Raw genomic sequence first — 53,475 nt, forward strand, 5'->3', positions numbered from 1 at the left:
CTACCTTTTTTCACCTTTCTTTTGTAGAAACCCATAAGACATTATAATGTGGACGCACTGGAATAATAGACTTTGTGAACATTAATGTGTGTGTTTGTGGGTGTCATTGTGTACTGGCATATTTACCTATACATGTATTTCTTTCTTTCTCTCTCTGTCTCTCTCTCTCTGATGAGGGTGAAGTTTGTCCTCGTTCTGTTGATGCTCTGTCACGATAACTCAGCATGCAGCTTGTGAAATATTCATGATGCACACACACAGTCACACGCGCACACACACACACACACACGCACACACACACACACACACACACACACACACACACACACACACACACACACACACACACACACACACACACACACACACACACACACACACACACACACACACACACACACACACACACACACACACACAGTCTCACACACACACACACACACACACACACACACACACACACACACACACACACACACACACACACACACACACACACACACACACACACACACACACACACACACACCTAACACTATTTTCTTTTAACTTTCAGTTTGCCCACATAATTACAAGATTAGAAATACAATCGTCTCAGCGGGTTCGAGAAACAAGCGCACACAACCTGACAGCTTCGATTTGAGTCTACAATAAAACAAACCGATGGCTGCTTTGCTGTGTCCTTAAGCTGTGTTTCAATCAGCCAAAAGTATTTGGATTTTTATTTTATTATTATTATTTCGTAAAGCTAGATCGCAGTACCAGGAATGAGTAATGCTCTGTCACCGAAGGGACCTTACACTTTTTTGTTTCTCACAGAGGAGCGGACAAGGCCAGTGGATACGAGCAGGGATACAGCAGCAGAGGCAATAATAAGACCCTGAATGGTTATTACTGTGCCAGCAGTGGTCTGATATGATCCGTGACCTTATAATATCAGATCGTCTATAGAGGATAGGCATGATGCCAGCAAGGATACAAGAGCATGATACGTTTATTGCTATGCCAGCGGTGGTACTAAGGTATGTGACATAACATCTCAGTCTTCTGGGACTTAACAGAGGCATGTAGAGCCCAGCAAGGATAAGGAGCTGAATAAGTCGTAACTCGAATGGATGATTTCACAGCAGTGGTTCAGTGTGATTCAGTCTATCTTGGCACAAATGTCTCTTGGCGAGAAGGAGCATAATATGACATAGCTTTTAGACCATGTGACGCCAAAGCTCTCAAGGTGTAATTTGGTATTAAGTGAAATTCCGTTTGGTATGGCGGCAACTCCGCCAGGCTATTCTGGGTACGGCAGACAATCTCTGGTAGGTTATTACACACTGGAGTGACCCTAGACCCTGTTTTACCATTTTCTTTCAAATGGGCAGTAACCAGTCATTCTGCAAATTGAGCTGTAATACTGGGAATGATGACATCAGTTCAGTCAGAGATAACTCACGAATAGATTGAACCAATAGAACGACTTAACCTGTAAAGTAGGTAGGCCTATTTACCAGGAATTTACTAGTACTGGCTTGAGGTGGTGTTGGCATGTTGTGGCGCGCAGCTGTGATTGGTCTATTTTTTAGGGGACAGACTAGATGGCTTGGCGTTGAGCCACACCATATAAAGACGGCACTATGTTCCTAATCCATTCAATCCATCTTTAAAGAAGAAACTAATCTAGTATAATAGAACGAATAGATTGAACCAATATTATAGAATGAGAATACAAGTGTGGATGTAATATTTTATCTTGGCTTTCAGGCTCTGCTACATTTTTCTCCCTGCTCAGCACAATTAGACAACCATCATTATAACCATTAAGAGCAGGGAGATATACAATAACAACCCCGCCATGGGGAACAGAACCAATAGCAGAGCCTACTGGTGGTGTGGCGGTGGGAGCAAACAGCCTGCATAACAACAAACCAGGTACACAGTACAGCGGAAGGAACGCAGATTTAGGTGAGCTTAAATAACCCGCCCAATAGGTCAGCTGATTGCCACGTCAGTGTATGACGCATGGGTCTTGCATAACAGTGTATACACTCACATAGTAATGAGCATGCGTGTAACCTCTCGAGTGTATACTGCCTGAACTAACCTCGCAGGCTACATATCATTGCTTCTTCTCACCAGACACAAATGTACAGGTATGCAGCAGAGTTATGCCATTGTAGGCCTGTGTTAGATTATGAGTGGCTATTACAGTGTCAACGCTCCAGCAATGATGGGATCAATAGTTGAATAGCATACCCCCACAGCGGTAGCGTATCAGGTCACAACACTGTAAATGATTATTACATTAGTCAGTGGGGTGTTATGATGTGGTCGGTGACCACTGTGACTGTGCTGAAGCAGGGAGAAACAATATCAATATAAATGGGTCTTAGTCTTACTGTCAGCAGCGGTATAATGTGATCTGTAAAGATTCTGTGCGTTGTCAACTCTCTGTCAAGTCATAACAGTTTCTTTATTTCACCATCTCTCCATAACAGTTCTTTGACAGTACTGGTATGAAATCTACTTACAAGTGCCATATGCTTAATTCATTGTGAAAATGTGTGCAAGTCTTTGAATATATATATGTTTTTAAAGCAAACATTTTTAACTCCAATATTTGCTTCTGGGGGTCCCTGGAACAAGATATTTTGAGATGGGGTCCGCGGCCAAATACATATAATTTTGGGGGTCCTTGACATGAAAAAGTTGGAGCAACATACTGTTAGGATTTAATGGATTAATTTCACTAGCAAGGATAACACCATCAATCAAGATTGCTCTTAGCAGACCCATTGAACGAAATAACAAAAACAAAACGAAGCTGCTGAAGTCTTTGATTGCCATCTGCGTAGTGGGGAAGCTATGTAGGGAGTCTGCCGTTGCTCCGGGCACAACAACCCCCCCCCCCACCCCCCCAGGGCCCTACGGATAGAGAAGGGTAGAGTGTCGATGCAATTGGGAGAGTAGCAGGGTGAGAAGGAAGAGCGCTGAATGCGAGAGCGAAAGGGAGGGAAGAGGGTTATAGGAGAACATTTTAAGTGACTTGATTGGGTTGTGGTCCTGCTCCTGAAATTCTGCTAATTAGCCAATTGTACTCCGTCATGTGATGTAGATCGGCTATTTTCAGCGCATGACTCCGTCACACAACAAAGTATAATTCAGGCGTTCAGGTGAAGGGTAGCAGTAGTTTGCCAACTATAGTTTCCTATGTAGTACCATAATCCTCTGGCATTGTTTTTGAATTAGAACAACGGGATTGTTGTCTATTGCTCTGGCGGCATGCAAAGTAGCTTCTTTTTTACAGTGGAGAGACATAGCCTGAGGTAGAGCTGCACAGTAAAATCCTGGGTAAGGTTAAAAGCTGAGTTTGGTTTATGCTAGCATGAATCATAGAGCTTATTATTGGTTTAATATAGAAGCACAAAGAGAAAGAGGAGTTCGAACATTGCAGGGATTGGTACTGGTGTAATTTGTCAGACGGAGAAGACTGTTTTGTATTTTATTCTTGTCTATACAATGGAACAGTGGAACTCATTTGTAAAGCTAAGCAAAGACACATATTGTGACTGCATGCAGTCTGGACGATTTTAACTGCCAATTAGACAGTAAGAACAGAGCTGCTACAGCTCAGCACACTCACAGATTCTGTGATGTTCTGTGTTTCAGTTGAAGGGACATTTTACTTTTTCCTTCATGTGCAGGTAAGATTAATTGACCAAGGAGCCAATTAAAAGCCATTCGAATGTCAGAACAAAGTCAGTGTTCATGCAGTGTTCATTTAACCACTTTCACCCTGCCGTCCCCATTGGGGCATGTCATTCTAGGTGAAATTATATATTTTAACTTTTTTTTAACATTTTCGGAAATACCAAAAATAACAGATCTACAAGCTCACAATGCGTTGCATCGCGATGCATTGTGAGCTTGTAGATGCTATTCGTCCTACAACAAAGTGGGTTTAAGTGGTTAATGAGAAATTCAACCTTACATTTAAAATAAAAAAATCGACCTTACAGGTACTGAGGTACATTTGTACACTGTCCGCGTTAAATGAACACTCAAGATTTTACTGTGTGCCACTTTCCCAGTAATTTACTGTAGCACCACCTGCAAACATCATAGTCCAACCAAAGTCACCAACCCACAGCCCCATGCCTCTTTACAAAAGCTCAAAAAGGCTGACATGCAGCTGGCCAACTCTGAGTCCAATTCCATTCCATTTGCATCGTTCCTGTCTGGTTACTGTAGGCAACATTTCCCAACAGAATCACATTGTTCACTTCAAACCCTTACACTCAAGATGATATAAATTACATTAGATTTTTCCAGGATATTTTGTTTCAGGTTATTGTTTTTTGGACGCATTCACATGCTACCGTATTTCAGCCCGCCCCTACCAACCCGTTTTCCCATGCCTTTTCGGTGTTGTCCTCATCACATCCCCGAAAAACACGAGGAACCCCAATGTGTTGGCGCATTGCAAAGAGGCACCAGTTGCATAAGGTGCAAGGTCAGGGCAGTTGGCTGCCAGGAGCCTCTAAGAAACCAACAGTGATTGGCTCCCTCACACACATTCCCATGGAGACGAGACCTCTTCCCATTCGCCCTTGCACCGCTCCCAGTTGTTATGGCAACAGACAGGACGTGACATAGTTGCATAACATGTTGTCGCCCCCCCCCCTCCTCCCCTCCTACTCGGTTGGATTTCATTGGTTAGAGCTGTTTTCTAATCACTTCATCTTTTCCCCGAGTGTTGCGGCTGTATGGGGAAAAGCTACCACATCAAAATCATCATTCTAGAGTGGGCATCTATATATAGTACAGAATACTGGATTATGTTGTACAGAAGTGTAATGCATGAGACTTTAAAGTTGATATGTTAGCTATTATGCTATAGCTAGAGCTGTCATTAGGATGTTTGTTCCAGGGCCAGATGTGTGGAGCAGAATACATTATTATAATTTGTATTATTATTATAGTTATAATTATTATAAGTGTAATAATAATAATTATTATTATTATTATTATTATTATTAAGTCCCGAGCACTATCTGTACGAGGCCCTATTGAAATGGAAGGAATTATTATTCTTCAGAAGAATGAATCAAATGTTTGAGGGCATCTTTCACCGATTTTTCACCTATGTATAAAATTTGGTATGCACGTGTATCATGTCCCGACAAAAAGGTCTCTTGGAGCCATGACCTAAACCCAACAGGAAGTCAGCAATTTTGAATTTATTGTGGCGTTTTAGTGCATTTTATACCATTTACAGGTCGTACTCTAACAAACTTCTCCTTGGAGGATGGTCAAATCCACCTGAAACTCGCTCAGCGTACACAAAACCTTAACGATGAAAAGCAATCAAAAGCATGAGTTCTCTGAAAACGGTGTGACAGTGGCAAAGCGTCAAACTAGAAAATAGCCGATCTACAGGGTCATGTTTTTCCTTTTTTTCTGTGTAACTTTTGAGCTGATTGCCATTCAGACTTGTGGGTGATGTCATTTGACTCAGATCAGAGTCATTGTCTTTCATTGGTGTAACTAGGCTCCACCCCCATTTCTGATTGCTTGATATTTGTACATTTCTATATAACTTTTGACCCGCTTGTCGTAGCCACTTGTGAGTGGCCTCATTGGATTTGGTTTAGAGTCCTTGTTCTTCATTGGTGTAACTTTAGCTCCACTCCCTTTTCTGATTGGTCGATTTTATATATCTTTTACCATAATTTTTTACCTGCTTGTCGTAGCCACTTCCAGCCTCCAGCCTCATTGGACTTGGTTTAGAGTCTGTGTCCTTCTTTGCAGTTGGATTGCTCTGCCCCCTCTTCTTATTGGTCAATATTTGATCGTTTCTATCTTTTGCCATTACTTTTGAACAGTTTGTCGTACAGAGTCCATTGTTTTCAAAATGAACCCTGGCATGTTTTTGTCTCCGCCAGGCCGAAAGGCATGGCGAGAGAGTATGTTTTACTCCTCCGTCCGTCCGTCCGTGTGTGTGTCCGTGTGTGTGTCTGTGTGTCCTGTCCGTGTGTTAGCAGCTAATCTCTGGCACCGTTGGCCCGGTCGCTGCGAAACTGTGCACACACACTCCCTGGATGCCAATTCAGAACCTCTGCCTCATTTTTCACATGGGCCAATTATAACGCCACCTGGAGGCCGATTTGTGCAAAACCATTTTTTTTTTACATTACTCCTACAGATTCTATCCAAACGTCATGCAACTCGGTACACAGTATCTCTATAGTCATGTGATCAACACGGATCTGTCCGATTTCCCATATTCCATCCTCATTGGCTAAGGTTCGCTTCCAAAATTTGCAGGATTGGTCCGTTTTGAACAAAATGCCTCAAATCATGAACGCAGCTTGCGATTTCCGTGAAATTTCACAAACACATTCCCACTAGGCCAAGGAAGAAATGCCACCCTTTTTCACATTGGCCTGTTATAGCGCCACTGTTATAGCGTGGAACAAAATGCCTCAAATCATGAATGCAGTGTCCGCTTGCCGTGAACGACCTAAGAATAAATGGCACCCTTTTCACATTGGCCTATTATAGCACCACCAGGAGGCCACAATAATGTACCTGACCTGGCGGAGACCTGTGCTCCGAGGAGCACTTTTTCTAGTTTCTACCACACCATAGACCCCGCCCACTCTCTGAGTGCAATTCTTACTGTGGAAAGTAAACACACCAGACTTTTTTCGCACACAGTCACACACGCACACACGATGCACATACGCACACGCGCACTTTTAGACCCAGTCCTATTTTAAAAGTCTGCGTATGTGCGACTCGCGTATCCGCGCGCCTGGTGTAGCCGCTATCATTGATAATCACTTGGATCTAAACAAACGCGCTGTACGCACACGCTCACTTTGAAAAGCCAGGCTGGTGTCGATCGGCCGTTACGGATCTGTATGTGTGTGTGTGTGTGTGTGTGTGTGTGTGTGTGTGTGTGTGTGTGTGTGTGTGTGTGTGTGTGTGTGTGTTTGTGTGTGTGTGTGTGTGTGTGTGTGTGTGTGTGTGTGTGTGTGTGTTTGCGACGGGACCCGGGGCGGGCGAGTAACATGCCTACGCCATTCTCCGTGCTGTGTGTGTGGGTAGAAATGCCATTAAATGGGGGTCCATAGCCATAATGCATGTCAAACTGGGGGTCCTTGAAATTAAAATGGTTGAGATTCACTGCTAGAGCCGTAAAAAAAAAGTCTCTTATGGGGGGGGTCCCTGGCATATCTTTTCAAATGGGGGTCCGCGGGCTAACAAGTGTCAATTTGGGGGTCCTTGACATAAAAACTCACTTTCGATCCCTGATAAACTGTCTGTTCTCAGCGCATAAGCCAAACTGCACACTTTGGGTGCTCATATTCCCCTACGGGTATGGTCTAGTATGGACAAAATCAAATATGATATTTTGGACTAAATAGATATTGTGGGGATGACCACTGGTACTTTCACAAAATTTGCACAATGATATTTTGGATAACTAATCCTCAATGTCTATATACAGTGAGTGGGTAAAGGCAAATAATCAGAAGATTACATCACTTTGCTGTAATGCAGCATTTAAAACGAAGCAACCAAGCAATTTCCAAAATTACGATGCTGCCCATTTCTATCTATTTCCAAACTGACCACCTGGATGATCTGCGCTCCACTGCAGCCTCTACAACAGAGTTAATTCTAAAATGAAAAATGCCATATTATGCAAAAAAAAAGCTGCTATTTTTACTGCACTACACTGGTGCAATAAATTAAGCATGTAGAGCTAGAAAGCCTGGAATGCAGGATGAGCCATGGTATCAGTTGGAAATTCTGTGCAGTCATTTACTTTCCTATTGATAAAGAAATATAGTAAATCGAGGAAAACACAAAACACAACAAATAGTTGCACGGTCATTTAAAATCAATTATTTTGCCATAGTTCCCTTTTTTTGCAGATGACACATATTGACCCTCTTGTATATTATATGACTTTTGTCTTACATCTTTCTGACCAAAACAACTTTTAGAGACAGGCTTTAGAGAACACAAGTTAAAATATGACAAAAGACATGTTGTTTCTTCGTCTCTCAAGATGAGGAGGTCAGGCAAGAGATCCCTCATTAGCCCATTAAGACCTGAGGCAGATTCTAAAAATGTCTTCTAAATCCTAACAGTTTTCTGAAAAACTTATGTCGCTATACATTCAAAGATTTTCACGATTTCACAATATATATTAACTACTTTTGCAGGGAACCCAGGACTTTGATACGTGCAGTGTATGTATATATATATATATATATATATATATATATATATATATATATATATATATATATATATATATACATATATATATATATATATATAGAATATATAATGTTAAAACATAGCAGGTGCAGTGCAGTGCTCCAAAGTTCTTCATAAGAGCTCTGCGATAAGATGCCCAACATATTAAAGCTGAGGTGACATACCATCAGAAATGACTTGGTTCTTTAGTTTACATAGCTGCTGCTTAAGACAGCCAATGGCCAAGACCTGTCTATTAATACTAATCACTTTCCATTTAGCAGTGAGTCATAGCTCTGTCACCTTCATTTAGAGAAATCTCAAAGGATCGTTAATGCTCTTACAAGCCTCCTAATTATTAATATTAATTATTCATATTGGAATTATAGTTCATTTGAATCTGTCTTAATGCTCCTTCTAATCTCACATTAGGAGTGACAGGCTGTGGAGAGGTCCACAGAGGAACATGACTCACACACAGGATGGGTATTGTTCATGGTCTCAGGAACGGGAAGGGACATCTAAGGCAGTTTTACACTTCGCCACACGAGTGCCACTCAAGTTATTAATCATTTTTTTCAACTTATGATTTCAAAAATATGAAAACTGAGAATGTGACAAGTTTAAGCTCTCTGAAACATAGAAGCGCGATGATGTGATAAGACACCATGGGGAAATGAATTCCTAACACTGTGGATGAATAGAGTAGCTTATATCATTCAACTTATCACCGCTCATTTTGTCCTAAAGATGGCAAAGTAGGTTTCTTTCTGCTTAAAGCAGAAACGGACACTGTAATGGAAGTGTTAGTGTGCTATAAAGTTCAACATTCTGTACTTCTTAAATAAAAAATATCATCTTCATTTAAAGATGTTTCTTCAAGTAATTTATGGCTGGCAATATTCTAGCTGCTGGTTTTGTTTAGCTGAATAGTGGCTTTAATCATATGAGCATACTTTTGATTTAATTTTAATCCATGGGGATCATCACAAAATTATATTAAATGTCTCAGTGCACTCCAACTTTAATTTGATATGCTTACTTTTTCATTATTCTTCCTCCAATTTTGCAGCATTAAATGGTGGAATGTGTTTAACTTGAAAATGAAGTAAATACATCTTTAATGACTGTATTGTCAAGTATGTTGGTTACATTCTTTGGGAGTTGTTATATTGCTATAGATATCAGACAGTGTTGTCTTTTGTGACATTTCTAGATGTCACCGTGAGCCATGTGATAGGCCATTCCATTGGGGTTGGAACAAGCATTATTGTCACTGTCGGGTGGAAACCTTGTACTGTACTGTAGGTCCAAAACCATTACTTTTCAGGAAATGGAAAAAGAACCTTATGTTCCAATGGCTCCAGTGATGGTTACTGTACTACTATTATTACTGCTCTTGTTAATACTTTTAATTGGTTAAATGTTTATATACAGACTTAACCACTTTAACTTCCACTTTGAAAATCTTTCACAAATCTTTGCTACTTGCGTGCAGCACTGTAAGTCCGATGAAGTTTATTTATGTTTTAAAACATAAACACAAGGTTTGCAAAGTTTCTGCCCAACAGCAACGATATGCAGTATTTGTGAGGTGAGAAGGTGAAAAGATCATCAAATGTCCAGAGACCAATCTGTTTCATCTGTTCAACACATGAGTAGGCCTCCTGGATCGATTATAAAGAAAGAAAAGCTTACTTTCCCAAAGAATAACAGCTGAGCGAATTGATTTTCAAGACTCTGAGAAAAACAAATCGAAAATGGTGAGACATGAAATTGTGTTTTTTCCTTTCCTTGGACCTCCCTCTTACTTGGGCCGAAGCTCACAACCGTCATGCCAGAGAGTTTCATATTTGATACTTGTGCACGGTCAGGTCTCCCAGGGCCATTGTACTGCCAAAGAAATCACTATAAAGCACTATTTATTCCATTTGGTGTGTGTGTGTGTGTGTGTGTGTGTGTGTGTGTGTGTGTGTGTGTGTGTGTGTGTGTGTGTGTGTGTGTGTGTGTGTGTGTGTGTGTGTGTGTGTGTGTGTGTGTGTGTGTGTGTGTGTGTGTGTGTCTGTGTGTGTGTGTGTGTGTGTGTGTGTGTGTCTGTGTGTGTATGTGTTAGATGGGTCAGCACCCAAGTCAAAACGGTGTAACAAGAATTTAACTCCCCTGTGCAGTCAGCTGGATCTGGTGTGTGTGTGTGTGTGTGTGTGTGTGTGTGTGTGTGTGTGTGTGTGTGTGTGTGTGTGTGTGTGTGTGTGTGTGTGTGTGTGTGTGTGTGTGTGTGTGTGTGTGTGCGTGCGTGCGTGCGTGCGTGCGTGCGTGCGTGCGTGCGTGCGTGCGTGCGTGCGTGCGTGCGTGCGTGCGTGCGTGCGTGTGTCTGTGTGTGTGTGTGTGTGTGTGTGTGTGTGTCTGTGTGTGTATGTGTTAGATGGGTCAGCACCCAAGTCAAAACGGTGTAACAAGAATTTAACTCCCCTGTGCAGTCAGCTGGATCTGGTGTGTGTGTGTGTGTGTGTGTGTGTGTGTGTGTGTGTGTGTGTGTGTGTGTGTGTGTGTGTGTGTGTGTGTGTGTGTGTGTGTGTGTGTGTGCGTGCGTGCGTGTGAGCAGTACAGTATGTCATCTGTGCTTTGACATAGCAGGTGCAGTGACCTGAAGGAGTGAACAAGACTAAAGTAATGGGCCCGGACTGACTGAGATAAAAACCCAGTCCTTGATCTGCGAAGCAGCAAGAGGGCTATACTGCACTATGACAACGGCAAACTCTAAATCAATTAATGATTATATTATTGTTTTCATTTCTGCAAAATGGTACAATACTACGTTATATATTTGTTGTTAATTCATAATTTGGTATCTTTTGAAGCTCCCTATGGTTAACATAAAATTAAGTTTATATTGGAACAATATGCATTATTTATGAATTTAAAATAACGTCTGCCTGTATTTAGAATTACAGTGCAATAAGACAGCATTGAAACACAATTCTTCTTATATTGTCCCGTTCTGCATATGTACATTTTACAGTATTCCCCCTACACTGTAGTTAATCTACAGTAGAAAGGACAAAATCCATGTCTGGGAATTTACCAGACAGAACTAATAGATTCAGGCATGAGTAATCTATCAGGACAAGTCCAAAGAGACAGAGCAGGGGAGTAACGCACTGCTAATGGAAACACTGAAGGAGAAAATATGTATTTGTCCAGATTGGAAATGCGTGTATGTGTGTGTGTGTGTGTGTGTGTGTGTGTGTGTGTGTGTGCGTGCGTGCAAATGTTTGTGTGCATGCCTACTCCAATGCAAATATGTGTCTAAGTATATATTTGTAGACACACAAGCATGTGTGTATGCATTCATTCATTCATGCATGTGTGTATGCATGCATGTATGTACAGTATGTATGTATGTATGTATGTATGTATGTATGTATGTATGTATGTATGTATGTATGTATGTATGTATGTATGTATGTATGTATGTATGTATGTATGTATGTATGTATGTATGTATGTATGTATGTATGTATGTATGTATGTATGTATGTATGTATTGATTATGTGTATTTGCTTGTAGGTTTGAGTTCATTTGAGAGGTGGAGGAAGACATACAGGAGAAGCATAGAGTAGCCTTGCAGAGTTGCAGACTGCATAAAACATGTGGTATATTACATGTCTCATAAAATAATGATGGTGCAGATAACATACTGCTCTATGCCACTTAATGGATGCATCCATCCAAAGCTATGGGTAAACACGTCTTCGCGTATGTCCCTGGAAGGTACTGTATTGGACCAATGGGAAATTGTATTTATCTGTCTTTCTCTGTCTTTATCTCTCTCTGTGTGTGTGTGTGTGTGTGTGTGTGTGTGTGTGTGTGTGTGTGTGTGTGTGTGTGTGTGTGTTTGTATTACTATACTTGCGAGGACCAAATATAGTAGAATTTGAAGAAATATACATTGTGAGGACCGTTTTCCTGGTCCTCACAAGACAAATGGTTGTTTTATAGTTAAAAAGTATTAAAAGTTAATTTTTTAGAGATAAGTTTACAATTAGAAAAACATTCAGGTCAGGATTAGACATTTACAGGTTAAATTAGGGATTGGAATTATAGTTAAACATGATTTATACTTAGTTGCGCGCCAGTGTCATGCACCGAAAAATAGCTGATCTATAAGCTCACAACGCGTCGCAGCGCGACGCGTTGTGGGCTTGTAGATCTGCTGGTTTTCGGCTTTAGGCTTACAGTTTTTAAATGGCATTCATAACATGGCTGTCCTAAAGTGTTGATGTCCTCACAAGTATAGTAATACAAACTTGTGTGTGTGTGTGTGTGTGTGTGTGTGTGTGTGTGTGTGTGTGTGTGTGTGTGTGTGTGTGTGTGTGTGTGTGTGTGTGTGTGTGTGTGTGTGTGTGTGTGTGTGTGTGTGTGTGTGTGTGTGTGTGTGTGTGTGTGTGTGTCAGATCTCCTGCAATGGCAGCAGATGAAAGGTTACCTCTAGTCAGCTATTACAAGAGACTTTATTTTTTGTGAGAGCAATGCAGAGAGTCATTCCTTATAATTATGTGAACATGGCCAATGAACAGATTCTGAGCAAATTACTTTTGTCTTTCCCTTTAGCTGAATGCACACACATCAAGAGGTTCGACCAATGCAACATGCCTCAGGCAAATTCCCATGATCAAAGTGTTTAGATATGCCTCTATACAAAACGATTATGGTGGAGTTTTCAGTTTAATGTGAGAGCACACTGGTTTTGCTGCTATCCCATACACAGAGGTCTTCAAAAGGGGGTCCGCGCAGGTACTGCAGGGGGTCCGCGAAATTGTTGCTTGATTAGACAATTAAAAAATGAAAATATATATTTATTTTTTATTCAAAAACGCCCATTTGTCTTTAAATATTTTTAAAACATTGTCCACATTTATGTTTAAATAATAATAATAATCACGTCTCTTTAATCACTCTGTTGTATTCACACCGGGAGTGACTTTTTCGCTTAAAGAAATATTTATCCCCACCACACCCACACTGGCTCGCTTTGGCAAAAATCGCTTGAGTTGAAATCACTTTTTATTTCAGAGGCAGAGTGAACAGAATGATAGGTCTTCAATAAGCTTACATGACACAGCTGCACTTACTCTGGCATGTAATCCAGAGTAAGTGCATCTCTTTTATCAGTCACTCAATTTCAATTGCTCTACTTGTACAGTACTTTCCTTTCCAATGTTACCTCAACCTTCTTTCTCTCATGTTCCAACTCAAGCTGTAATCTTTCCTTTGCTGTTCAAAATTCCATGCAGATTCTGCCAATATATACAAGTATAGGCTACTAAATATAAATGAAAACTACGACATAGCATTTCTATAAAGTAAGAAAGTCAACTTCTTGTTGAATCTAGTGTATTATTTGAATTAGGAAGAAGATCCGGCAGATACACTTTTGCAACTGAATTACCGTGTTTGTTAATGCGTGTGAAATAAAAATGTGGATAGTGCCTTTATCGGTCATTGTAAACAGACAAAAAATGATTAGTGTAAATGGCTGTCTTGGGAGTTGTTCTCCATAGGGTCAAGTCATCCTGTAACCCCTGTGCTCTAAAGCCAGTAGTGGCTGAACGAGAGTTACTTTGCTTCTCTATAAAAGTGCTTTGAGGGCACCCTCAATCATGGCGGAGAGTCAGGGGAACTGGGCTCTTAAGGACGCAGCGATGGTGTTTTGTTTTTATCCCCTGAGGCATAAAGGAGGTTGGAGAGAGCTGAATGGGTCATTATTGGCCAGGCCAAATGACTGCTGGTCAAGGTACTTATTCTCTCACTCGCTCCTGGGCCATGTGATGGGTTGATTTGGGTTTCAACACTAGCCTGCATGGCTAATATGCCTCCATAGTATCCACTATGTCTGGACTCAAGTCTCCATTCATTGTGCATTATTCATTCAACCACAGAACATGTTTTGATTAATGCTCATATTTTAATGTGCAACGGCCCTTGTGTGCCAATCATTTAGCTGGGCCCTCACTAACGATAGCACTAACAGGTGTCATGTGCGGTTATGTGAGGCAGCACATAGACCGTGACTCCTTAGATTCAAAATTGGGTTCATGCCTTATGGCCTGAGGCCATAGCCCCTTAATCACCTTAACACCTTAATTATGTAAAGTAATATGCAGAGAAGATCAAAGAAGGCTTCCCAGACTCAGGAATCTGTCGGGCGTCCAGAGTCGTGTGACCCAGATTACCCCTACACCACCTTTTCCACTCATCCTTGTACAATCATCACCCTTGATCTAACTGACCTACACACCTGACACCTCACATACTTTATTATTTCTTGTAATCTATTTATTTGGTTTCTAGAAATACCAATGGTATGCTTTTATTGTTACAAATCCTGTCCCTTAGCCAGGTTATACTGTAATGGCAATTTCATTTTGGGCTGCCCGAACAGTTTCACTGCACATCCACTGTAGCAATGGATTCTGTGCTACAACGTAAATTGGCTCTCTAAGGACATTAAAGGCTTCTATGTGTTGAGTGCTTTGCATTTTTGTGCTGAGACTGTCTGCCTTTCATCTTGAAGGTTGAGGTAACGAGTCTTTCCTTTTGAATGTTTCTCTAGCCTACTTTACCACACAGAAGTTTGCTCTGCTTTCATTCTGTTCTAATTTTGCCTCTACACAAATATACAGTAAACATGTCAACATAGAGAGTTATGTGTCCCTATGCCTTTTCTGTGGGCAATCCTGCACGCAAGAAATGGTGCATAAGCTTTATGCCTTCATTTTCTCCAGTGTACCACTGGAGAAAGACAGCGTTCAAACTATAGTGAGAGGAATATTTTACTCTGTCTCTTATCTCTCATCCGTGTTCTGAATGAAGATTCAAGATATAATGGGGAAAATAATGCATTGGTTAATGTTTACCTTACATTAGTGCTCCAGGGGGGATTTCAAAGATTATCCGAAATTATTAGGGGGCCAAGCGCACGTAGTGCATAGGTCCACTTTTGTTTTCTTCATCTTCTTCCGCCGCCCCAGGCCTAACCGGGCAGTCGCTTTTTACGAAAGTCGACAGTATGGTAGAGGGTCATGAAAAACGAAGGAGAAATTAAATTCACAATCATTGGCCAAAGGGTGGTGCTATAACACTCAATTGATAAATTGACAGATATTAACAGATATAACTCATACCCCATTTAACGTACAGCCATTAAACTTGAAAATGAAGCCTCCAGGGGCTTTAATATTGCATATAGCACTTCCTCTCTTGTTTTTTGCACCGCGTATTGCTGCTTGCAGCTATATTTTTTATTATCTTTAGCCTTCTTATACTAGTGCAAGACATTCCCATTTGCAACTTGTATTTTTAGCTTCTCCAAAACTCAGGGTAAATATATTTTATAGCATCATATTTCACTTTTTGAGTTTTTTTTTTTCCTTTTCTTTTTAATTACCATGATTAAATCCATTTCCGTTTTTCCTGTGTAGCCTAATGTTTATCCCGTGTAAATGCATTGTCAGCATACATACCCGGTACTTAGAGAATGAACAATCAATAATCACTTGTGTGCTTCCTGCCCTGATGAGAGTGTTTGTGGTAATGTTTATCCTGGCAGGTGATGTGCTCAGAATGAAATGGTGAAACAACAACTGAAATGGTCAATGGCACTTTGGTTTCATGCTATAGCTCTTCTAACCACATTAGGCCTGGTGTTCTTATTTTGGGCAAATGAATGTGTTTTTGTTTAGTTTTAGTTATATTTTACAAATATTTACTAATGATTTATTACTTATTTTTCAAAAATGGCAAAAAAAAATATTTTAGCTATTTGTTGTACAACAAAGTACTGTATATAGGGCTTACAGTCAGCTGTCTTACCTTTGTGAATGTTTGCTGTTAAATCGCCTCAGGCAGCATGACTTGAGCGGCAGCACAGCTTAGAGAAGAGTCGAGGTGCAAAAATGTGATAGGTCCCCCTATATCTCTATACCTTTACAAAAATGTCTACCTTCTGGTTTCGCCTGCAGTACATCCCTGCAGTAGTGCCACAATTGTCCAAGCACTGCACATTTTATGCAAATTCACTCTAATGAAAATTTTGTTGTCGCCAATTGCCATCTGTTGTCCATTTACCGCCGCTGGACAAACACTGTCAAGCTGGTGGCAAAGCCTTTTATATCCACAGTGGAGAAGAGAGGTCATTTTGCACGTTTTTCTGACATCATCTAATATGCAGTAATGTCAGCTACTTTATGTGATGAGAGTGGTTGTGTTGTGATGTATGTCATTATTACAGACCTCGCTAAATGCACTGTCAGCAATTATAGCTGAGTACTAGAACGAACAATCAATAACTCGTTTTGTTTTCTCTTTCTCCATTACTCCCTTCTCCCCTCCACCGCCTGCTTTATTTCCATCCCTCTCTTTCTCAGGTGGACACCTCTCAATGGACAAGTCCCCCTGATCCAAACCAACCCATCTCACCTACTCGTCCCTCCCCCTTCTCAACCCACCCCCTCCCCCCGCCCCTAAACCCACCCCCCCTCCATCACTTCAGTCACCATGACGTCAACCACTCAACTGTTGCCGTTCAAGTTTGGCCCGCCCCCAGGCCTGCTGGGCGGGGCCGAGGGGGGGCTGAGGTGTGACCAGGAGATTGAGCGGCGCTATGAGATCGTGCCCTCCGTGGTCTGCTCCATGTGCTGCCTCTTTGGGATCATCTACTGCTTCTTCGGTGAGTCCCACGGTGCGGTGCATCTGCTGTTTGCAACATCGCGAGAACTTCATCTCCAACTTCCACAAGAAAACCTGCCCTACTCTGCTAAGTTGCTTTCCACTTTCAGCTTAGAACCCCTATGTCGCATCCACCCCTATAAAACAAATAGCTGAAAATAGATCTACAGGCTCACAATGCATCACATTGAAGACTGCCTTGATCTGCGATTGGTGTAGCTTTTTTCTATAGCTTTTTTCTTTCAAGGATATATATTGCGTTACTATATTCATTGTAAGGCATAATTTAACCGGTTCTGTTGACGATTGTAGTCGACTAACTGTGTCAAAGATAAGTTATGCACAGAAAAGCATCTTCCAGAGGCATTAGGTATCTGGGTAAATTACAAACTTTTGCTGTGAGTGTGAAGTGAAAATTAACATATGGATGCAATTTACAGAGACAACAGGGGATGTGTATTGTCGCGCTTCTTAACTCAACACGACTCGAGTAACAAATTAGTCTCTTAGTCCCCAAACATACTGTGTATAACTCTGTATAAGTATGCTTTTTACTTGGGAACCCACTAGTTATTGGCACACAGACAGTTATGCATCCATAGATTAAGAAAGTTTACAAAAACTCATCTTCTCATCTCATCTCGCTTATCGCTTGTCGAGAGTCAAAAGGAAGGGATTTATTTGGCACTGAATTTGGAGCTGACGTTGCCGTTTTGTCATGAAATGTTTGCTTATTGTTCCGCCACCAAATCCTTTTTAGATATACTACTGCTACTGTTTTATGAGCCAGTAAATTTCCCCATAACGCCAGAAAGCCGTCCTGAGAGCTGTCACTTGATCGTTCCATCTTTCGCACTTCTTTTTTTCGTCGTAGGGCTATGCATTAGTGCGATTAGGTGTTTGGAAGAAAACAAATCTCCCATATTCAGCAGCATTCCACTTTTGGGCTCACATCGCTCACCCCTCTGTAACAACTCCCCAACACTGAATCTGTCTCATCATTTCTATAGTGTCTACAGAAACTCTGAGTTAAGCGGACTGCCCGCTGTCTTGCAAGAAGAAAAAGACACGCATCCAATCTGCTGCTGTTATTTTAGTGAGCAAGACACAGAAAGTTCTAACACAAAGTTACAGTCTTTCAACTAAATGACTGCAGCCGGCAGGGTTTTGGGGAATGAGTCACATAGAGACAAAGACTTGTCTGGGATGAGGAACTAGGGCTGCCTGTATTCTCCTGTTGTGTCTGGACCTGGTTGCACTAGATACATATAAACTATATATAACAATACAGTATTAATCTACCACTTAATTTACCACTGAAAGACCCTGACAGGTCCATTTTTTATTGTGTGTATGTATGAAGTAAGGATACACACAAGTGACTTACTAAAAGCTTAGAAAGTGCTAACTACCGTGAGTAGCCGTTATCTTAATGACTTTGGACATAAAGTCATTATTACTGTAAGGGTAATCAATACTACATAATTAAAGTAAGCACTATGGTGCCACACTTTGAAGTGTCACAAGTTACAGCTGACACAGTTTATATCCACTTCGCTATAGCAAAAGTATATGAAACCACTAGAATAATGAAATTGCATGTGTGATAGCATGCTGTTCTGCTAATGAGTACAATTCGGTTAACACCTACCTCAGGGCTGCCCTGGTGGTGGTGGTGGTGGTGGTGGTGGTGTGGAGGGTGGGGGGGGGGGGGGGGGGGGATTATTCACCAGCAGTTGTTATTTAGGCATTCTGTTGTTGCAAATTAGTATTTACGCAACCGCTTGTAGTTTAGTAATGCTTGTAGTTTAGTAATGAGTAATTCCAGACATACACGGGTGGTGTCAAATGTTACAACTCGGCCATGTTTGAACTTGTGCACAGCTGGTCCCAATGGGTTATTATGAGCTGCTGTGTGAAGAGCAAACTGCTTCGAGCTGGCTTCACTGCCAATTTACTGCCATGTATTTAATGAGAAAAAACAACAACAAAAACAGCCAGTTTAATGAATGCCTGCAAAACGCAGCAACAGAGCAAAAACCCATCATGTCGCCGCACATCAAAAAACAAGAGAGGAATCATTTGAGTTTAAACATCCTCTACTTTCTCTCCACATATTGTTTTTGTTTCTCTCTCTCTCTCTCTCTCTCTCTCTCTCTCTCTTAATTTGTTCTCTCGTGTTCTCTCATTCTCCCTGTCAGTTTGTACTGAAGGCATCTATTTTTCAGAAACAGTGAAATGCTGGTATTTCTGTTTTCCAGTGCAGCGCTACATGTCCGCTCAAGTGGATATCAAAGCTATGTGACCAAATAAATTGCTGTTTCATGGGGCAGGGAGTGGAACATTCTACCATTGTGATCTGTGGACATCTCAAAGTCATTTTTTATTTTGTGATTTGACAAAGAGTTATGGATTTCCACTCTGGTGCTTGAGTCTACCTGTAACAGAGTGTGGTTTGGCTTGCTCTCAGCCTCTCAAATGTCCTGCTCAAACACCCGCTGTTATTTACATAAAGGGTAATACGACATTAGAGCTATTCGATTTGTGTAAGACGGGTCGCTGATGGGTTGGGAGGTGAGGGAGGTATATAGCAGCAGGGGAAAGAGACAGGGCCAAAGAGGTAAAGAAATGGTACATCTGGAGGAACAGTGAGGAAAGTAATAAGCAATGAAAGAGGGGATGAGGATAAGGATGGAGGAGGGATGGAAAAGGGGTAGGATGAGATGAGTGGATCAGGAATTAGCAAGGGATTGGGAGAAAGGCAAGGGATTATCGACAATGGCATGGGGTGAGGGTGTATATACGTAGTGGCTGGACTGGGAGAATGGGGGGATAAGTGACGGATGGAAGAGGGCTGGTGCTACTGGGAGAATAAGATTAGGGGACAAATACAGTGAGGTGCCTGAGGATGGTGGAGGGAAGAACAAGTAAGGCCTGCGAGGGAAAAGGAGAGGCAGAAAATAACTGATGGCTCAGAAAGAGTTTTAACCACTTACTGTAAACCCCATATGGGTAACCGGAGTCCCTCAGGGCTCAATACTAGTATATTTTCAGTTTTCTGTTGTTGTGGGGAAAGCTTTCGCTGAAAATAGCAGGCAACGCGTCGCGTTGTGACCTTGTCGACCTTGTCAATACTGAAGCTGAGGTTTAAATCTCTTTAAATTTTTCATATATAGTGAAAATTCATTCTCCATTGATAGATCAAATGACAAGGCATCAAAAAAAAGATGATACAATTTTGAAATGCTTTGAATTGTTCCATTGAAAACTTCCATTCATTCTAGCCGCCTCCTGCAGCAAATCCAAAATAAACACAACACCTGGAAACTTCCAGACTAAAGCTTTTCTGTTGAATGGCGGTGCAAGAAGAACAGGCTAGAGGAGGACTGCTGAAGAGAGGTGCAGAACAGACCTAGCCTGGAAACCAGATGAATCAGCCATCGCAACAAAAAAAAAATGCCCTCGGCAGATTTGGTCTGGCACCGCTCAGTTGTGATTGGATTTCACTCCCTCCGAAGTAGTGACGGACCAATCAGGGCGATTATGGGGCGGGTTTATCACCAGAGGCATTTTGCCCCTTGGAAATGCAGGTTCCACACAGAGATTCCAGACTAATATCTACGCAGTGATATTAGTCTGGCCATGCCAGGCTAGAACTGACCAGGGGCAGACCGAGGTGGAGGATTGGAAGGGAGGAGGGAAACAAAGGAGGCCTGAAAGGATTTACAGAATCGGCAGGAGAGCGGTCGTGGAAGGATGGACGACATGGGTTGAGGAAGAGGACTGTGTATTGGAGGGCCCAGCTGTGCAACGCCTGATTACACAAAGATAACAGTTTGATGTTGAGTCCTCCAGAGAGAGAGAGAGAGAGAGAGAGAGAGAGAGAGAGAGAGAGAGAGAGAGCAGAGATAAACTGAGAAACGGCCCTTCAGAGTGAGAGAAAGAGAAAGAGAGCCAAGGAGGGAAAGGGTTGAGGAATAGAAAGAGGATGGTATATGTTTTGTTCCATAAGGCTTGTCACAAAGTGGGAGACGTTTTGTTTTGAGGATGATTATATTGTATAAGCTGTATGTAAAAGCTGTAAAGAATATATACTGTGTACGGTATGTAAAAGTCCATAGGCTTATCCTCTTTCATCCTACAGTACTGTATGTTAGCCCCCTTTTCAGGCCATTGCCAGGGGACAGTAGAGGTTCCCTCACTCTCATTGTAAGTGGGTTTTCATGGCTGTGCCAGTAACAATAGGCAGTGTGCTATCGATGGGTTTAGACCAGCTTAACCGTGTTCCTTTGTTAAGCCACATTGATCCCTGCCCATATTACCCATAATCAATACCAACTGTGTCAATGGGGGAAGGGGGGAAGTGAAAGCTGAGCTCCAATAGTGTACTGTGCTCTGTGTGTGTGTGTGTGTGTGTGTGTGTGTGTGTGTGTGTGTGTGTGTGTGTGTGTGTGTGTGTGTGTGTGTGTGTGTGTGTGTGTGTGTGTGTGTGTGTGTGTGTGCGTGTGTGCGTGTGTGCGTGTAGCATAATATTTCAAATGAAATGACATGGAATGGCTCATAAAGTTGTTTCGCTGCACAGTGATCATATCAGCTCAGTGTGTTTGCACATGCGTGCATGCGTGCATGCCTGGCCATACCTGTCCGTCTGTATTATAAGCCTCTCTTTTTCAGATTGCCAGGGTTTCAAGGAAAGCTTGTTTCTATAACAGGCATATACTGTACATGTTGAATGATTTAATTTAATTTAGTTTTAGTTTTAATTCAATTCATTCTAATCAATTGGTTTTCATTTGACTTCCTTTCCATTCCATTGAACATGTGTAAGAGGGCTACTCTACTCTCTAAGACTCACTAGGTGAGTGATGCTGCTGAGTTGTTCCCAAAACGTCCTCATTCTGCCAAACAAGCCTTGGAAGCTGGTTGGATGTAGGCTAACAGCTCAGTGGAAGCTGGTTGAAACCGTGGGCCAATGCTCCTCAAACGTTTTCGTGTGAAGGACCCCCAAATGAATATGTATTTGGCTCATTGCTGTATGTTAACTCTGTACCTGTGTGTGTTTTGTCTCCTCCTGCTGTGCTCCAGGATACCGATGCTTCAAGGCGGTGATGTTCCTGACGGGCCTGATGTTCGGCTCGGTGGTCATCTTCATGCTTTGCTACAAGGAGAGGGTGATGGACACCCAGCTGAGCGTGGAGGCGTCCGTGGGCATCGGCCTGGGCATAGGCACCCTGTGTGGGCTGGTCACCATGCTGGTCCGCAGTGTCGGCCTGTTCATGGTCGGCCTCCTGCTGGGATTGCTACTTGGGGTGGCTTCGCTGATTGTGAGTATATGACACCGCTAGACTCAGGGGGGGGGGGGCTCCCCAAATGTTTTACAGCTCGAGATCCAAAACACACACATTTGGGCCCGAATTTGCAAAAATACATTATGAATCCTATTTAAAAAACTAGTGCAAAACAAGTTCTCAACGCATCGCAAAGCAACGCTTAGAGAACTTGTAGATTGGCTAGTTCTTTTTTTCATTTCTGGGGGGAAAAAATAAAAAGAATTGTAGGACACGTACAGATGGGATGTTTAATCATGACCCATAAAAAAGTGGGTTGCAGGCACAGCCCTATATACTTAGTACAACAAATAGCCAATCTACAAGCTCTCAATGTGCCGCAATGTCAGCTTGTAGATCTTCTACTTTAACCATATCTGAAAACATTTTGCCTGCCTATAGTGACTTTGCCCAAAATAGGGACACCAGGGTTATTGTGGTCAATTGAACTCAGAGTGCAATTAATAGAGAGGATTTTACAGTGATACCTTTTTGTTGTTTTGCGTTTAAATGGAATGTTGTTTATGTCGATGCTAAATGCTAAATAATGACACATTGATTTGAATGACATTCATCCGATAACGCAACCAGATAATAGCTCTTCTTTTTTTATTGTATTCTACTTTCTCCATTCTCCATTTCCCTGCCTCCCTCTCCCTTTCTACCTCACATACTTTATCGACAAAAGATGTAATACATAAGTGCCGCTTGTTGAATCCCAAATCAACATCACTGTTTCTCTCTCTTACTCTCTCTCTCTCTCTCCTCTCATCTTTCTTCAAGGTGATGGAGGAGTTCTACCATCCCAAAACGGTTTGGGTTCCGCTGGGCATTCTGCTGGGTTCCGGCACGCTATTCGCCGTCCTCACCCTCCAATGGCAACGCTGCTTTGTCACCCTGTCCACGGCCACCTTTGGTTCAGCCATCATCACTGTCACCGTGGATTACTTCATTGAGCTGTTCGCCTTGGTCCACTATGTTTACGAGAGGCTTAAAGTAAGTGTGTGTGCGTGTGTGCGTGTGTGCGTGTGTGTGTGCATGTCCGTGCTTGTGTGTGAAAATACGGAACCCTTCATTTGTATGTGTGGGTGTTTTTGACCCAAACACAATTACCGTTAGCAGCACGTATCTCTTTATTGAGTTGTTACGCTCAGTGCACTATGACTCAAGTTAGATTGTGTGTGTGTGTGTGTGTGTGTGTGTGTGTGTGTGTGTGTGTGCGCGCGCGCGTGCGTGCGTGCGTGTGTGCGCGCGCGTACATGCGTGCGTTGAGGGGTAGTGGCATTGGGAGGAAGTGAGTGTTAATTAGATAGCATTGACTACTTTATTGAACTGTTCACATTTGGTGAATTATTGTGTACAAAAGGCAAGGAACTATGCAGTGTGAGAGACTAAAGCCTGAGTTACACGTTGTTGTGCACCGCAAATAGCAGATCTTCTATCTCACAATGTGTAGCAGTGCGACACGTTGTGTGCTTATAGATTATAGATTTTTGGTGTGCAACACTGCGTGCAACTAAGTACATCAAGCCCTTAAGTAACTGAGTTACCACTAACTTCTCAGTGGTGCTTAGCTGGGTTTGTTGACAGTCTATAGCTGAATCAATATTTTTGGTCAAATGATTGATTTTGTTTACGAGTAGCATGTAGAAAACCTGATGATATACAGTGAGGCAGGCATTACTGGAAAATATACCCCTTCAAGGCCTTTATCTAGAAGGTATGGTTGGTGAACAGGAAGGAACGCATTTTAATGCATGTGGTTTTCTGCTGAACGTACGTTGTACCAATATTTTTGACTAATGGATTGATTGATTGATTGATTGATTGATTGATTGAATACTTTAATCAATCAATCAATCAATCAATCAATCAATCAATCAATCCATTTCAGATTAATAGAACATTCAATTCAATGCATAGTTGAGATAGCATGCCTGGATTTAGTGTTTGGTAATAACCTTTACCTTCCTCCTTAATGTAATAAAAACAAAAATATAAAATAAAAACTTCATTGTAACCCATGTCCCCTAGGTGGCGCAGAAGAGGCCGTTGTGCTGGTTCACCTGGGTCATCCTGGGGGTGTGGCCTGTGCTCGCCCTCCTTGGGGTGCTCATCCAATGGAAAGTCACCGCAGAGGGTTACTCTCACACAGAAGGTTAGTGATGCTGCTGTGCAAGGTTATTATCAGTAGTTTTGAATCTTTCATTCATTTTCATTTTGATAACATTTTGACTTCATGTTTATCAATTTCAGTTTTGTTCAGTTTTTATTTTGTGAAAAGGCGAAAGCTGTGAGCTTGTAGATTGGCTATTTTCACTTTAATTGTTTTTTTAAGAATATTGGATTCTTACAAAGACTAAAACTGGGGGCGGCAGTGGCTCAGGGGTAGAGTGCCCGGTAGAGCGGCCAGATGGAAACCGCGATCCCGGGTCCCCCAGAGTTAGTGTTGAAGTGTCCTTGAGCAAGACGCTGAATCCCTAATTGCTCCCGATGAGCCGTGCATGGTTTCCCCCGCCATTGGTGTAAGAATGTGTGTGTGAATGTAATTCCCAATCTATGTAAAGCGCTTTGGATATAAATTTACCCTTTACTAAGGGCAACACATATTACAGTTTCAGTTTTTTATTTCTTCAATTCTAGTTCTAGTTATGTTATAATAATAACCCTACTGCTGTGTGCTGATCTCAAGACGTCCTCCTTCTGCCAAACGAGCCTTGGAAGCTGGTTGGATGTAGGCTAACAGCTCCGTGGCAGGAACTAGAAGGCTGACACTGATGCTCTGATCGGAGAATCCTCTTTTCATCAGGCACAGACTCAGGGGCTTGTTTCTTGACATCGTTCCATTCTCCATTTCTCTGCCTCCCTCTCCCTTTGTACCTCAGCTGAGGTTGTGTAGACTGGATGTCCACTCTTGATGTTTCAATTGCTTTACCGTCCAATTTCTTGTCAAGCTCAAAAGCTTTGATCAGAGTATAAGTGGAGAGAAATCAACAATCGATTAATCTAAGTTGGGCCTTGCTCTGCCTTGTTAGGCTTAGCAGGGACGGATATTCACAAAATAACACGCGTGCACACACGTGCATGCACAAATTACAGACTGGGTAGGCCTGTAGAGATTGAAGAAAGACGGACACAAATAAGTGTTCATTTCATTCTTAAAGGGTAAAAGTGGATCTGTGTACTACAGTCTGGTCTGGTCTGTTCTTCTGTGTCAAGTTGCGTCAAATTCGTTTTTATTTAGTCTTTGTTCGTTTTTATTAGTTATAGTATTAGTTTTCATTTTTATTGTAATACGGGGTAGTCAGAGGCGAGATATAAAGAACATTGCTATTTTTAAAGAAAAATATTGATATTGACCAAAAAACTAACTAAAACTAAAAAGTGAGTGAGTCAGTGAGGGAAGGAGGGACCACATTTTGACATCACCATGAAATTTGATCTCAAATCAAGCGTTGAGTCATTGGTGTTCCATCAAATTCACAACTCTCTGCGAAAAACACAGAATGACACAATAAGCCACAGTTTCAAGTGATTACGCCACATGTCACCCACAAATGAAAGTTTCCACATCTCTGCATCAAGTACAACAAAGACTTTAGAACAAGAACAAGAAAATGCTCCGTGAAGCCTGTAAAACTGGAGCATCTGCTGTGTGTCTGTGTGTGTGTGTGTGTGTGTGTGTGTGTGTGTGTGCGCGCGCGCGTTATAGCTGACACCAGCCTCGTCAGCGGTCTCAGGCTGTTGTATTTACAGAATCAGGCATAGTCTGTTCTGTGAGGAAGTACAACACGTATGACACACACACACACACACACACGCACGCACGAACGAACGCACGCACGCACGCACGCACGCACGCACGCACGCACGCACGCACGCACGCACGCACGCACGCACACACACACACACGCACACACACACACACACACACACACACAAATACATAAACTTCCTTCGCTCACTCTCTCTCTTACTCCCCCTTCTCTCTGTTTCTCACGCACACACGCGTGCACGTACACATACAAACACAAACAGAGACTCTCACACAGTAGATGAAAAGCGCTGTGGGAAGTGAGACCGGGAACATTCTTGTCATCTGCTGTTGGGGAAAGTGGAAATAACAAACAAAATATGAGTTACATCCACCCAGTGTCAAACGTCAATCTCTCTCTCTCTCTCTCTCTCTCTCTCTCTCTCTCTCTCTCTCTCTCTCTCTCTCTCTCTCTCTCTCTCTCTCTCTCTCTCTCTCTCTCTCTCTCTCTCTCTCTCTCTCTCTCTCTCTCTCTCTCTCTCTCTCTCTCTCTCTCTCTCTCTCTCTCTCTCTCTCTCTCTCTCTCACCCATTTGATGTCTAGCAGAGTGTGCCACGGGTTGTTCTACTGTGCCTACGGACGAGTCACACACAACAGTCTGTTATAACAGGATAAAACGGCCAGCTGCCACAGCATGCAGTCAAAGCATATGGGGAAAGACAGAGATAACGACGCTTTGTGGCTATTTCTATGAAAGATGAAAGTGTGTGTGTGAGTGTGGTTGTATTACTATGTTTTTGAGGGCCAAATGGTATAGTAGAATTTGATAATTTCCCTGGTCCGCACAAGAGAAATTGTTGTTTTATTGTTAAAAAGGATTTGGGGAGTTAGGCTTACAATTAGGAAATGATTCATTTTGGGGTTAGGGGTTAAGATAAGGCATTTAGATGTTAGGTTAAGGTTGTGCCTGATTTAGAGTTATGCGTCAGTGTACATTAGCCTTTGTACAAGCTCAAAACCGTCTTTTTTTTCAGCTTTAGGGTTAGCGTTAAAAATAACAAATAACAAATAATATCACTGTCCTAAAATGATGTCGTCCTTACAAGTATAGTGATACAAACGCACGCGCGTGTGTGTGTGTGTGTGTGTGTGTGTGTGTGTGTGTGTGTGTGTGTGTGTGTGTGTGTGTGTGTGTGTGTGTGTGTGTGTGTGTGTGTGTGTGTGTGTGTGCGTGTGTGTGTGCGTGTGTGTCTGAAAGAGAGAGAGTGAGAGAGCATATGTACATGTTATGTTATGTCCGTTGCCATAGACACAGTGTGTACGGTGCCTCTCTCTGCGTTAAAAAAGGCTTTTGATTGAGGAGCAGAGAGGAGGTGCAGTGGGCAAAGACCTCCTCATTAAGAAAGGGTGTGTTCTTCTGGGAGAGCAGGTGTCAAACCCATGAACTTAACCCCCGCTATCCCCAGTGAAACGTCCATTTATCCGGCCTAAGGCTGAAGTAACAAGGGCATCTTTCACCAGAAATCCAAGTCGGTGTTGATGCCCATACAGTAGTACTGTAAAATAGTGGTTCTCAAAATTAAGAACAGTTTAATTTCACCGGCTAGCTAAATGTTAACCCACTGAGAAGAACCCAATAAGAATTACTATTCAGATCACTCTCTTCACAGTATACTCTAGTCTAGACGGTTGTAGAACAATAATCTTGGGTGTCACTGGCACAAAATCTTTAAACATGAGGGTCCGTGGCCCATATTGCGTATCAATTTGGGGCTCCTTGACATGAAAATGTCTGAGCACTGTTGTAAGCTATACAATCCTCAGTATTGATCCAACTCTGAGGGTGTACAAATCCATTTGTCCATTTGTACACGCTCGAAAACACCAAGGATGTTTCTGTGTACAGTGTACTAATTCCGAGAGCTGTACACGCTCACCAAATGCCCGCTTCATGTCGCTTCATGTGAGCTCGTATGTCACGGATCAACACCTTCACATGAACCTACTGTGTTCCCGGTCTCGCCGATAACATGTGAAAGAAAACAAGCTCATGCACGCACGCACACACGGCGACCTAGTGTATGGACCTAGAGGGATGGAGGACAAGGAGAGATAGAAAGGCCAGGTGTTCCGGGGGAGGGGTGGCACAGAGGGGATCGGATGTGGAAAAAGTGGGGCGAAATGGGGTTTATGGGGCATCACGCTCAGACACACACACACACACAGACACACAGACACACACGCACACACGCACACACACACACACACACACACACACACACACGCACACGCACACGCACACGCACACGCACACGCACACGCACACGCACACGCACACACACACACACACGCACACAAATACTCACATACACACACACACACATGCACGCACGCACACACATGCACGCACGAACACACACACACACACACACACACACACACACACACACACACACACACACACACACACACACACACACACACACACACACACACACTTGAAATATGTATTTATGTCCACATAAACAGAAGTGCAAGATGTACCAAGGACATAAACACTGCCAGTGCAGTCAGATAAAGGGAAAACAGCCAGTTACAAAGTGCATGTAAGACAGAGCATTCTTACATACAAAACAAAAGATGGCATACTTGTCGAACACAGCGGACAACAATCATGGGTAAAGGAAACAACGCCTCCTCCAAATTGAGCGGCTTCCTTTAGTAATAGCTGATATTGAGCAGTACCTTGCTAATTGTTTAGCCCTCTTTTTGGAGAGGCCGGCCATTTGAAGGCCCTCACAACCAACTTGTGCACGTGTCCTAGACTACCAAAGATAAAAAACAAAAGTTTACATCTGTAGCCTAGCTGAGAGATGGTCTGCTCTATAGCTGATGATATTTTAGCACTTTGGTTAGGATGGCTTCCTCTAAGCTGTAATCACAAGTACAGCCGACCTCGAGAATGAACACCTCCCTATGGTTGGATCAGGGGTGTTAGCTGAAATGTTAGAGAACACAGAATCATTGTTACACAGGTTAAACATGCTCGGCTTCACACTAGAATGCTTATACAGCATGATGGAGGACCTGAAAATAGAAGTGATATCTTTTGATATCAAATCCACTATTCTGTCATGCCTACTTATTGCGAACGCGCCTCCGCCCAAGTGGAGCCTACTATGAAACTCGGCTCGGCTTGTGGCTCTGTCTGTCTGTGTGTGTGCAGTATGTGTGCAGCTGCGCCCCCATGTGACTCACGCTCTCATTGGCTCGCGCTGGCTGAAATATAGCAGCTGCACTACCTGTGTGCAGCTGCCAGAGTGCGCCAGAGTGCACTACTACAGTGTGGCTGAAATAGTACAGTCAAGCTGCGTTCGCTTCCAACGTTCGCGCGTCTTACTTGTGTAGAGTCCCCTGTATACATGGCACCCACCCACCCACACACACACACACACACACACACACACATACACACACACACACACACACACACACACACACACACACACACACACACACACACACACACACACACACACACACACACACACACACACACACACACACACACACACACACACACACACACACACACACACACACACACACACACACCATGTGTCTGGACTGGGGCAGAGGAGGGGGAGAAAGAAGGGAATATCATTAAAGCGGTTTCCCTGGCAGATGGCACCTCGTTAGCTAACACCCCCCGTGCCTGTGCCCTGGCACAAAGAATCAAACCCCTACACACACACATACGCGCACACACACACACACACACACACACACACACACACACACACACACACACACACACACACACACACACACACACACACACACACACACACACACACACACACACACACACAGCAGTAGAACATAGCCTTTCTTAATGAGGCTTGGGAAAAGGCCTTTGTATTCAGTCCTTAGTTGGACATTTGAATCACGCAATCAATAATACAATAGATCTCTTTCTGTCTATGGTGCTTGGCCTGCGCACGCACGCACGCACGCACGCAAGCACGCACGCAGACTCTCACACGGAGAGACTCTCACACGGAGAGACTCTCACACAGTAGATGAAACAAGGAGTGGGAAGTGAAACTTACAGAATTATTGTCTGCTATTGGGGAGAGAGTGGAAATAACAAACACAATAAATTATGCCTCAACAGTCCTCCATATGAGCAGAGAGGAACTCTCTCTCTCTCTCTCTCTCTCTCTCTTTCTCTCTCACCCTGCTCCCCCTGTAAATGACTTCTTGGGGACTTTCCTGAAAAGCTTTTGAAAGCCTTATTGAAGAATTTTAATAAGCCATTTATTCTTTCACTATCTCTCACTCACTTCTTCCCTAATGTTATTATTTTACAATCTCTCTCTCTCTCTCTCTCTCTCTCTCTCTCTCTCTATCACACACACACACACACACACACACACACACACGTTTGCTTATGATTGCCTGTTCTTCTTTGCTCATACTTTTTTTATTAAATTCAGCCATGCTTTCTCAAATTCTCATTCCTTGTTTGTCTTTCGGTTTACCCCCCATTGAAATTCCTCCAATTAATCTCTTCTCTTCTCTTCTCTTCTCTTCTCTTCTCTTCTCTTCTCTTCTCTTCTCTTCTCTTCTCTTCTCTTCTCTTCTCCCGCCTTGTTCACTCTCTCTCCTCTCTCCAAACAACCTTTTGCCTCATCTTCTCTGCTTATTCAGGCTTATCTCTCCATCGCTACTGCTTGTATATCTCTTGATCTCATTTACCCAACTTAATTGTCTGCTTATTTCAATTTATAAGATAATAATGATTTCCTCCTCTCACACTCTCTCTCTCTCTCTCTCTCTCTCCGTCTCTCCTTCTCTCTCCAGTGGTTTTGAGTCGACAGCAGCGTCGGGTGCAGCTCATGCGTATCCGCCAGCGGGAGGAGCGTCTGAAGAAGGAGAAGGAGAACAAGAAGAAGAAGAAGCGTCCCAGCCAGAAGACCGTCCAGAAGTCCAAGAGCCACTCCCACTCCCAGCACCACCAGCAGTACCACCACCCCGCTCCCTCCCACCCGCACCACCAAACCCACAGCGCCCAGCCACCGCCCAAAGCCCCGCCTCCGCAGACCGAGCCTGGCTACCACCGCAAGACCAACCCCGTACGCCGCTTCGACGGAGACGTGCTGTCCCCGGTACGATCCGGAACGACCCGAGGGTCTTACGTTATGTCTGTGTGTCTCTCAATCGTCCTCGCTGATTAGGGAAACGCATGTGACGTTTAAGGTACCTGTGATGTTGTGCTGCTGTCACAGTAGTGATGTCATAGATGACCGACATCATAGACTGGCCGCCAAGCACTCTGACAAAAAGGGTACAAAGGGTAATGCACATGCCTGACGTGACAGTAATGACATCATAAAGCCTGATCGCTAGAGAAAGCGTTGGCACTGTACATTATGCAAATCAAAAGATACATTTAATGTTGACTTTTTTTTATCAACCTAAAACATGCATGCGGACCATGTCGAGTCAATCCTAGATTTCCAATTGAAATACTGTGCAGTTTCGAAGTAGATTAGAAGAATTCCCACCCTATCGGTATGCACCTCGAATGGCACTGAGTTGGCAGCAGCAGGCTTCACACCGCTCGGCGTGGACACTCACTTGGCGTGGGCACTCGACTCATTTGGCTTGCGCCTCGCTCGTGTGCTCAAGTAGCCTGGTCCAGACCATAGACCCCGCCCACTCTCTGAGTGGACTGCCTCTTGGTCTGGTGTTGTAAATGTGAACCTAGGATTTATTCGGTACAAAATGTATTGTCCAATGAGAGTCGGAGGTGGGGGTGGGGATCCCTTATGATTGGTTTAGGGAAATTCTAATCCCTCCCCCTTGTAATCGCCTACACTGTAGCCAATGTCAGACTGAAGCTTCACGCAGCTTCAGTCTGATAATCAGGCTAGTGCTCAAGCCCACTACAGACGGCCTTGTAACGTCAAGATTCAACGTATATGAATATTGTTGCAAGTGCAAATGTACAATGTACGTTTGCGTTTGCAGAAAAGTACAAAGCAAGGTTTCTTTTGTGGCGATTGAGTTGCGCCATAGCACAAACATCACAGTACTGACATACATAGGTGTTCTCAGAGCACTCTGAAGAATAAGCCGTTCTTCAATGGTTAACAGTTTAGATAATACCCTAGACATTTTTACTTGTACGTAAAATGATGGCATACCGACAATCGCGCATAGCTAATTCTCTATTTAAAATGTTTCAGAGGCAGTGTATAACGTGCAGGCTGAAAGTTCTTCTAGCACTTCTTTGAATTCACAACTTTGCCGTTCACCGTGCTGCTGCCGCATTTACCATAAAGTGCTGGCTTCTGCAGCAATAACTCTCTATTGTTGTTATAAGCAAAAACTACGTACAGTGTACACTGTTGTTGCTGTTTTTTACTTGTATCAGCATTTTCCTATTGCATATTAGTCAAGATTTTAGTTTATCTTCACAATCTTACATACTGACTATATATCATGATTGGGTATACTGTAGTATATCAGTAGCTAGCACCCATATCATATGGTGGAAGGGCAAACCCGCCCCGGCTCTGAAGTCAAAGTGCTGTGCACTTTACCGCTAGACATGACATGACGTAAACGGTAATTGCAGATCAGTTTCCCAAAACCACGCTTATCTGACACGTCCACAGAGATTCGATAACCCTCGTACCCGAACTGATTTTGATACTCCCCCAGGGGTGGATATTACCGAGGCAATGTTACACCATGCATTCTAGAAGAACCACACTGTAAGGGTTTTACTATGCACTTTCGTCTCCATTTGCTGCATGCAGCAGTACTGGTGCACTGTTGTGTTGCTTTGAATATGAATATATATATATAAGACAATTCCAATAAATAATGTAGCAAGCATTTGACCTAGATAAAATCTTTATGTCAAAATATCCTTATTTAGCGACTTAAAACCTACACATAGTTGACTGGATTCCTAATGGCTGTATACCAGGCCCCCTCCTCTACACTAAATAGCTTAGCTGAAAATACATATACGATCTACAAGCTCACAACGCATTGCAACGTGATGCATTGTGTGCTTGTAGATCTTTTTGACGAATGTTGACGCTAGAATAGGGGTAGTTAAGGTTACTTTTGTGAAAAAAAGGAAAAAGAGGAGAGACTTCAATAACAAATGTAATATTAATTCAGGTCAGCCAAATAAAGGATTTAATTTTTATGGACAGTTTTTTTGCATTGTTCAGATTTTATGTTTATTCTGCGTGACATATACCACAGACAGCCTATCGATATTTAACAGCTCTCCATTGCACTGGCATTTCTGTGGTTTGATGTCTTTCGCTGCAGTAGTTTGATAAACCTCTTGTCTGCATCTTTCTTTGTCTGCAGAGCTACATCAGGAGCTTCAGAGACAGACAGACGGACAGGCGGGCGTACTCCCACGGTCGGATGATCAGCCGCTCACGTATGGCAGAGCTCGACTACGACTGTGGGTCCCAAGTGCCCCTCACCACGCCTAGTGGGCCTCCTGTGCGCGTCTGAGACTGTCTAGGATTGAGACACAGACACACACACACACACACACACACACACACACACACACACACACACACACACACTTACATACACACAAACATACATGCACTTGGGAGTAATTCAATCCTCTGTGCCACACTATACTAAGATGTTTTGTGCTTGCATGATGACTCATACACCAACACACACACACACACACACACACACACACACACACACACACATGCACGCGAGTGTGCGCGCTTACAGTCACACACAGAGAGATCAAACGTCAAACCCTAATCTTGTGTGCCAAACCAACCAACTGCCTATTAGCCCGATAGGATCTTATTCCACCCAGAAGGTCGTGAGGTTGAATCTTCATTTGAGCTTTTTCCCTGTTAGACGACTGCAGTTTTCTGGTTTGGTTCCAGTGATGTGGAGCGTGAAGTCTCACTGGTGAAGACAGGACAGAGTGACACTGTGTCCGTTACTTAAGGGGATTGTGCGGGAACAGATTGTGGTCATAGAAGGTGATTTGGTCAAATCTCTGAGACATCATCACACGTCACAGTAAAACCTCTACTGCTACTGTGCTGATCTGGGAGAGATGGAGCACCACTGCCTGTTTAATCTTCTCTTCTAGCTGATTACTTATTTCTTATTATTGAGCACTTCACTTGTTCTCCAAGTGCATGAGTGCTTTCGGTGAAAATAGCAGATCTAAAAGCTCCAGCTCATAGATTGGCTATTTCTGGCAAAGAGATTTAGTGTAGATGGGAAAAAAGGAGCAGACCAAGTATAGAGCCCTGCGGGACCCCGCTCAACAAAGTATGAATGGTTAAGAAGTGAAATACTCAAAGAGTAAATGAGTTAGTTCCTCGTGTAGTGGAATGCTGAAAAGGCTCAGTTTTCAACCAAGGAGCTTCTTCTCTTCAACTTGTAATCTTATATTAAAAGACAAATGAAAAAGGGAACACAATGTTCCATACGGCTTTCATAAAGACAAGATGGCACCTCTAGCCTAAAGAAACATTGAAATCATCCATTTAAAACTACTAAGAAGATTTTGTTTAAGGAAATGCTTCAAAGATGTCTCTATGAACTATGGAGGATGTTACAAAGCGCCTGAAATGTGAAAGGACCAACAATGGACAGTACCACACTTTAAACTCTTTTAATTCAGAAACTGAAAAAAGGAAAGCAGAGACGCTGCGCTTCTTCATGTACATGTCAGTTGATGGAGTCAAGCGTCCAGCCATTTGAGCTGATTCAAACCAGACACAGGAACATGCCCCTTCCTCTCCCACGACATATAAAACACCAGCCCACTTCTGTGTGAATCTCTGTTATTGCTCATACCATCCTCGGCTCCAGTTAAATTGGGGTTTACTGGACGAAATGTCAAATCGAATACGTTTACACCAGTGGTTTTCAAACTTTTTGTGCCCAAGGCACACCAATGGGAAAGTCAAAATCTCAAGGCACAACTGTACTTTTGAAAAAATAATGATTCTAAGTTTGAAATGTTTTGCCTATGAATGACATGCCCAAAATAGGGATGCCAGGTTGAAAGTGCTTAAAATATATTGTTTAGGCTATAGAGTTTGCCTGTATTGGGAAGTGACCCCTTTCCTGTGGACAGTGGTGGAAAAAGTACTCAAATGTTTTACTTAAGTAAAAGTATCAACACTGCAATTTAGAAGTACTTTGTTACAAGTAAAAGTCCAGAATTCAACATTTACTTCAGTGAAAGTACAAAAGTATTGGCATCAAAATGTACTTAAAGTACCAAAAGTAAAAGTACTAAAATCTTTGAAAATAGCCGATCTACAAGCTCAAACGCGTCACACCGCGACACATTTGTGAGCTTGTAGATCGGCTATTTTCAAATAGCCTATGTATAAAATAGGGCTAAAGTGGTTAATGTATGTTTCATAATATCATAATTTATATCTGAAAAATAACTAGTAACTAAAGTTTACAAATAATTGTAGTGGAGTAAAAGTACAACATTTGCCTCTGAGATGTAGTGGAGTAGAAGTAAAAGTATTGAAAATTGGAAATACTCAAGTAAAGTACAAATATCTCAAAATTGTACTTAAGTAAATGTACTTTCCACCACTGCCTGTGGATAGTCACTCAGTGAAGTGTCCTCCTGTGCAAAGCATCCTTCCCAAAGGGGGTTGCACTGTACATCAAAGTTGACTGGTACATCTTGTGCCTGGCACCCCCGCTGGTTCTGTAAGGACATAAAAACGAAACCACTCTTGTTCATCCGCTCCCTGGATTCTCTCTCTCCCTTTAGTTTGCTCTCCTCCTGCAATGTATGTTCTTTCCTGTTTCCCTCTTCTTCTTTTTTTGGAAAGGATAGTGTGAAACTGAGGGCAGAGAGGGGGAGAATCGTGCAACACAAGGTCTTGAGCCAGAATCAAGTCAGGGATGTTGTGAATAAGATGTTGTGATGCACTATCCGGTCAGCAGTACATTTCCTCTTCCGTTTTTCACAAGTTATACATCACTGTGTCACAACTAATTATGTCCCGGATTCCATCATTTGGTTTATCAAATGTTTAGATACGATCCAATTGGGCATGCAAAGTTTCACTGCTCTAAATGTCTAGCCCTGTGATTTGATTGATGCCATGCTGAGTTTGAGGGCATGGCATGAACAATAAGTGGCGGTTCAGATGTAGGATGGGTTTAGTGTGTGGAGTGGACCATAGAGTTATAGGTGGAAACATGATCTGCCCCATGGCAAATAATGGACTCTACCAAAGGGAAAGGAAAGGGGTGTTCATTTAAATCTAAGCAGAGATTTTTTGGGTGGGGGGTGCTGCTTATTTTCCTTTATACTCACTATGCTTGTATAGTTTCAAATGTGAATGTGTGAGTTGGGAAGTAGGGATACATTGTGAAGATAGAGGTGAAAATGAAGAGGATTATGAAATGGTGTTCTTTCTCTTGTCTATAAAAGCACTTGAAAACAGTGACCTCTGCTGTTTACTGCTGGAACTGCCTGCTGTATTTTGGTGGCTGAAGTGTACTATAACAGGGACTTATTGCTGTGTACATTTGTGTGTGTGTGTGTGTGTGTGTGTGTGTGTGTGTGTGTGTGTGTGTGCGTGCGTGCGTGCGTGCGTGCGTGCGTGCGTGCGTGCGTGCGTGCGTGCGCGCGCGGGCGGGTGGGTGGGTGCGTGTGTGTCTTTTTTATTTCACTTTTTAATCCAATAGTGCTCATAACAACTATAGTGATATTGTTATGCTGTTCATCCAGAAAGGTAGGGAAGATTGATAGTATTGTAATTGCAGTGGAATCTTTTGTATCCAACCCCCTTGATAGCAGTGGTCAATTAATTGTAGACCAAGTGGTCTGCATCAGTGAACGTGAACTACAGTAACATCTCACCTGAAAGTTTGTTTTTAATCTATGCGAGTTTAAAGTGAGTAGTGCCTATTAATAATCTATGACACTGAAATGTAATGCAAATCCAGACCAAAGCTAATTCACAGTTACAATTTTGCATGCATCTGCAAATCTTATAGTGCTTGCAGTTTAAAAGCTTCTACCCTACTTGCATGTTTTTGTGAGGAAATGCTAGCCATCACACAAAACCCATGGATTATGTATGCATCACTTCGATACCTGCTAATTGTGCTTATTTGGATTATGCCTGTCGTGGTCGCCCGGTCGGATGGGATCTCTGGGGTTAGATAAGTGAGATTCTACTGTACTTACAAATACTCGAAGGGTGCTCCGTGTGATGTAGTGGTTGTTGTAGCCCTTTGTGTGGTGTACTGGGACCAATCAAGTCACCTGAGCCCTTTACTGCATGAAAATCCTGTTGTCTTTCTGTCTGTGTTCAGTCTCTCATCTGCTGCCATACAGACACCTCTTGTTTCTTAGTTTTTCCCCTTGAATTTGAAAGGTGACAGTCTTTTTGTGCTATAGGTGAATTTCACTGACCCCTGGTACAAGAAATACATTCCAAATACTTTGTGAATTTAAAATACTGTACATGTTTTCGCTTCCATCTGAAATGGACTTGTGGTAAAAGTGAATACTTGGAACATGTGAATCCTGTGACAGAGAATGGACCAAACGATTAGCCGCAGTGAATACATCTAAGAGACTCTTATTAGAAAGGCTTATCCAAACAGGGACAGGCAGATGTGAACATCTTCTCTTCTCTTCTCTTCTCTTCTCTTCTCTTCTCTTCTCTTCTCTTCTCTTCTCTTCTCTTCTCTTCTCTTCTCTTCTCTACCTCTTACTCCTTTCCTGTCTGTCTGTGTTGTGTTGTGAAAAGGGCTTTGGAAAGGGATTTCCCCTCCTCTTGTTTTGTGACCATTATGCTAAGACACCTTCTATACTACTGAATACGTGTTTCCCCTGTAGATTTTCTCAGCAGTGGTGGTTCTGGGGTCATTCTTTTTTGCACATGCCTCCCTGTTTTGGCCTCCATTTTGTGGTTCTGGTGCTTTTTCTTTTAAGAACCAACGCTGATGGTATTTGGGCATTTTGAGCACAGATAACAGCAGCACATTTTGCTTTTATAATTTGGGGAGAAATAAAGACATTATACATTCCACAGGATCCATATTTACTTGATGTGGTGAGCCACCACTGCTGAATGTATGTACTGTAGGAGAGACACTGTAACATTCTTGTAAATACTGTTTTGTAAATACTTTCCAAATGTACATATGTTTGGTTATGTTTTGCTGATATTGTTATGATCAGTCATTAAGTAATTTATGTGGTTTATTACTTTCTAGCGGAGTACATACCCTACAGCTGTATTTTTCTCTTTTTTTAATATAGATATCTTTATTATGATTGTATGTTTTGTTTCTTTTCGTTTCATTTGGCTGGAAGGTGATTTGCACTCTAATACTTAAGCTGTTGGTTTCAACTGTGTTGTTGAACATTGATTTCCAGCAGAGGGCGATTTGAGTGGGTCATTTTGGTGGATGAAATCTCTCTTGTAGGTACAAATTGTTCTATAATCCAATGCTGTGGCCATTGTTTCTGGAATTATGGGTATTGGGAGAAACAGCAATTCACTTCACCTCATCCTGGTCCCTGTTGAAGTAAATACGAATCACCCACTGATTTATTGGTTGTTATTATTATGATTATTATGATTATGATTATTATGGAGCATGTATTTATATGGACCTGAATATGATCAACATTGTGATTCTACAATCTCTGATTTGGTGTCTGTTTGGTTATTTGTTTCTGTCTATTTGCATGTTACTGTTAACAAACTAGTTTTGCATGGGATCATGATGACAATGTTAAAGCTTCTGAAACTGTATGCTAGGTATAGTGCTAGGTTAGGAAGCTTCTGTGCACATTTTTATATAGTTGTTATTTTTCTTCCAAAACCTCAGTCCAGAATAAACGTAGGTTTGCAAACATTTACACACACCAAAAACACACTCATAGAGTTATCATGCTGGGTCCATAACTGTTGACAGAACGATAAGAGGATCAAAAACAACATTGCTTTTAGCGAGATGAAAGATCTTGAGATACATGATCAGAAACAATCATTCTTCCTTGTTTTTCTGTTCATGGTTTGTCTTAAGCTGATCCTCTGGTCATAGCCGTGCCAGAGAACCAAACAAGGATTTGTAAAGATAAAAAGCACAGAAAGATGAAACATCTGGTGTTTTTTTGTTACTGGTGGAGTTCCTCGCTGTGTGCTTCATTCTGCAGCAGCATTGATGTGATCTAAAAGTAGATGTGTCTGACTGAGCGTGGGGGGTGCCTCAGGGTTAGAGATTCAGGGCTGCATTTCCACTATCCCTTGTGACAGAAAATTGGTATTTTATCTTTTATCTTATTCTCATGCCAAACACAGCGTACAGCAGTATATCTGACTGCCTTCAACAAAGGTGGTGAAATGGTTTAAAGCAATGTAGTTTCTAACTCTAAAAACGGTACCGTTCATTGTTTTCAGAGATTACTCAAAAAATAACATCTGTACAATGTAGGCTCTGAAGTATTTTCTCATTTCTGAAACATTAAATCAATTGCAAAGCAAACAAACAAACAAACCAAAAAACATTATGGCGTCGCTTGATGATTGATTTTTTTTCAGCAAGCAACACTGTCATATTAGTGTATAAAGGCAAAGCCAATAGAGGAAAGGCTATGTGCACTGTCTGATGAACAGGAGGAAAGCACACGGTGACACAGTGGCATTTTAAATGGACCCATAATGACATGAGAAGCTGTTGCTATTGACAGCTGCCAGGAAATAGTGACGGAAGCAAGAAGTCATGACAAAGGTGTCTCTACTAATTGGACTGAGTGAACATTGAATTGACTTTTGCTTTCTCTTTCGTTCACTCTGCCTTTGAGCCACTCTGTCTTACCACACATTTAAACCTTACTCTTGTTTCTTCCTCTATTTATCTCCCCGTCTCTCTATTTTAGTCTATATCTTGTCTGCCACACTTTCCTCTGTCATCTATCTTCCATTCCCCTCTTTCTCACTCTCTATCTCCCCACCCAGTCTAAAACCAGCCCCCCCCCCCCCCCCCCCCCCCCTCCTACCCTCCTCTTCCTCCTTTATCTCCGTTGACATTTTCAGTGCAGCGACTTCAGATTCACACGCAGGAGACCATAATTCTAGTTGCTGGGCTAATCGGCTTTCTGCTGGTCGTGCTGGAAACAAAACGCGACGAGGCCATCTCATTAACAAGCCATTGTTCATTTTCCACTGCACCAAGGCCAGCACCCACACTGATCATTTCTGAGGATACATACATACACATCTCCTATTTGCACCCTCATACTGTATGACTGAATTAAAGGTTAACAGTAGTTAGTGTGCTATGCTTGGTCGAGCAAGCTAGAGAGTCGTTTGATAAATCTAACATGAGCCATGTCAGAGGGTGGATGGAAGAGTTTAACCACCCAAACCCTATAGGTTAAAGGTTACTTAGTTAACCAGAGTCCACCAGAGCCCTTTCATGAATACTGGTCACAGTGGACAGCTATTAAATGCCATGTTCTATTGTACAAAAAGCTCTTGGTGGCAGAGTTGCACATCAGCCACCACAGTGGACGCTAGAGCATCACCCATAGAGTTAAATATATCTAGGGGGCGGATAGCTATTCATTTCTATAAAAGTTGCTCAGTGGCGTTTGAAGCACCCGGAAGTACTATAATTTGGGCCGATATTAGTAAATGGACTAGGACATGGTGCATTTATATAGCACTTTTATCCAAAGCACTTTACATAGATTTCATTCACCCAGAATGATTCACACAGACACACACACATTCATACACTGATGGCGGAGGAAACATGCAAGGCACTAACCTGCTCATTGCTCGAGGACACTTCGACACTAACTCTGGGGGAGCCCGGGATCGAACTAGGAACCATCCTGCCACTCTACCCCTGAGCCACTGCCGCCCCACAAATTAGGTCCTGAGCTTTCTGAGCAGGCGCACTGAAGGGACATTAGTAAGTTTTAACGGTAGACGCACGCGCAGTAGCATTTTAAAAGAAGTGTTGCTATCTACGTATGATAACAGTATGATAAGGTTGGCAAGGAATATCACTTCAAACACTAGCCATGCTTTGTATGGAGAATATAGGTTGCTGCCTTCAGGAAGGAGATACAGTGTTCCTACATACAATAAGGTCAAACTGAAGAGGTCCTTTGTCCATCAGACGACATTGAGGCTTAATCAGGAGTTATAAGCCAGGGGTAGGCTGAGTGGTGGACATTGCTCTTGTCTTTGCATGTCTTTATGTATGTATTTGTATTTTGTTGTTTTCTTGTGTCATGTCAAATGTGTGTACTGTTATATGTTGCATACATGGCTGTTTCTGGGTCGCAAGACAAATTTCAGTGCAAACTGACAATAAAGTATTATCGTATTATCGTATCGTATCGTATCCCAGATTTGACCACCAGGCGAGGGCGGCTTCACTGTTCTTCAGCGGTTCTGGGGGCTTGGCATCACCCCATATACTGCCGCCCACTGGCAAGCCGTTGTAACTGAAACATATTTTGTCAACATCCAAGATGGCTGACAGAAATGTAAACATGCCCAACAGCTCAGGAATATCTATCCATTCCTTCTAAAGTAGGAGACCCTTGCAGGTAAAAATATATATATATCATGACATCAAGTAACATCTAATAAGCACTATAGTTGTAAACATTTCCAAGTATTGATTTTATGTTGGGAGGCAATTCTGATTGATCAACTGGAAATTGGACATGCATCACTGGCTCTATTTCAACTACAATTCTTACTATTACTGCCACTCTTTGCTCTTGAAAATGCTTCATCTGCAGTAACCTTTTTGGATATAAACCAATCTATTCATGTCACGTTGGGCTGCCAACTTTCAGGAAAATCTAGGAGTGAGACTCATCAGGGACGCACACATGAACGCAATTCTTAAAATGTAAAATTCTCTATTTGGCTGTCTTAGGGTCTTCTTTCATTTGTATCAGTCATTGCCTTCAAACAATATATGTGAAGAGGGTAAATTGCGTGACTCTCACTCTCAACGGGTGAGACTTGGCAGCTCTTTGTATCAAAAATGCTATTTTGTGCATCATTATTTACATTACGTGAGTAACAGTTTGTGTCTAAATACTATTTACATTTTGTAGAACTCAAGTGCAGAGCATGATAGGAAGGCCTATCATCTGACTCAAAGAAAATAAATCCTGACTCAGGTTATCATAATTCATGCATGAACGGGGGGCTAAGCCCCCTCCTTTCATCCCTCTACACCAAATATGTTCACCAAAAATAGCCAATCTACAAGCTCACAACATGCCCTAACACGAGGCGTTGTGAGCTTGTCCATCAGCTATTTTTGCCAGATGTTCGCCCCAGAATAGGGATGCTAGGGTTTGTGTGATTAAGTATCAGAGGTTTCTGATGGGGTCCACCATAGAGCTTCTGCTTCACATACCGAGGAAGAGAATAGACAAGGACAGAATTCATACATCCTTAATTATATTGATACACTGTATATAAAGGCTCAGAAGTGACACAGATAACTTTTTTTTTTATTTGAGATCTCTGGCACATTGATCTGCTTGCCCATACACACAAACACACATCCAACACATGCTATTGAGCTCCATCTTCTAACAATACTTAATTCCCTGTTTGTTACTGTACATCCATGTTTCAGACCAATCTCTCACTTTCCTTAAACCGTTTACTCATATTTGGCCTCATTAAATCATTAAATGTGCATGTATTTGCATGGAAATCACTTTTTTTTTATGATGTGCAGCTCAACAAGCTGCAGTATTATTTAAAAAATAAAATCATTTGGACCATTTTTTGACCATTTTATACATGGTAATAGAATGTCCTCTGTCCTTCAAATGTCCAGCTTGACATCTTGAATATATATATTTTTGTTTTACCTTAGACCAAGATCAGGACCAAGTAGGGTTGGAAGAACCAGGGCCAAATCTGCGTATTTGTAATGCAAGAGCTAAAATCTAATTAAAGTTGTACATGTGACACCATCGTCCACAGCTGACGGATCATTTTGGCAGCCCACAAGTCACAGACATGTTGTGCAGAGACATTAAGTGACACTAATTCTACTTAAGCCCTGGAATGACTTGGCCCTGTACTTAATTCAAGGCTGAAAATTGTTTCTAAAAAATAAAAAATAAAAACCTTCACTGTCCCCTCATCCTACAGATATCCTGTAGTCTGTGCGGCACAGTCACATCCTCAGTGTTAAATGATCCATTTGTAGCCCCAAGAGTGTACAAATGTAGCTGAGGTGTTTACTGATTGCCTTCACATGTACTTTTTTGCTTCCCCAATTAAATTAAAGTAAATGGTTAATAAAAGGGAGGCAAAATGGTCACTATAAAGCAGCCATAGAGGCTGTGTTGTAAAGTGAGAGAAAGATCTCTGTAATGATGCCTCAAAATGAGGCTTAGCTTACACAAGGCCATAGTGGTGGTAGGAAAATATCATCTTTTATAGATTTATTTTTTATTCATGTATTTATTTTAATATGATGTCGTAGGTTTTCTTCTTCCTTTTTACATGATGTCTTGCTGGTGCTGTGTGGACTCACTGACCACCTGAGGAGAAGAGAAACATATATTATGGTTAGAAAAGACAGAAAGAAAGATAATGAGGTAGCCATCCATTGTCCTGTGTCTAATAGTGTCTAACAGCATACAGTACTGTGAACTATTTCTTTTTAGCAGTGAAAAACATCCATTCAGTGGCAAAAAAAAGGCTTCTGTGCTTGTTAGAGTGAGGTGGCGTGGAGGCCGTGGAGGGCAATGGCAGCTGTTGACAGTGAGTCACCTGCTTGTTCACAGAGCGCGTGGCAGCTGTTGACAGTGGGGCGTCCTTTAGATTATATTTAAAAGTGTCTGGTTAAGGTGGGTTCACGCTAGGCCTAGTTGATTGTAATTATAGCTGAGCTAATTGCCATTGCAGCCAAATGTCATCCTAATATTGTGCATGGCCCAAGCCCAACTGTGATGTGAGCTTTTCATTCCAGTTTGTAAACGGTAAACCAAACTTACACACTGGGCACTAGCTCCCTCACTCATAGAGTACTTCATCTAGATATCACAAATATAACAAGACAAAAAGCAGTCTCTACATTATGAATGTTATCCTCTATGTCATACAAATTCAATTTACCAATCTTTGTCTTTGATCTGAATTCATGAGTCAGTGGTGCATGTCCTTGTGTGTACATGGTAGGGAAAGCAAAACAGATAATAGAGACTACAGAGAGAGCAAGTATGCATGAGATTGGGATTTTCTGTGTGTAGCATGTGCTGGTGTGTCTCTCACCTCCCCGTCACGGGTCTCAATGGTCTTGATGAGAACGGTCTTCTTGGAGTGAACTTCTGAAGCGCGTTGATGCCCTGCAGAGGAGTGTGCAGTCTGAGACTGAGACTCAGGGTTGGTCTCTGTAGAAACAGATGAAAACACATCAGCTAACTTTGCTCTTTGTGCTGTAGGCTAAGAACAGCCAACACAATTGCAATGGAGACGAGAGATGCCCTGCTTTGTATAGCACGATAAAGTGGCATAGTGGCATAAAGTGGCATAGAATCAGTGGTCACTTAGCAACAATGATGGTGGCTCAGACATGGCTGCTCTGACAATTAACCATGGAGTGGTCTAGCTATGTCTCATCCATCATCCTCAACTACTGTCTGACGTTTTCATATAGTCGACCACAAATTGGAACACGGTAAATTGTTGATATGGATGGATAGCACTGGGAATTAGGATTATTAGTATGTCATGTGGAGCAACTGAGCCATGGGGATATTGATATGTGGCTTGTAGATGATTGCCTCAGTGAATCAAGCTGTCAACAAGGGCGGCTGCATTTATATGTTATATACCTCCACCTGCTGGTTAGTATTTGTACCTGCAGCTACACCTGTCAATATCCCAAAATAGCTCATTTTTTGGGTCTATGCTCCTACCTTATACAGTCAAAAGGATTGGGAAAGAGGGCTATATTTTTCCTTTCTGACTTGTGTACAGTGTATAGACGTCTCCTCTATTCACTCATTGATGTATAAGTATTTCTGAGAGTATTTGGAAGAAGTTGTAACACTGGGCGGCGGTGGTTCAGGAGAAGGTTCCCAGTTCGATCCCAGACTCCCCCCGAGTTAGTGTTGAAGTGTCCTTGAGCAAAACGCTGAGCCCCTAATTGTTCCCGATGAGCAGGTTGGTGCCTTATAGTTTCCTCCGCCATCGGTGAATGAATGTGTGTTTGAATGGGTGAATGTAATGCACAATCTTTGTAAAGCGCCTTGGTAAAAGGCGCTATATAAATGCACCATTTTTACCAATTATAACCGGTATGCTACCTCTGAATCCAATAGATGAGTAGGCACTCTGGTGAGGCATGTTGGTGGTGATCCTTTAAAGAGAGAAAGCACACAATATAGCATATAAGTCAACAATAACACAATACATAATATAATAAATAATAAAGTCACAAAATATGGTGGATAAATGGACGTTTAGAGTGTCATGGGGGTCTGCTTCCATGCTAAGATACCTTCGGCGTGTGAACTGTGAGTGTGAATAACGTCTTTTGCTCTAACTATGTTTTTAAATGCAAAAACATGCTAGACTCTATGAGTCCTGCGCCTGATTTTGAGGCCCAGTCCTTGCACACATCTCTATTAAGGTTGATTGTGTCATTCCCTAAGTATTCGGCAGTAGCAGTTGCCCGATTTCCTCTCATGCACATGTGTGCATGCACACAAACACACACCTGGTCTCCTCTCCCTCTAGCAGCTTGCGGTAAGTGGCAATCTCGATGTCCAAGGCCATCTTAACGTTGAGGAGATCCTGGTACTCTCTCAGGTGGCGAGCCATCTCATCCTTTAAAATAACACATTGGGATGGTTAGTGACACGGTATAAGAATAAATCACAAAGCAACATGGTTACTTGTCAGGAAAACGTCCATTTGCAGGTTTCATTCACTATGCCAACTCCACTATGCTGTTGCTAAGTAACTCATCACACCACCTGGCCTTGGCAATGTTGCGCATTCCACCTATGCAGTGTTGATTTCATTGACTAAAACTATGACGAAAAATGTTTGTCGACTACCTTTTTTCACCAACGAAAATGAAATAAAAACAAAATAAAAGCTAAGCTACGATGACTAAAACTAAGAATAAATATATTGACAATTTCGTCAACAAATGAAAACTAGATGTTAGGGAGGGAGATCCAGTAGAACCAAAAGACAAGTCATTTTATGTTTGGTTGCGCTCGGGTGTTGATAGGCTATTTTTAACGTGCAACCAAGTGCAAAATCAGCCATTACAACACCATCAAGGCCCGCCAAAATACATTTTAGTCGACTAAATCAACTGTAGATTTTGTCGAGTATAATCTTATGATATGTAGTTGACTAAAACAAGATAAAAAATGTAACATTTCAGATGACTAAAATATGACTAAAACTAAATGGAATTTTATTCAAAAGACAACACTGCACCTACGTTGATGTTGTGAGTGTCATTACTAAAAATAGTCAGCAGATTAAATTTAAATTCTTCAATCATGGGAACCAAAGCAACCTAACACCCACTGTGCAATATGAACCAACTATCTTCTACTCTGAATTCTGGCTCTGGTGAAAGCGATTTAATTAATTAATGAAACTGAGATTAGGCGAGTCACCTTCATCTTGGCAATATCTCCCTCCAGTCTGGAGATGGTGTCCTGGAAGGTACCAGCCTCGCGGCCCATACGGTCCTCCATGTCTCTCATCTGACGCAGCAGAGACTCGTTCTAGAGAGAGAGAGAGAGAGAGAGAGAGAGGTGAAGAGGGAGGAATGGAATAAATTATTGAAGAAGGAGGTGGTAGTGTGAGTGGAAAATAAAGAACTATTAACAAGAAAGTGTGATCATCAGGGAGTAAAACAAAGAGTAAACACTGGAGAAAAAGGACAGTAAACAAAACAAAGAAAGAAAGGAAATCGTTCAAACGACCAAACAAACAAACCGACCCTGAAAGGACACCGAGCGAAGCGATGTATAAATCAATAGAATAAAAGACTCACGGTGCCCTTGAGGGAGTCGATCTCACAAGTGTAGGACTGGATCTGGTGCCTGTACTCCATGCTCTCTGACTTGGCCTGTCTCAGAGCATCGCTGTTCTTAGTCACAGTCTGGTTCAGGTCCACTACCTGGACAGGGAGAGAGATGGGAGGATTCAAGATTCAAGCAGTTTTATAATAAAAAAGATTATAATGCAAGTTGATAATAAGGTTATTATAATACAAGTGTAAAGTGTGGGAGTGTGTAATGTGTCCAACATGTGTCCAACCTCATAGGTGTGCAATAAGTAAGTAAATGTGTGTCTAGTGTAGGAGTGTAATCTCATAGATTTGAGCCACAGTGTCATGTTTGGGAAGCAAAGCATCTACCGCTCTGTCAATGAAAATCCCTGCAAAGGGAGCTGTTAGGCGTCCGGGCATCAGGCAGGGCTACTTTTCTTTTTTTGTGTGTGTGATGGAGATTACATAAATAAAAGCTGATTCTGATTTTGTGTGTGTTCGCAGGCTCTATAGACTCGTAAACGGTATCGTTTCAACCTACCTTGGTCTTGTACCACTCTTCAGCCTCTGAAATGTTCTTGGCGGCGATGCCTTCATACTGCACGCGGATGTCCCTCAGAGCGGCAGTCAGGTCGGGTTTGGACATGTCCATCTGGACCTGGACCTGAGTGTCTTGCATCTGGTTCTGGAGCTCATGGATCTCCTGTGAGGACAGAGGGGCAGGTAAGTGAGTGAGGGAGGGAATGAATGAATGAATGGAAAAAGAGAGTGTATGTAATCCAAGTTCACCGGGGCATGAATGTGTGAATAGTTGAGTGAATGTTTGAGGGAGTGAAACATTTACGGTATATGGGTCAGCTTTTGTGTTGGCAGATTGTACAGGTATTTGTCCCCACATTGTAAAATAAATATGAAATTACTTCAAGTATGTGAATGATCTAAATCTCTTGCGGCTTAGGGGTGAAATGTTATCGTGTTCTTAAACAGTGCTTTCAATGTTATTTAGACACTTAATCATTCTCACTTTGAGTTGTGTGATGCTCGGGGCTATGTCCCATTTACTGTGGGCTTATGAAGCATTGTGGAAATCTTTACTCTAGAAATATCAAATTGGTATGCTTTGGTTGCTCGCAGCTGTCTGTCTGACCCAAGGACATAAATAGCCGTGCAACTGTTCCCACACACATGTACAGTAACAGCTGACACACTCCGTTCAGTCAATCGGCAGTTCGGCATATCTAAGAGGTCAAAGTTGCGACAGGACAGAAGACACGACATGAAGGGACCTCCGGGACGCCGCCAGCATGGGTCTCTGTGTGTGTGTGTGTGTGTGAATGTACAGGAACTTGTGATATTCTACTGTTGCAATTGTTGTGTAATAGCTAAAAGGTCAAACTATGATGACTTTCCATGCATACAGTACATTGCATACAGTGTGGGTGTGCATGTGTACACTGCATAAGATCAAGATATGATGTACACATCAGATCTAGCCTTGTAGATGTCCGTATGAGTGAATGAATGATTGCGTTAAAAACATGTGATATCCTGCGTAGCTGCATGTGTGGTCCACATATATCTGTCGTAACAGTATATCACACAGAGAGGTCAGACAGACTGACACACAGACAGACAGACAGATATGGAAAGGTAGAGGTTATAGTTAAAGGCAAACAAAATAGTGACATGAATGGTAAAAAATCTAAAACTATATAGAAGTTTTCATTTCTCACACAATTGGAAGAAAATAATTACTTTTCCCCTCCAATGGTGCCTTTTTTTGAAAAAGGAGGCAGAGTTCAAAAATGGTCGCAACTGTAGCTATTCAAAGAATGCTTATACCTTTAAGAGTCTAGCTGAACAGGGAATCTGACCAGACAGACAGACAGACAGACAGACAGACAGACAGACAGACAGACAGACCGACCTCCTCGTGGATCTTCTTCAGGAAGCCAATCTCCTCCTGCAGACTCTCAATGCGTCTCTCCAGGTCCAGCCTGGCCAGAGTGGCATTGTCCACATCCTGCATGGACAGACAGACAGACAGACAGACACAAATCAATAAAGGAATCTGCATCTCTAAATGTAAATACTGTATTGATGTAGGAGAAGCTAATGTGAAAGAAATAACAATGGCAGAGAAGTGAGTGAGTCAGACAGCAGAGGGAGGGAGTGGGTGTGAAAGAGGCAGAGTGTGTAGAGATGAGATAGACAACACGTACAGCTCTGAAGGCAGACAGGTTGTTCTCAGCCTCCTCCTTCTGGTTAATCTCCTCCTGCAGTCTGGAGACGAGAGAAGAGGGAGGGAGAGGAGAGGTAAGGGTGAAAAAAATATATACATCGTCAATAACTTTAAACTGATAAAGAAGCAAGTAGCAACTGTCTGGAGTCAGTCAACAATTTAGCCAGAGGAAGTGAAGCTATTAATTACAGTAAGCCAAAACCACAATGAATACACATTCGTTATGACTTGGGGCGGATCCAATATCAGCCAAAGCACTCTGCCTAAGGTGCTCCTTTGGGTCAAATGCTAAGAAAGTTTTAACAACCTGCAGCACGGAAATTGGTGGAAATAGTTTATGTGCAGAACATAATATTTGCCAGCGTGTTTAACACTGGGGGCTCTCTCATTACTGCAGACTATTATGAACCATCTGGCACAAAGAAGAAACTGAATACATTGTGAACGCGACGTGAGAACGAGGCTCATTCCCTGGGGACCGGTTAGGAGACAGAGTAGGTAGTTATCACCTCACCCCCTCTCAAAACTAACTGTTCTCGACTCGAGCGACCGATCTCTCTGGGGAACATACAGGAATAGAACCGACCACCCTGCGCACAATGCAACAGAGTGTCCTGTCTCTCCGCTATGTGTCTATGCTTTCCATCTCCATGTGCATAATGCAATGCAGCTTACACACACACACACACACACACACACACACACACACACACACACACACACACACACACACACACACACACACACACACACACACACACACACACACACACACACACACACACACACACGGACACTTGTTCTGTCAGGCCCTAAACCGTGTTGCAGCTGCTGTCATGCTGTCTGTGCCAAGAGGAATGCAGGCCTGTCCTTGGCCGATACCGTCCAGAATTATGCGTAATTCATACTCGTAGACAGTGTTGCTTGCCGAAAATAGCCGATCTGTAAGCTCACAAAGCAATGCCTTTTCACCCCTTACCCACCTCCGCCCTCAAACATGATTTGGGGAGAAGTCTATCTGAACAGAGAGCGAGTGAACCGGTTAGGAAGCTGTCAACTCAAGTCACTCTGATGGCTAAAAATGGTGTCTTATCTCATTTGAAAATGTTTCAGGGAGGCAAGTGTCACCATGGCAACGTGTCTTCTTGGTAGGTTACCATTAGTATAATGATGACATGGTTGTACTATACATGTTTTACAAGTATTAATGACCAGAAAGACGCCATTTGACATTATTATTATTAAAAGCCCTACCCATAGGCAACTGCACTGGTTTAGTGATACAGTGAGTATCACTAAACTCACTGTATCACATGCTGGCTTGCTGCAAATACAGCATATAACAGCACACCACAGACACTATGTTTGAGCCTTTGGGGAGATTCCAACCCCTTATAGTCCATAGCTGATTATTTCCCCCTTTAATCTTTCCAGTCTCTGTGCGGTAAATCAGTGGTAACAGTATGTGATCTAACAGTATATGCCTGTCATATCCTCCCACTACAGTATATATTACACTACAGTATACTACACTACAGTATATAGGCCTACAGTACTAGTCACAGACTATAGAGCTGCTGGTATGCCTGTTGTGATAGTTGGCAATAGCAGACAGGAGGTGCCTGAGTGTATTTTTGTGTGTGTGTGTGTGTGTGTGTGTGTGTGTGTGTGTGTGTGTGTGTGTGTGTGTGTGTGTGTGTGTGTGTGTGTGTGTGTGTGTGTGTGTGTGTGTGTGTGTGTGTGTGTGTGTGTGTGTGTGTGTGTGTGTGTGTGTGTGTGTGTGTGTCAGCTGCTGCAGTGACAGAATCCCCAATTTCACAGTGCCGATCAGCTGTAAATACATCTGCTGCAAATAGACCACTATTCACAGCTACATCCACACAACTTGAAATGACTCAGCACACACACACACACACACACACACACACACACACACACACACACACACACACACACACACACACACACACACACACACACACACACACACACACACACACACACACACACACACACACACACACACACACACACACACACACACACTCTGTCTTCCCATTTGTCTGCCTAACCCCATAAGGGTCATTTTTCACACTCATGTTAAATATACAGTACTCTTTGATTGAATGCTGGCCTACTTGTCACCTCTTTGACGGCCCAACAACACTGTTATTGTGGGTGTATTTTCATCTTATTTGTTGTTTTTCTCTTCCTCCGTGTGTCTACTCTTGTTCTTGTTTGCCTCTCCTTCCAAAACATTCTGTTCTTCTGCCTTTTTACTGTCTTTCGGGAATCTGTTGGTGAACTTATAGACTGCTATTCCAGTCAGTTGCACAACTGGCACTGTCCTGTCTCTGTCACTCTCTCTTTCTCTCTCTCTGTCTCTCTCTGTCTCACTCTGTGGTATGCCTCCCCTCCCACTCTCTCTCTCTCTCTCTCTCTCTCTCTCTCTCTTTCCTTGCCAGACCCCATTCCATTAGTAGTGGTCTAATTGTAGAAACCCCTTCTGGAACACTCTATGGTGGTTATCGTTCAGTTTTGCCAAAGGGTATCTACAGCTTAAAGAATCATAATATTAAGGACATGATTACATCCTTATCAGTGGTGAACATTAATTATTCATTCTTCACAAAATTAAGGTTGAAAATGTAAATTGTCTTTGCCACAGCCACTAGTCTTCACTCTAGAGTTGAATTGACCATGTTCTCTACTTGCTATTCCACTTCCTCCCCCTTTCCCTTCAGCCATTCAGTCTCTGCATTAATAAAGATAATAGCTCTATCTGTCCATCCATTTAGCCATCATCCCCTTCTCTTCCTCCATACAGTATATAATTTGGTATAAATGAGCAATTCATTCATTCCTCCCTTCATCCCTGACCATGCTCCAGTTTGACCCGAGATCTTTACCCATTACTCGATCTATCTATCCATCCATTCATTTTCCAATCTTTCCATCCATCTTTCCATCTTTCTATCCATCCATCCATCCATCCCTACCTCTGTTTGAGTTTCTGCATGTCGTCGGCCAGGTTGTCCCTGTCCACCTCCACGCGGGTGCGCTGGCTCGTGAGAACCTCGATCTGCCTCCTCAGCTCCCTCATCTCCTCCTCGTACAGCTCGGCCACACGGCCGGGTCCCTCGCGGGTCTTCAGCTTCTCCACCTCCATGGTCAGCACGGCGTTCTGCTGCTCCAGGAAGCGCACCTTCTCGATGTAGCTGGCGAAGCGGTCGTTGAGGTGCTGCAGCTCGGCCTTCTCGTTGGTCCGGGTGTTCAGGAAGTCCTGGTTCATGGCGTCGGCCAGGTTGAAGTCGAGCTTCTCGCCGGAGTAGCGCATGGCCGAGGAGGCACCGATGCCGCCCCCACTGGAGGACCTGTAGCCGGAGTAGGAGGGCATGCCCTGGCTCTTAACCTCGTAGACGCGGGACATGTGGGACGAGGATGAGGAGCGGCCGCCGGCGCCTCCCATGGAGGAGTACATGGAGGACATGGGCGAAGCGCCAACACCGGAGCCGAAGGTGCGGCGGTAGGAGGAGGCCGACTGGGCCGACTGGGAGAAGCTCTTGCTCATGGTTGACTGGCTTTGAAGACGGGTGGTAACTGGTGGTGTGGTGGTAGCCTGGGCCGGGATGTGACTGTGACTGGAGACTGGGACAGAGAATAAATGAAGGAACACCATGCACGGGACAGGCCTATTTGTAGCTCCGTCACGCCCACTCACACTCCCCCTGTCCTACAACCCCCCCCCGCCCACACCTTCTGTCTCCCACGTCTCCTCCTCCCACACTCCCCCATTCCTACACCCTTCCGATATGCACCCCCCCACCAGGACAACTTCCTCAGTGACCCTACACTGAAGTCAGTTTACAAATTATTCCAAGAATTTTCCAGTGGTCGGTAAGAAAGGTTGCAGAAAAGCGACTCTGATTCCTTTCCCTGAGCTTTTGGCAGGTCACTTTCAAAATGTAATCACCACAATGTACTACACCACTAATCAGTCACTCTAGTTACTTGGCAAATTGGAGTATTGTCA

At 42.7% G+C, this 53,475-nt stretch overlaps 2 protein-coding genes across 3 annotated transcripts; one reads left to right on the plus strand and one right to left on the minus strand.

Annotated features, from left to right (window-relative positions):
* Positions 1-16,825: 16,825 nt before the first annotated feature.
* Positions 16,826-33,631, plus strand: tmem198aa (transmembrane protein 198aa; the record flags this gene model as incomplete). The annotated part of the gene is made up of 6 exons (XM_084084363.1): positions 16,826-16,997; positions 22,082-22,320; positions 23,107-23,349; positions 24,358-24,481; positions 30,944-31,248; positions 33,479-33,631. 6 exons carry the CDS (start codon positions 16,826-16,828, stop codon positions 33,629-33,631), a joined length of 1,236 nt encoding a protein of 411 aa, XP_083940489.1.
* A 9,013-nt stretch (positions 33,632-42,644) lies between these two features.
* Positions 42,645-53,110, minus strand: LOC311064905 (desmin-like). 2 transcript variants are annotated; one of them, XM_084084952.1, is made up of 10 exons: positions 52,442-53,110; positions 49,423-49,483; positions 49,128-49,223; positions 47,738-47,903; positions 47,204-47,325; positions 46,821-46,931; positions 45,899-46,008; positions 45,465-45,538; positions 44,449-44,567; positions 42,645-43,715 (listed from the first exon to the last, which is right to left on the minus strand). In XM_084084952.1, exons 1-10 carry the CDS (start codon positions 53,011-53,013, stop codon positions 43,674-43,676), a joined length of 1,473 nt encoding a protein of 490 aa, XP_083941078.1. In that variant the 5' UTR covers positions 53,014-53,110; the 3' UTR covers positions 42,645-43,673. The 2 variants fall into 2 exon arrangements, with proteins under 2 accessions (XP_083941078.1, XP_083941079.1); XM_084084953.1 differs by having other exon boundaries at positions 45,486-45,538; positions 52,442-53,109.
* Between the last annotated feature and the right edge of the window lie 365 nt (positions 53,111-53,475).

Source organism: Gymnoscopelus microlampas, assembly GCF_963454915.1.
Source record: "Gymnoscopelus microlampas genome assembly, chromosome: 17".
Taxonomy (NCBI): domain Eukaryota; kingdom Metazoa; phylum Chordata; class Actinopteri; order Myctophiformes; family Myctophidae; genus Gymnoscopelus; species Gymnoscopelus microlampas.

What these genes read in the sequence shown, in the direction of transcription:
- LOC311064905 (XM_084084952.1), bottom strand. Translation starts at nt 53,013, where the DNA reads ATGAGCAAGAGCTTCTCCCAGTCGGCCCAGTCGGCCTCCTCCTACCGC. An exon ending in TCGACTCCCTCAAGGGCACC is followed by an intron (nt 46,932 to 47,203) that starts GTGAGTCTTTTA and finishes CTCTCTCTCTAG; the next exon opens with AACGAGTCTCTGCTGCGTCA. An exon ending in TAGCATACCGGTTATAATTG is followed by an intron (nt 44,568 to 45,464) that starts GTAAAAATGGTG and finishes CTGTTTCTACAG; the next exon opens with AGACCAACCCTGAGTCTCAG.